The 72,089-nt window shown below is 36.6% G+C and overlaps 1 protein-coding gene and 1 non-coding gene across 2 annotated transcripts; one reads left to right on the forward strand and one right to left on the reverse strand.

Moving 5' to 3' along the window:
* Window positions 1-27,085: 27,085 nt before the first annotated feature.
* On the forward strand, window positions 27,086-27,192 carry LOC127124670 (small nucleolar RNA R71). Its single transcript, XR_007804133.1, has one exon. It is a non-coding gene; the product is annotated as a small nucleolar RNA R71 (small nucleolar RNA).
* Window positions 27,193-38,460: 11,268 nt separating this feature from the next.
* Window positions 38,461-39,694, reverse strand: LOC127119240 (zinc-finger homeodomain protein 1). The gene has a single exon (XM_051049436.1). It carries the CDS (start codon window positions 39,572-39,574, stop codon window positions 38,744-38,746), a length of 831 nt encoding a protein of 276 aa, XP_050905393.1. The 5' UTR covers window positions 39,575-39,694; the 3' UTR covers window positions 38,461-38,743.
* Window positions 39,695-72,089: the final 32,395 nt, after the last annotated feature.

The following is a 72,089-nucleotide window of genomic DNA, read 5'->3' on the forward strand; positions in this document are numbered from 1 at the left end:
GGAACCCTTCTATACTCGAGGACTCTGACACTATACACTTTGTACAAGATCTTGGGTTTGTATCCCAATGCGTCAACACACAGCAGTGTGAGCAGAGGGATGACACAACAAGAGTAGTGGGGGATAGATTGCATATCCCTACCTTCCACCAATTGCCTTATTTGAAGGACTTTTCCTGCTTGGGACAATTTTAAACACACACAAGCATTGCCTCTTAAGGAGGACTTCAGACAGTTTGCCCGGTCAAATAACAGACCGGGTCTCCAGACTACATGAAGAAGAAAGGTTTATACCTCGAGCAAGTTGCTAAATAGCAAAGCAAAGCAAGTTCAGAGAACTAAGCAACTAATGGTACCTGAAATAGTCAAACAAATCAGTACACAGACAAACAACAGTAAACAGCAAAAGTCAATAGTTAAGTTGTACAATCAGACATAATCACAATGCACGAAGGTGCAAGCCATAAGCTCATACTCAAAGGTCAACCCTACAAAACAAATTCAAATTAGTCATACACAAACAAACAGTCAATTCCTATTGGATAATCATCATCAAGCCTAAGCACATGTGCTTCTAACCTGAAACAAAAACTCAAATGTGAGAGCACAGACCACTAGGACAAGGCCTAGGGTCAAAAGAGGGAAAAAAACCAGGACAGAAGCTGATACTCCATATGAAACTCAATTAATCGAGTACTAACATGTCCTAAAATTAAGGGAGCATGCAAGATTGAATTATTTCTAAGCCTAGGGGTAGAATGGTCATTTCACAGTTAGGGAGTAATATTGAATTAAATTTCTTTTTACAAAAGTAAGTTCTATTTAAAGTCAATTAGAACTAAACTAAATTAATATTTCTAAACTATTTCTAATATTTCTTTTAATATATTTTTTTTATTAACTCTAAAGTTCTAAAACTATTATTTCTAAAAAAAATTCTAATTCTAATAATCTAATTAACTAACTCTAAAATTAATTTCTAATGATATCACAATTAATCCTAATTACTAGTACAACCTAATGTAAGAATTAACTATCCCAAATGCCAGGGGGTGTAATGGCTATTCAGGTGGTGTAAGGCCAAAAGAGCACAGTATCGGGCCTAAGGCCCAATCTCTCAGTATGAAAGGGGTGAGGATGACCTAACAGGAGAGGAAAACGCTGGGAAAAAAAATGAACTTCAAAATTCTTTACCACCACCGCCGAACTCAATGGCCGGCGCGAGCAACCGAAAGTTCCGATGAGAGATCCGTTGCGGTCACGTCCATTCCTCGGTTCATGTTGTTTATTGTTCGTTGCTCTCCTTGCCGGTCATTCTTTGATCTACGCCGTCAGTGATGAGGAGCTCGCGATGATCAATGACGATCATTAAGGACGCATCCGTCGAGTTACCGATGAGCTTGGGACGATGACGAATCAGAGAGGGAAAGTATCGAGCTATCTTTGAAGCTAGTTGTTCTCCTTCGATTCCCTTTTGGTTGTGCGATGATGTGGGTTTCGAATTTGCACGGTACCGGTGTCAAATCTTTCACCTGATTTTCGATCGATTCTTCGTCCTCTTCTCCGATTTTGTTACGAACTTTTTGCTTGTTGAATTTGTGCTTGCAGGTTGCAGTTCATTGATGATGGATGATGGAGCGAGGTTCGGTGTTGTGTGGATTGAAGGATGAAGAGAATCGGATTGAAGTAGTGAAGGTTGTTGGTTGAAGTGGTGGCTGGTTTTGTGAGTTGGTTACGGTTGTTGAAGATTTGGATTGTGAAGTTGTTTCAGAATTCCTTCCGATTGTGACTTTTTTTCTGTTAATTTTCTTTCTCTTTTCGTTTTTCTTGCTGCTCTCGATCTCTTGAAAAGTCTGTTGGAGACTGATGCTAGCCAAAACCAAATTCTGTTGCAGGTTGTTTGAATATTTGGTGAAGGTTGTTTAGAGGTGCGATGAGGATTCGAGAGCGAGCTGGAAGATGGGAAGAAGATTGATTTTACAGGGTGATCATACTGATTTTTCTGTTATGGATTGGTTATTATGCAGGTTGTGCTTTTGGAATTTTGATGCTGCGTTCTGCGTTTTCTATGGCTTGGCGTGCGTTTTCAGTGTTGTAAATGCGTTTGGTTTTTTGCGAGCTTGGAACGCCGTCTTGCCCTTTACAGCACGCATTACCCCTCTTTCAATTCATTCTACTGCACATTCTTTTTTGTCTTTTCTGGATACACCTTTTTGGTTAATATTATGTGGATATGTACATGCTTTAACGTGTTGGACTTACTGGGACATAAAAATGGATTAAGGTTTGATTTCAATTGGGATGGGCTATACGGATTTGAATTGTATTGGGCTAAATGAGTTGGTAAAAATGGATAGGGATGAATCATGGTAACAAAGGATAATTGGATAGAAAGTGGACATATGATTGGATATGGAATTTGGATAGTTGTTAAAAAAAAGGTTAAATGGATCTTTGGGTTATTGGATAATTGGTTATAAAAGCGAAATATGGATTTGGTTAATTAGAAATGGACATGGTAATGAATGGGTTCTAAAAAAATAAAATAAAAGTGGATTTAGATTTTGATTAAAGGGATATGGGTCAAACCAAATGGCTACAAATGGGTTAATGAACTTGGATAAAAATTGGATAAATGGGCTTAATGAGATTTTGGACTTAACGAAAAGAAAAGAAAAGGGGTCAATGCAACCACGATCAAATTTCCACAACCAAATCAACTTTTCAATAATCAACTAGGATAACCCAATCTCAACTTGAATTTCCAAGATTAATTCGAGAAAAGAACGAAATGATTTCTTCTTCAAGATAAGTATTTGTAATGACAAATGAACTTGCTTCAAGAATAAAATCCAGCTTGACTGTTGAGCTTTGATCATCCAATCTTTGGCCAAACCACTTCAAAATGATCCCTGGATCATATGAACTTGATAAACCAACCCTAGGGCTTTGCTTCTTTGAGAAATGCACTTGCTTGACTGATCTCCTGATCATCTTGACCTAATCTTGTCTGATGACTTGCACTTGGGCAAAGAACAATGCAATGTTATGCAATGGACTATGTTATGTTAATGACCTAATATGAAATGAATGTACAAAATGATGGGTGCAAATTTGAGGTGCTACAGCTGCCCCTATTCAATCAGCTGGGAACCCGAACGGATGAGAGCAACAGCTGTCAGACTTTCAGGGTAAACAGGGATTGAATACAAAGAACCGTAGAAATTTGCACCGACTGGATATGATACAAAGGGAACCACGTCATTTACTGATGACAACTGCATGACAGCTTCAGAAAAGCAAAACCATTTACCGATGGTTAAAGAACTGGAACCTTGATATTTACCGATATCAACTTCAGCACGACCATTTACCGATGGCGGCTGGGGGAAAACAATCTTCTGAAAAATCAAAACCATTTACCGATGGTTAAAACTGGGACCTTGATATTTACCGATATCAACTTCAGCACGACCATTTACCGATGGCGGCTGGGGGAAAACAAACTTCTGAAAAAACAAAACCATTTACCGATGGTTAAAGCTTGATATTTACCGATATCAACTTCAGCACGACCATTTACCGATGGCTGCTGGGAAACAAATTCTGAAAAACAAAACCATTTACCGATGGTTAAAACTAGGACCTTGATATTTACCGATATCAACTTCAGCACGACCATTTACCGATGGCTGCTGGGAAACAAATTCTGAAAAACAAAACCATTTACCGATGGTTAAAACTAGGACCTTGATATTTACCGATATCAACTTCAGCAAAACCATTTACCGATGGTTGCTGGGAAACAAATGATGTTGGAAGGAAGCGAGACCATTTACCGATGGTGGCTTCAAAGCAAACTTGATATTTACCGATATCAAGGCCATTTACCGATGGCTGCTGCAACTGGGAATTCGATATTTACCGATATCGAAGAAAACCGGGCCATTTACCGATGGCATCTCCGCTTGGGGAGGAACAAAATCTTTGTGGTGATACCAGACAAACCGTTTACCGACGACTTCTAGGGATTCTGATTTTATTAACAAGAGAACAAAGAAATGACCAGACATTTACCGATGACTGGGGTGAGACACGATGTTTACGGACATCGAAAGATGATGTTTACCGACATCAAAAAGAATGACCAGACATTTACCGATGACTGGGTGAGACATTTACTGGTGAGAGACAAACAAATATTCGCAACTGAAAACCAGATAGGACATTTACAGATGACTCTACTGGGGATTTCTGTTGGGGATTATCAGACATTTACCGATGACTGAAGGAAAGACTCGATGTTTACCGACACCGAAACAATGGCGTTTACCGACACCAAAAAATGACCAGACATTTACCGATGACTGGGTGAGACTCGATGTTTACCGACATCGAAAGAATGGCGTTTACCGACACCAAAAAATGACCAGACATTTACCGATGACTGGGTGGAACTCGATGTTTACCGACATCGAAAGATGATGTTTACCGACATCGAAAAGAATGACCAGACATTTACCGATGACTGGGTGAGACTCGATGTTTACCGACACCGAAACAATGGCGTTTACCGACACCAAAAAGAAGACACACGCGGGTGTTGACATGACACTTACTGGTATCACAAAGAACAAAATCTGGGATATGTTGAAGCAAGGTTGACCACTTGCTGAGGGTCTCACTGGCGAGAAACAAACCATCTGTCACCATCGGGTGAGGAAATAAACCTCTGTCACCATCGGGTGAGGAAATAAACCTCTGTCACCATAGGGTGAGGAAATAAACCTTTGTGGGGATAATCAAATCTGAATGCTGTCGAAGCAACTGTAGCTGACTTGGTGCTGATGTTGAATAAAGATGATCCGCCACTGCCGGGGGATACGGTCTGATGTGGTTTCGAACACATGAATGCATATGTTTGAATTTTTCTATGGCGTAATGCTCCATGTGGGATGGAAATGCTACGCAGTTTGAGGATGCAATGATTTACTATATGCAATGCAAAAATGATAAGAACTCTGCGGGGAGAGATACACAGGACGACTGTGCTGAGGAATCTTCAATATAAATCCACTGGGGGAAAAGAAGGCAACTGCTGGAGAAATATTTCGTGAAACCCGCTCCACTCGGGGATCAAGGTCACGCAAACAGGAAGGAACACCATGTATACCGGGTTGTAGGTATGAAACGGGTGACCGACCAAAGCGAAAATTGGTTTGAATGCCATAAGTACATCGACCTGATCGTCGGAAACTTCTTCGGTCTGAATACCGGAAAAACATAAGTACATCGACCTGATCGTCGGAAACTTCTTCGGTCTGAATACCGGAAAATTGGCCTGAGTGCCATGAGTACATCGACCTGATCGTCGGAAACTCCTTCGGTCTGAATACCGGAAAAACATAAGTGCATCGACCTGATCGTCGGAAACTTCTTCGGTCTGAATACCGAAAAAACATAAGTGCATCGACCTGATCGTCGGAAACTTCTTCGGTCTGAATACCGGAAAATGGCCTGAGTGCCATGAGTACATCGACCTGATCGTCGGAAACTCCTTCGGTCTGAATACCGGAAAAACATAAGTGCATCGACCTGATCGTCGGAAACTTCTTCGGTCTGAATACCGGAAAAACATAAGTGCATCGACCTGATCGTCGGAAACTTCTTCGGTCTGAATACCGGAAAATTGGCCTGAGTGCCATGAGTACATCGACCTGATCGTCGGAAACTCCTTCGGTCTGAATACCGGAAAAAAACATGAGACATATTATCTATAGCCGTCAAAACGTAGATAATACACTCGCATGGAAGATTATCCATAACCGGGTTGTAGGTTGTTAAATGGATAAACGACCGAAAAGAAAGGCATCAGGGTACCAGGACTAGGTATGCAAAAGATGACCAATCAAAAGAGGATAAAGTTGCTTACTCGGAGCAAGTATCCGAAAAGAAGGGGAAGAACCAATGGGGACAATACTGCTTGATCAAGGCAAGTATCCAAAGGGGACGAATATCAATATCACAAAGAGGGGATTACATCTACCGGTTTGTAGGCAGAAAACCACGGAAACGTAACCAGTCATCATCGGGATGAGCACAAAGGGTTAACTCCAACAAGGGGAGGAATGTGGGATTTTACAACTACCAGCTAGTGGGTAGAAAACCACAAAGATAGGACTTACAACTACCGGTTTGTAGGTAGAGGCCAACAAACAATCTGCTGAGACAGAGTGAGAAAAAAGGATTTACAACTACCAGCTAGTGGGTAGAAGACCGTAAAGAAAGGACTTACAGCTACCGGTTTGTAGGTAGAGGCCAACAAATCCGCTGAGGATAAGATGAATGAGTGCCGGTTAGTGAGCAACTATTCATTTATGCCCCAGGGAAGCACAAGAGACAGTCAACGGGGAGCCAATTTAGGATCGATCCAAAAAGGCAGACTGAAACAAGACTCATCCTAATGAGGAAAGAGCTCAATAGGGAAAACCCATCCCAATGTGTGTTGGGAGGGAACGGAAGCAACCGTCATCCACGAGGACGTATCTCAGTGGGGAAATGGCAGGAAAGGATAGACACTTTCTGCTTAAGGGGTTGGCTCTACATGGAGAGATCAGACACACCCATATTTGCTTGAGGAAAATCTACTTGAGAGATCTGTAATACCAAATAGCCGAATGCAATCATCAACAGACACACGGCAACAGCTGCAACATGAGTACCTGAATGCTATGATTATGCATGTATGTATTAGGCATGATGAATGTATGATGAATGCTGACAAACAGACGTGCTCAAACCACAGGTCCGGGAATCAACCGCCCGGAGAGAAAACCAAAGTCGTCATCCTGCAGGGGAGGAAGAGCCATGAGAGGCTTCTGGAGGGATCGTCAATCACAACTGGAGAACAGAGTTCAACATACTGGCGGACGCGCCACAACAACTCGTGCTGGAAATCAGAGATACCAAGGAACAACCAGATCTCTGATGAGGATAGACAGGCATTGAGAAAGCTCATCATGCCAACAACTCCGCTCGGGGATCTATCTGAGGGAATGCCGGATTACTGGGATGTCAATCCACTGAATACTGAATCTTCAAAGAAAAACACCCAGGCTGGTGGAGAGGAAGACTGCCCTGCTGGAGAGGCGAAAGTTGAAGTCTTCAGTAAACACTCTGCTAGGGGAGCTGCCCCACAATAAGTATTTCATCAGCAACCTTGCTGGGAATGCCCCATGGTGGGGTTCAAACAGCACTCTACTGGGAATGTCCCACAATAGAGCTAACAGGGATTTGGAGGAAGAAACTGTACTGCCGGGAACATGAAGATGAACAACTTCAAACAACACTGCATCGGGCAACTTCACTGAGGAGAGACCATACGAGGTTCTGCAGGACAAAGATACAGTCATGCTCGAGATACGAACAAATGTCTTACCTGTTGGTAATCATACCACCCCCGGGAGAGCACTGTGGGTCTCCTAAGTATTCTTCCATCATTGTGACGGTTCACTTTGTTTAAGAACAATTTTGTGAAAATTTTTGTTTATTTTGAAAACAATGATACTTTATCAGTTAAAACATGCAAAACATTTGTTGAGTTGAAACAAATAAGAGTGCAAATAAACGGATAAAAGCTCAAATTGACGTGATGGAATGGTAGTCTGCAAAGGGCGAGACCCCATAGATCTGTACAAGTTTGAAATCGGTGATACATATTGGAGAGGGCTACATTGAACATAATGACCTTTCCTCTACCATTCTGAATTTTTGATGTATTCAAAACTTCAGTCGACGACGAATTGAGAATCCCTGACGGATGACGGATATAGAGCACAGTCTTGTCAAGATGCAGTTACTTGCCAAATCCCTAATTTTTGCCTAGATTGCCCCAGTGTGAGGTGTTCAATCTAGCGGGATGCAAATTCTTTTTTTTTTTTCCAGTGTCTCTAACTTTTGCCTGGATCGCCCTTTCGGGTTTTCAATCCACCGAGACGCTCCTTTTTGCCTAAGTCGCCCTTTGGGGTGTTCGACTTAGCGAGCTTTTGATTTTTGTTTTAGGCGAAGTATTTCTTGACTGCATCTGGATTCACAGGACGAGTGAACTTCTTCATCCATTGTTGTAAGTGTCGAAACATTGCCTGAAGAGGCTGGACGTTCATAGCTTGGAGTCCACTTGCCCCTGGAATTGGGCACGAAAGACAAGACTTTCTTGAGCACAGGGTCATTTTCTCAGAACTCGAGACTTGACCTTCTTGTCGAATGCTTTCATCACTCTCTGCTGATATAACTGACCATGACACATGGCAGTTGATCTCTTCTTCTTGATCGAATTCAGCATCTTCTTTTGTTTTTCTTTTGATTTCTTTCTTTTTCTTTCTTTTGATTTCTTTTGATTTTGCTTTTGATTTTGCTTTTGATTTGGTTTTTGCACCCTCCTCTTTCTTTTTTTCTTTTTTACTCTCCCTTTTTTTTTTTTTTTTTGATTTTTTTGATGCCCCAGTTGGCTGTTCTGCTGCTTCTCGAGATGCAGCTGAGTGATCTTCTTTTCTTGCTCAAGAGGTCGGGAAATCTCGTCGGGAATCCCTTCAACATCATCTTCGTCCGCTTCGAATACAGGGAATTCAAAATTGGGAGATGACGTCCGATCATTATGTTCAATGGGTTTGAGAAACAACCTGCATAATGATTTAGAGATGAAAAGCTTTTTGAAAATCAAACAAGACAATCGTTATGCAGATGAAAAGATTGCTTTTATTCTTGTTTTTAAAGGTTTTTTGTGATCACCAATTTCATGCAAAAAGCGAAAAGGGAAAACAAATGGAAAAACAAATGTTTTAACATGAATTTATTTGAATGAAAATATCATTGCACAAAATGTTGCCAACAATGCCATCACTTCTCCTTTTGGCATGGGAGAAGGGTTTTTAAACAAAGTGATTGTTACTCTGACTTAAAAACAACTGTAGGAAAGCCCACAGTGACCCAATTGTGGCAGACACCACCAGGAATGATGAAATTGTTCAAGTCCTCTGCGTCCTCTTCCAAGATAGCAGCATCCTCTTCTTCAAGTTGATCGTCATGGATGAATCCTCCACTCTTGAACAGACCTTGCTCATTGCATGCCCCAGAACAGTAGTCAATGCCAGCCCGGGATCGGTTAACCAGGAAAAAATCCATCAACAGTACAAAGTCTGGCAAATATCTCTCCGAGTTCACAATTCTCTTGCTCAGGATGATCCATCAATCCGGTAGAGATGGCTCTGGTATAGTACCGGCAAAATGCGTCTTCAAAATAAATGAAGATCGCAGGGTCAGACCATAGGACGGGAGACTGGAACAGAACCTGCTGATGCAAATGATGCATGAAGTGTTTATGCATATGCTTGTTTTTATTTCAAAGGAACTCGAGGGTTTTATTTGCAAACTTTGAAATATTTAGCATTTTGATCATATATGAGAATATCTCATCAAATATATCAGGTGAAAAAATTTTCCCGGTTTTTTCATGTTTTGAAAATTTTTGCAAATAAACTCCTTTGAGTTCCTTGAAAATTTTCTTTTTCTCTGATGATATGGATGCAGATGAATGCATGAATGCATGAATGCAACAATCACACTCAAGGATCAAGCAAAGCACGCCAAACAAAGGTCGTGGGAAAGCTCATTGTATCCCTAATATCAATCATCCATTTTGGTGGATTTAGGTTTTCACCTTATCGACACCCAAGTTCCATTGATATTAACGGTACATGAACCGGCTCTAACATCCTTAATATCAACCAGCCGCTTTGGTGGATTTAGGTTTTACACCTGATCCGGGATCCATTGATATTAACAATGTTTGAACGACTCAACCACGAAACATGGGTTTGTTGAGAGTCACGAGCATGGAGTCTCGGTTAAGAACCACCCAAAAGGAGTGTACTAGGGTTTAAACCTGCCAGACATGTTCTATCAGAGGTTCCCATAATCATCGTTCCATCTTTCGAATATTATCGGAGGAACGAATACTCATATTCCAAGAATATTCTCAAGAGAAACTCTTATGAGTGTAGTATCGCGTGACAATCGTATCAGAACTGACATCTGAACGACCTCCGCACTACGGTCCTAAGAATAGGCCAAGATGGGTTTGGTAAACTAAGGTCCTTGGCTTCTGCGGCACATGATTGAAAGAATAATGCCTAACCACAAATAACTTGTGTGACATTATTAGTTCAACATGACCTCCACCAAGTGAATGGACTCGCAAGTCAACTGGCTAAGGACTACTCCACACCAGTCAACAAGACTATGCCATTCTCCTATCCTAGAGTGCACTCGAGTCCGGGTATAAAACTCATCTCACAAAGGAAAACAGACAACCAGCCAGGCAGAACGAATAATGAATATGAAGGCAAACATTAATGCACACAATCAAGGCAAACAATAAATGTACATATATACAACAAATGCAATAAATACAACAAGCAGAAAGCAACCAAAACCCTAATCCTAGAGAGCGCTAGGAGAGACTCGCTCAGGGAAGATGGACCAGCACAGGTCAACTTCTTTTTATTCCCCAGCAGAGTCGCCAGCTGTCGCATCGCGCGAAAAACCGGCGGGAAAAGAAAGAAACAACAGAGCCGCCACCGTGCGTTATTTATCCCAAAAGAGGGAAAGGAAACGCTCGAAGTAAACCTAGGAAAGAACATGGTCTCGCGACCAAAGAGGATGGGTTCGGGAGTCGGTTATGCGAAGGGAAGGTGTTAGGCACCCTACGCATCCGTAGTACTCTACGGGATCCACGCACAAAAGGAAGGATAAATTGGTTGCTAAACACTGCTCAAACACACACACACTGGCCGAAAGAGACAAAAGAGACTGACTGAAACTGACTCGGCAGGATATCGTATCTTGGGCCTACTTAGTCTATCAGGCATAGACATCAGAGTCGAAGTAGTTCGGACCGGGGAAACGACACATGCTCGCTAGGATATCGCATCCTATGCATACGTATCTTCTCGGACGAGAGAAGAATCAGAGCATCCGTAGCTCGGCTGACACGCACACAAACAAACACAGGCACAGGCAAACGTGGAGCCCGACTGCCAATCACTGGACTTATGTCGGCATCCGAACCTAAAACACACGCAAGGAGGCAAACGTGGAGCCCGACTGCCAATCACTGGACTTATGTCGGCATCCGAACCTAAAACACACGCAAGGAGGCAAACGTGGAGCCCCAATGCCAATCACTGGACTTACATGGACATCCGAATCTAAACACACACACTGGAACCCAAATGCCACTCGATGGACTTACATCGGCTTCCAAGCACACAACAAAACAACAGGTTGATAGGGAGTCGGGGACTCAGCCTATAACTGTCAAACACACTCAAACAGACAGACAGCAAATGCTAAGGAGTCACGGACTCGAGCCTAGCAAAGGTCAGACAACACACACAAAAGAAAAAAAGGGCGCCCGGAGAGATCAGCTCAATCTCCTGCCTACATACTTCATCTGGTGTGAAGATCAGGGCGATGTAGTTCCCCTACGCAGGGACAAGGATCTAGCCTAACCAGATAACAGAGGGAGACACAACACTAGGGAGACTACGACTCGAGCCTAGATGTTGTCATGCAAAGTCAACCCTAAGTTAAGGTTTCTAGCTAAATGGCACAAGGGCCAACCTATCCTGAGCAGACACAGGAAAAAGCAAAGTCTCGATTGCAACTAGGGCAAGAGAAAGGGGAGGTCTCAATCGCAACGAGGGCGAGAGAAAAGAAAGTCTCAACCGCAACGAGGGCGAGAGAAGAGAATTAGTGTTAGTGGTTAGTCAAACTCGGCAAGACATCGCGTCTCGTGCCTACGTATCTCATCTGAACATGAGAATCAGAGTTGCCGTAGTTCGGCCGACGAACAGCTCTAAGTATGGCTCACACAAGGGTTAAGCCACACAACCTACCTTGCACACGGGCAAGTCTAAGCTAAACCTAAAGAGGCAAAGCAAACAGGCAATCACAATCACAAGAAGCACACTCTATATGCATACAAGAGGCTCAAGCAAAAGGTTAGGCACTAGGGCCAACTGGAATAGGGTAAGTGTTGCTCTTAACCTTGCCATTGAGGGGCTAAGGTGAAGCAGATGAAAGGATAAAGTGAGGATGAGACCTCACAGCTCTTATCCCTGGCCAGGGAGAGCTAATAGACAAATGAGCATGGGTCCAGAAAGTGGGAACCCTTCTATACTCGAGGACTCTGACACTATACACTTTGTACAAGATCTTGGGTTTGTATCCCAATGCGTCAACACACAGCAGTGTGAGCAGAGGGATGACACAACAAGAGTAGTGGGGGATAGATTGCATATCCCTACCTTCCACCAATTGCCTTATTTGAAGGACTTTTCCTGCTTGGGACAATTTTAAACACACACAAGCATTGCCTCTTAAGGAGGACTTCAGACAGTTTGCCCGGTCAAATAACAGACCGGGTCTCCAGACTACATGAAGAAGAAAGGTTTATACCTCGAGCAAGTTGCTAAATAGCAAAGCAAAGCAAGTTCAGAGAACTAAGCAACTAATGGTACCTGAAATAGTCAAACAAATCAGTACACAGACAAACAACAGTAAACAGCAAAAGTCAATAGTTAAGTTGTACAATCAGACATAATCACAATGCACGAAGGTGCAAGCCATAAGCTCATACTCAAAGGTCAACCCTACAAAACAAATTCAAATTAGTCATACACAAACAAACAGTCAATTCCTATTGGATAATCATCATCAAGCCTAAGCACATGTGCTTCTAACCTGAAACAAAAACTCAAATGTGAGAGCACAGACCACTAGGACAAGGCCTAGGGTCAAAAGAGGGAAAAAAACCAGGACAGAAGCTGATACTCCATATGAAACTCAATTAATCGAGTACTAACATGTCCTAAAATTAAGGGAGCATGCAAGATTGAATTATTTCTAAGCCTAGGGGTAGAATGGTCATTTCACAGTTAGGGAGTAATATTGAATTAAATTTCTTTTTACAAAAGTAAGTTCTATTTAAAGTCAATTAGAACTAAACTAAATTAATATTTCTAAACTATTTCTAATATTTCTTTTTAATATATTTTTTTTATTAACTCTAAAGTTCTAAAACTATTATTTCTAAAAAAAATTCTAATTCTAATAATCTAATTAACTAACTCTAAAATTAATTTCTAATGATATCACAATTAATCCTAATTACTAGTACAACCTAATGTAAGAATTAACTATCCCAAATGCCAGGGGGTGTAATGGCTATTCAGGTGGTGTAAGGCCAAAAGAGCACAGTATCGGGCCTAAGGCCCAATCTCTCAGTATGAAAGGGGTGAGGATGACCTAACAGGAGAGGAAAACGCTGGGAAAAAAAATGAACTTCAAAATTCTTTACCACCACCGCCGAACTCAATGGCCGGCGCGAGCAACCGAAAGTTCCGATGAGAGATCCGTTGCGGTCACGTCCATTCCTCGGTTCATGTTGTTTATTGTTCGTTGCTCTCCTTGCCGGTCATTCTTTGATCTACGCCGTCAGTGATGAGGAGCTCGCGATGATCAATGACGATCATTAAGGACGCATCCGTCGAGTTACCGATGAGCTTGGGACGATGACGAATCAGAGAGGGAAAGTATCGAGCTATCTTTGAAGCTAGTTGTTCTCCTTCGATTCCTTTTGGTTGTGCGATGATGTGGGTTTCGAATTTGCACGGTACCGGTGTCAAATCTTTCACCTGATTTTCGATCGATTCTTCGTCCTCTTCTCCGATTTTGTTACGAACTTTTTGCTTGTTGAATTTGTGCTTGCAGGTTGCAGTTCATTGATGATGGATGATGGAGCGAGGTTCGGTGTTGTGTGGATTGAAGGATGAAGAGAATCGGATTGAAGTAGTGAAGGTTGTTGGTTGAAGTGGTGGCTGGTTTTGTGAGTTGGTTACGGTTGTTGAAGATTTGGATTGTGAAGTTGTTTCAGAATTCCTTCCGATTGTGACTTTTTTTCTGTTAATTTTCTTTCTCTTTTCGTTTTTCTTGCTGCTCTCGATCTCTTGAAAAGTCTGTTGGAGACTGATGCTAGCCAAAACCAAATTCTGTTGCAGGTTGTTTGAATATTTGGTGAAGGTTGTTTAGAGGTGCGATGAGGATTCGAGAGCGAGCTGGAAGATGGGAAGAAGATTGATTTTACAGGGTGATCATACTGATTTTTCTGTTATGGATTGGTTATTATGCAGGTTGTGCTTTTGGAATTTTGATGCTGCGTTCTGCGTTTTCTATGGCTTGGCGTGCGTTTTCAGTGTTGTAAATGCGTTTGGTTTTTTGCGAGCTTGGAACGCCGTCTTGCCCTTTACAGCACGCATTACCCCTCTTTCAATTCATTCTACTGCACATTCTTTTTTGTCTTTTCTGGATACACCTTTTTGGTTAATATTATGTGGATATGTACATGCTTTAACGTGTTGGACTTACTGGGACATAAAAATGGATTAAGGTTTGATTTCAATTGGGATGGGCTATACGGATTTGAATTGTATTGGGCTAAATGAGTTGGTAAAAATGGATAGGGATGAATCATGGTAACAAAGGATAATTGGATAGAAAGTGGACATATGATTGGATATGGAATTTGGATAGTTGTTAAAAAAAAGGTTAAATGGATCTTTGGGTTATTGGATAATTGGTTATAAAAGCGAAATATGGATTTGGTTAATTAGAAATGGACATGGTAATGAATGGGTTCTAAAAAAATAAAATAAAAGTGGATTTAGATTTTGATTAAAGGGATATGGGTCAAACCAAATGGCTACAAATGGTTAATGAACTTGGATAAAAATTGGATAAATGGGCTTAATGAGATTTTGGACTTAACGAAAAGAAAAGAAAAGGGGTCAATGCAACCACGATCAAATTTCCACAACCAAATCAACTTTTCAATAATCAACTAGGATAACCCAATCTCAACTTGAATTTCCAAGATTAATTCGAGAAAAGAACGAAATGATTTCTTCTTCAAGATAAGTATTTGTAATGACAAATGAACTTGCTTCAAGAATAAAATCCAGCTTGACTGTTGAGCTTTGATCATCCAATCTTTGGCCAAACCACTTCAAAATGATCCCTGGATCATATGAACTTGATAAACCAACCCTAGGGCTTTGCTTCTTTGAGAAATGCACTTGCTTGACTGATCTCCTGATCATCTTGACCTAATCTTGTCTGATGACTTGCACTTGGGCAAAGAACAATGCAATGTTATGCAATGGACTATGTTATGTTAATGACCTAATATGAAATGAATGTACAAAATGATGGGTGCAAATTTGAGGTGCTACACCTATGAGTGAGGAGTAAGGAGGATACCAAGATGTGATCCCAATGCCAATGCATATGATGAGATAACATGAGGGATCTTAGGGTCAAAATTAGGGTCTTACAGTTTCCCCTACATCAACCAACTTAGGTCATTTGACATGTAGATGAAGTCTTGTTTACACATATTAACTTGTTGATTTCATCTGATTCATGCTATTACTTTTGCTTATACTAACCCACTAATTTTTATGATAACTTACCTATATTGTACATCAACCCTTACTATATTGTTCATATTATATATTGATCTTTATAACTTTCCTAACTTAATCACTCAATCTGAAATTCTGGTATCAGATATAAGATGTCGAAGGTAATGTCACGACACTAATATTTGTTAACACACAATGGATAAAAACTACAAAATGGTAAAGCGAATAACAGAAGCAATTGTTAACCCAGTTCGGTGCAACTCACCTACGTCTGGGGGCTACCAAGCCATGAAGGAAATTCACTAAAATAGAATTAGTTCAAAGACTCTATGTACACTTCAACAAGTTACAGTCTTTCTCACCTAATCTCTACCCGTGCAATTTCTACCTAAGCACTCTTAGATATGAGAACCCACTCACTTCCCTACAATCACACACCAGTGATTTTAAACAACAATCCCTTGTGAAAAGAAAATACTTTTCAATTACACACTCTTGATTTTACTTCACAGTTTCAATCAAGAAGACACACTCTTGATCTTGCTTCACAGCTTTGATCAAGAAGACACACACTCTTGCTTAACAGCTTTAGAGTGACAAATTACAACCACAAATCAGTCCAATTCAATCATCAATGGATGACTTGAATGACCTATAAGTCTCACGACTAAACAGACACAAACCCTAGCTCTCTCTCTATATTTCGCTCAGTATTGGTTGTGTGTTCAAACAGGTTTTCTAAGTCCCTTTTTATAGAAGCATCCAGCTGGGCTTGGACATCTTGAAAACCCTAAATCTTTTTTCCAATCAAATCTTTTTATAACAGCTGGTTAGATCTCCTTGGAGAATAAGTAAATCTGGTTGTAATCCATGATTGAATGCGCCAGCTAATCATATCTTCAGTCATCCAAAGATTTCCATTAATTGTGCAATCACAAAACACCAGACATTCATACTGAATGTTCTGTGTACAGGATGTCATGACATCGGGTCTGACATCCTGGAAAAATCCTGCATAATCCAATAATTCCTTTTATAACTTCCAGCAGGTACAACCATATCAGATGCCATGACCTTGTGTATGTCATCTGAAACAATCCTGCATGAACAAGTCTTTCATTTAAGCTCCAGCAGGTACATCCAATAGCAGAAGCCTTGTCATTGTATGTGGCATTCTGAAACAATCTTGCATGAACATGATCTTGAACTCCAGTAGGTACATAGGATATCTCTTATTAAGACATCATACATAACATCCTTAGAACACTCTTTCTTTTACCAAAATTGTTGCCAACACTTAGAATCAACAAACTCCCCCTTTGGAAAATTTTGGCTAAAAGATATATCTGTCCTTTTTGTTCACAAGGTAAACTATCAGCAGTTAAACAACATAACAGTAGTTTAATCAGCAGCAGGAGCAAAACAATTATTAGTTATGGCTACTAGTAATGCACACATGCACAAGGGTACTTCTCCTCCCCCTAAATTTGTGCAACAGAAACAAAATTACTAGTTATGGATGCAACTAGTAAGACACACAAATGCACAAGGGTACTCCTTCTCCCCCTAAATATGTGCACACAACAAACAGTCTCCATGAACATAACAGCTATTGTAACTCCAGCACTTGTACCAACCAAAATGTCTTTCTGACATTTGCTTTAATATCAACACCTGTGCACCATATCAGACATCCTTTTTGACAGCTGTAAACAGAACAACATTCTGTTTTAGCACTTGTGCACTTCCTTCAATAATAGCTGTCCTTCTGTTCAGCCACATACATATCATAACTTCCATATCAACATCAACACTTCTCCCCATTTTTAGTCAGAATTGACCAAAGGTGACCAATTAGACAAAATAAATGTCAATTAGTCTAGCAGAGAAAGTTAGATCAGATGTTATAACAATAAGCATGTTAAAACATAATATTCAGAAAGTACAAACCATCATTATACACAGTTGTGATAGCTGAGATAATGAACAAATCCAAGGAACTCAACAAGAGCCCTAAATATTACAAAACAAGCATCAATGACGACTACCACACATTACACATTTTCCAAAAAAACAAAAAAACTTCAGCATTCACACAACAGCATCAGAACAGCAACAGCCACAACATTCTTCACAGCACACCTCACACCATCTTCAGTTTTCAACACACAAAGGGGAGGAAACCATCAATCAGAAGAAGAAGTATCACTTTCACCTTCACCTTCACCTTCACCTTCAGAGCCTTCAGAACTGTCACTGGATTGGGCTTTTGCATCTGAATTCTTAGCAGCCTTCTCCAATTCTTCCTTTTCCAGGCTACAAATAAGAACTTCCAAAGCTTCTTTTCTAGCCTTGGCCACCCTTATCCCATTCTCCAATTCCTTGCAGGTATCTTTTAGTTGGTCAATTAAGCTCCCTTGAGATGCAGGTTCCCTTCTGGCAGATGTCATGACAACATCATTGACATGAGTTCCCTCAAACAGCTTATAATGAATGGACAGAGGGGATTTTTTCCTGCTTGGAATGTCACTTGTACTCAGGATGCCTGGTTGTTGGCTCAGGATAATGCCACAAATAAGGGAGGGGAAGGCAATGGGTAACTTCACAGCATTTGTAGAAGCATGTCTAATGGTTTGATCAAATATGAACTTGCCAAAATCATAGTTAACCCTTGTTCCAATTACATGAATGATTCTTCCAAGACTAATGGAGATGGTAGAGACATGATTAGTAGGCACCCAATTAGCTGAACCAATCTTGTGTAAGATGGCATATTTAACAGTGAGCTTCCCGGTTGATAAGTGATTCCTACTAGGCCATTCCTTAACTTGGCCAGTTGTGATAACCCTACAGACCTCATTGTCTGTAGTCTCTAGGTCCACTCCTCCATCAGTTCCTCTTCCTAGGAACTTGTTGATAATACTTGGTGAGAATTTCACACATTTTCCCCTTACAAATACCTTGCAGAACTCCTTGCTGCTCTTTTCATAAATATCCTCAGGGATATTAACAATAAACTCTTTAACCAACCCCTCATAACATTGGGGTAGAGCTACCACAGTCTTCATTAGTCCAGCATTTTTTATCAACTCTATTACTTCCTTTACCTCTACAGCCTCTTTTCCAAGCTCTCTTTCAATAGCTACTCTCCTCTGAATGATAAATTTCCATTTTGCTGCACCATCCTCTAAATGAAAGGAGATATTGTCTAGGTGCACAGCAGCAGCCTTGCTAGGAGACTTCTGAACAGCCTGCCTTTTTGCAGGGGAGATGTCTGGGACATCGTCTTTGACATCTTCCTCAGAGTCAGAGCTATCTATTTCTTTCTTTTTCCTAACCTCAACTTTGCTCCAAGATTTTGAGGGTCCTATACCAGCAGTCTTTTTCACTCTTCCTGTTCTAATTTTAGCCACATTTTTCCCTTTCCTAGTTCTCAGTTTCTCAGCTACACTAGGTTTTACAAGATTAACCAAAGGATCATCCTCTTCTTCAGAGTTTTCTTCCTCTAGATCAATAACCTTCTCCTGAGACATATTCGCTAGTTTCTTGCTAGGTAGGGTTTTACCTAGAGAGCATAGCCCTTCAGCAGCAACTTCCTTTTCTGATCTAGATGAGTCATCATCTTTATCAGCATGAGGTTCCTCCTCAGAAGAGGGGTCCCTTCTGGACAGAGGAGTAGAAACCCCTTTGACTTCATGCCCTTCACTTAGTGACTAGGTTCCTTATGACACGATCAACATAATGCATGTCTTTTGGAAGAGAGGAGTTACCAGAGGTATTACCTTGCTTATCTCCAGCCTTGGAGGAGGTACCTGGGGTGTCGCCTGGTATCATGCAAAGAGGAGTAACGTCCATCATGTCTTCATCTTCAAACTCCATGGAGGGAGTCTTTGCATGGTGAGAGGATTTTAAACTAGATGATGATGGATGTTGAGACATGTTGTAGAACTTTTGAGAAAAGTTTCTTTGCCCTAGTTGAGCTTCTCTGAGAAGTTGAATGGAAATAGAGGTTGCTGTGTTTAGGTAGCGTGTGCTAAGGGAATAGATACTATTTTCAATGCTGGGGAATGATTTGTCATTAATGTGGCTCTTTCTTTTAAAAGGGCAGACACTATTTTTATTTCTTTTATTTTGTTCTTTTAATAGCCATAATTTCACAAGAGTCCAAATCCCTAATTTTCCTCCCTCATATCCAATTTGAATTTCACCCAAATTCCTTGCAACCCTGTCTGCTAGTTCCAGTCCATGCTTTAGACTTCTGAATTTGTCTTCCACGAATTTTCTAATGAAGTGATAATGGCAAAAAGAATACTTTGTCCATCTGTGTTGAGTCTGATTTTTGGACCTAGTTTCAGCATTCAGGTTGTCATAACACAATGTCATGACATCGTGTGTGACACTGTATGCAATCATCAATAGTTTCATCCAACCCAGTTGAGCCCAACTGTTTCCATCTTCTATACCTTTCATATGTGTAGAAGCAGGTGTCATTCCAATCTTCTCCACATTGTTCTTGGCCTTTTTGTTTCTAGATAAACATAAAGTCCCCTATGGCCTAGTCCCAGCAGTTCCATTGATCATATGTCCACCTATTTGATCTAACCTCTCAGTTTTTTGAGCCATCATAACCTTTTCTCCTCTGAGCTTCTGGTTTGACATCTTTGTCTGACATTTCCCATGGACTTGTTTTTCATCACTTTTGAGAGCATCTATACTCATCCAATACTTTAAGGGATAATCCATTTGAGAGCTCCACCTGTAGCAGTTGTCTTTGGTCCTGATTCCTTTCGTAATCACTTCACTATTTTTGTCAAAGATTAGACATTCAGTTTTGGTGAAGTTAACATTCAGACCTTGATCACATAATTGACTTATGCTTATTAGATTTGCAGTCAAGCCCTTGACTAGTAGAACCTTGTCAAGTTTAGGAACTCCAAGACAATCAAGCTTACCTGTTCCCTTGATTTCACCTTTTGCTCCATCTCCAAAGATTACATGGCTTATGGTATGAAGATGCAGATCAGTTAGCAGGTCTTGGTTTCCAGTCATGTGTCTGGAACATCCACTATCAAAGTACCATTCTTCTTTGGCTGAGATTCTGAGGGGAATGTGAGCTATCAGACTAGTAACATTAGTCTTAGGAATCCATATAGGCCTGTGTTGTTTGGGTCTGGATTGATAGTGATTCTAATGATGAGTATGCCTAGGATAACCATACAGTTTATAGAAGAACCGCTTCAGATGACCAAACTTCCCACAGTGATGGCATCTCCATCTCTGGTGTTTCCCTTTCTGATGTTTTCTCCTCTGATGTTGGAACATATGATGTGACATCACAGGTTTACTTTTATTATGGATGCATTTAGGTTTGGCTTGAGATTTGGCACCAGTGTAACTGCTCTCAGGTTTAGAGTCATTATACCCAATTCCAGATTTGTCTCCTATTACTTGTCCAGTTTGGAGAATCTTGTCTAAGGAGTCAGATCCATTGCTTAACATCCTTACATACTTGGTCATCTCTTCTAGTTTGGAATTTAGAAACATGACTTCAGTTTTATACTTAGAGATGGTTTTCACATGGTTTGCCTTCTCTCTTTCCAACTGTGCTATCTTCTGACTTTTAGCTTGTGGATTTTCAACTAGCTTGGCATTCAGACCCACTGCTTCTGTTTGTAACTTGGAGATGGTTTCCAAGTATCCTACCTTCTCATTCTCAAGTTGAGTTATTTCTTTCTTCTGGTTTAAAACCTGTTTGCTCAGCTCTACACTTTTATGACACAACTCTCTGTAGGTAGAGGCTAATTATTCAAAGGTTACTTCACCATCACTTGAGTCTTCATCAGATCCCCATCTTCCTGTCAAAGCAGTCACAAGATTTGCAGCCTCCTCTGTATCACTCTCATCTGACCAGGTGGCAGCAAGACTCATTTTCTACTTCTTGAGGTAGGTTCCACATTCAGTTCTAATGTGTCCATACCCATCACATTCATAACACTTTACTTCTTTTCCTTCTTTGGGCTTCTCCTCTGACCTTACTCTTCTTCTATTGCTGATGTCAGGTGAGATGTTCTTGACATTTGCCTTGGATCTTACATCCATTTTCTTTAACAAGCTGTTGAACTGTCTCCCCAACATTGCAACTTCATTGGCCCACTCTTCATCCACATCTTGATTGTTTTCCTCTTCTGTGTTAGATATGAAGGCAATGCTTTTGGTTTTCATTTCAGTTCCATCATTCAATCCCATCTCAAAGGTTTGGAGGGAACCAATTAGCTCATTTACCCTCATGTTGGAAATCTCTTGAGACTCTTCTATGGCAGTCACCTTCATTGCATATCTCTTAGGAAGTGACCTGAGTATTTTCCTTACCAGTTTTTCATTTGTCATCTTCTCTCCTAGGGCTCTTGAAGCATTAGCAATTTCAAGGATACTCATGTGAAGTTCATGAATGTTTTCATCTTCTTTCATCCTTAAGTTTTCAAACTTGGAGGTGAGCAGCTGAAGTCTAGACATCTTTTCCCTAGAGGTGCCTTCATGAGTGGTCTTCAGAATGTCCCAAGCATCTTTGTCCACTTTGCAGTTGTTTACCAGCCTAAAAATAATCTTGTCTACCCCATTGAATATTGCATTCAATGCTTTAGAGTTTCCAAGAGCAAGATCATCCTCTTCCTTGGACCATTGTTCTTCAGGCTTCTTCTCAGTAGTGGCTTCTCCTTCTTTAGTAATGATAGGATGCACCCAACCTGTTAGCACAACTTTCCAAGCCTTATTATCAAGGGATTTCAGAAACGCTACCATTCGAGGTTTTCAATAGTCATAGTTAGAACCATCCAAAATTGGTGGCCTATGAACAGATCCTTCATCTCTCTCCATTGTACCAGAAAGTATTGCCCCTAGATCACACCCAGAACCAGAGCAGGATGCCTGCTCTGATACCAATTAAAATTCTGGTATCAGATATAAGATGTCGAAGGTAATGTCACAACACTAATATCTGTTAACACACAATGGATAAAAACTACATAATGGTAAAGCGAATAACACAAGCAATTGTTAACCCAGTTCGGTGCAACTCACCTACATCTGGGGGCTACCAAGCCAGGAAGGAAATTCACTAAAATAGAATTAGTTCAAAGACTCTCCGTACACTTCAACAAGTTACAGTCTTTCTCACCTAATCTCTACCCGTGCAATTTTTACCTAGGCACTCTTAGATATGAGAACCCACTCACTTCCCTACAATCACACACCAGTGATTTTAAACAACAATCCCTTGTGAAAAGAAAATACTTTTCAATTACACACTCTTGATTTTACTTCACAGTTTCAATCAAGAAGACACACTCTTGATCTTGCTTCACAGCTTTGATCAAGAAGACACACACTCTTGCTTAACAACTTTAGAGTGACAAATTACAACCACAAATCAGTCCAATTCAATCATCAATGGATGACTTGAATGACCTACAAGTCTCACGACTAAACAGACACAAACCCTAGCTCTCTCTCTATATATTTCGCTCAGTATTGGTTGTGTGTTCAAACAGGTTTTCTAAGTCCCTTTTTATAGAAGCATCCAGCTGGGCTTGGACATCTTGAAAACCCTAAATCTATTTTCCAATCAAATCTTTTTATAAAAGTTGGTTAGATCTCCTTGGAAAATAAGTAAATCTGGTTGTAATCCATGATTGAATGCGCCAGCTAATCATATCTTCAATCATCCAAAGATTACCATTAATTGTGCAATCACAAAACACCAGACATTCATACTGAATGTTCTGTGTACAGGATGTCATGACACCGGGTCTGACATCCTGGAAAAATCCTGCATAATCCAATAATTCCTTTTATAAATTCCAGCAGGTTTAGCCATATCAGATGCCATGACCTTGTGTATGTCATCTAAAACAATCCTGCATGAACAAGTCTTTCATTTAAGCTCCAGCAGGTACATCCAATATCAGAAGCCTTGTCATTGTATGTGGCATTCTGAAACAATCCTGCATGAACATGTTCTTGAACTCCAGCAGGTACATAGGATATCTCTTGTTAAGACATCACACATAACATCTTGTGAACACTCTTTGTTTTACCAAAATTGCTGCCAACACTTAGAATCAACACAATTAAAATATTAACTTTTAACCCTTGAGTCGATATAGTCTTCCTTTTGTCAAACTATTCATATATGAACTTGGGGTTTGCATAACTTTCATTGTTTCAAACCTATTGTAATTTGATCATTTGATCACGTTCAATATTTGCATCAGTGATAAGTTATCTCCTGATGCGCTATATTTTGAATCTTTTGACCTAAGGATAGATAATCCTCAAGTGTTGGACTTGTAAATAATGCTAACCACACTTAACTTTACTAACTTTGATCACCACTAACCATTGTTATTATCATTGTTATTTTGTTATTTACTTTTATGTTGTTACTTTGTAATTTACATTCAAGTACTCATCATCATCATATTCATTATATAAACTCATCATGCATATTTATTATTGTCATTTATCTTATTGTCATCATACAATTAAAAACAACCAAAACATGATAAAATGATAAGACCAAAAATATTCACTCCATTCTTAACCAACTTGGACTTAGAGTATTTCATCTAGAATATTTGCTTGGAGGCCTTTTCCATACCTTTGTGATACTCTATTAACTTTGGGTTTCATTTGTAACTTACATACCGGTTGTAAGAATGGCATCATGGCACCACCCTTAGGGGGGACATGTTTGTAAGACCATTATCCTTTTTTTAGCTTAAGTCACTTTTGCATACACAAGGCTTTTTATGTAGGGTGGAGGTAGTACATATGGTTGATTCTCTTGGTTATCATTCACTACCTCCTTATCTTTAATATCTTTCTTTCTTTGTTTTTTAGGTTCTATGGGTTCCTCTTTTTGTTCTTTTGGGGTAGTCACAACATTTTTTTTGGTGGTTCTGAAATTTTAGGCCCATCATATTGAATTCCACTTCGTAGAGAAATGGCGTTAGCATGGCCTTTAGGGTTAGGTTGAGGTTGTCTAGGGAATAATCCTTCTGGTGTAGCCTGAGCAGCTTGTTGTTGTGCTACTTAAGAGATTTGGGTTTCTAGCATCTTGTTGTGGGTTACCACAAAGTCAACCTTGTTTCCTAATTGTGAAATCAACTCATTAATATGGACGTTTTGGTTCATGAACTCTTTATTCTATCGAGTTTGAGTCGTGATAAAATCTTCCATGATTTTCTCAAGGTTTGACTTTTGAGGGGTAGTTTGTATAGGTTGTGTTAGTCTTTGGGCTTGGAAACCTGCTAGTCTTTGAGGAATAGAATTTTGGGGAAAAGCAGAGTTATTGTTCTTGTAAGAGAAGTTTGGGTGATTCCTCCATCCAGGGTTATAAGTGTTCGAATAGGGGTTTCCTTGGGAATAGTTCGCCTGGTCTGGGTTTGTTTCAGCTAGTAGACTGCATTCGGCAGTCACATGTCCTGGTGTCCCACAGATTTCGCATCTGGGTTGCACTGCAGCTACGGTAGTTGTAGGATTTATGACTAAGCTTTTGACTTTCTGGGTTAGGGCGTCCATTTTTGCATATGGTCAAGACTACTAACCTCGTATATACCTCCTTTAGTCTCTTTCTTCATTACTTGTATATGCTCGGTACCCCATTGGTAATGGTTTTACTGGATGTCATAGACAAAAGAAGTCTGGTAATTATCATTTTAATGACAAGGTTAAAGGTGTCATGGTAATATATACCCTTGGTTGATTGGACCTTTTTGAAAATAGGTTTTCCTTTTGTATTTTTATGATTCTATTAGCTAAAATTAATTGTTTGAAAATCCACTTACAACCTATGGCATTTTTATTAGGGGAAGACGAGTTAAGTCCCATGTTTTATTATTAACTAGGGGCTAAAGCTCATTATTAATGGCTCACTTCCAATTGGATCAATAATGATAGATGAATAAGAGGTGGGTTCAATAGTAGAGGATAACTTAAGGTTAAAGGTTATGTCATTATTATATAAGTTAGAGTAAGATATGAAACCAGAAAAGGGTGAGGAATATTACTTTTATGAGTGGAGGAGGAGGGAGAGAAAGTTCCTTGAATCATTGAACAATGATTATCTTGAAGATATTTAAAAGGGTTAAATATTGTAGTTTATTTTTCTAGTAAGAGGGATATGTGGGTTGTTTATGGTATGTGGAATGAGATTAGGGTTTATGGGTAAAGGTGAAGAATGGAGAGATGGTTGTGGGAATAGTGTTTACCATGAAAATTGGTAAGCAACCGTTGATCTTCCAAATTACTTTATTTAGTTACTCACAGGATCGATCAGATTGATCCTAGGACATGTGCTAACTATTTTTAAGGGTTAATTCTAATGAACATAAACACTTCGACGGTGTTCATGCCAATAGTAATTCATTAAAGGATTTGATAAAAATATAAAATGAAAGAAGGAAAAAAGGAATGTTGTAAGTCGAAAGTAAATGACAATAAAGATAAACTTCTGGGTAAAAACACAATTCGGGAAATAAAGAATTGATTAAATTACTTCAAGTAAAGGACAATGGTGTAACCTCAAACGTACATTTATCAATTTAATCTTTCTCTACACACAGATACTTTGGTAAAATTGACAGGCTTTGTACACACTCTGATCCTAACACTAAGACCTCTTATTTATACTAGTCGATGTAACTGTGTCCAGCGGCCTTTCCACCAAATCGAGACAAGTGGCGCTTTGCATGTATGGAACCATCCACTATGCTCCAAGCGTATTTTCAACAGTTTTAGATAAGAATAAAATTTCCCTCCTTTATTTGAATTTAAATCCCTCGTCGAAGCACAATTGGTGACGTTTCTGTCAAAAACACTTTAAACTACTAAAAATATTTCTAAGTCCACGCAGCACCTTTACCCTCACACCAAGGCATCTTCGACTAGAACTTCCAATGCATAGTTTTGTCGAAACATCTTCATAGGAAACTTTATTCTCTTAATTTATATGGGCGTCGAAATTGGGAGCTAACAAATAGATAGTTGGATTGTCTATGTAATTTATGGATAAATCAATGGTTAGGTGAAAGATAGGTTTAGGAGTGATGGTGCTCACTAGTTTGGTGGTGGAATAAGGAAAGACAGGAATGGTGTCTTTTGTAAAGGTAGAAAAGAATGTGTCCTTTAGCACTGTGTTTATTACCTTAGTAAACACACTTTCGAAAGAGAGGGTCAAGTTTGGTCTTATGTCTTTTAGAACTAGTGGCATAAACTAAAAAACCAAAAATTTTAAGATCAGTGTGATCATGATTTTGATGAAAAACTACAATAAAAGGTGTCTTATATTACGTTAATTTAGAAGGAAGTCTATTGATTGAAAACACATTATGGGAAAGGGCATGAGCCCGAAATATTTTTGGCATATGAGGTTAGAATTCCTCGGGGTATGGTTTGTTTATTAGCACACCACTAGCGGCAGCATCGATAGTCGTCTTAGTGTTATATAGAAGTTCGTTGTAAAAGGTGTGGATGATTAGCCATTGTTATAATCCATGATGTGGACAAGCTCTTAATAGCTCTTTGTACTTTTCCCAGGTGTCAAAGAGGGACTCACCATCCTGTTGAGTAAATCTGGTAATTTGGTTATGTAGGACGACAATCTTACTTGGTGGAAAGTATCTAGCAAGGAATACTAAAAGGTATCCCAGAGTCATTGACTCAAATGAAAATAACATGTCGTAGCGAATTCTCACAGGACAAAAGTACTTCCAAGTGAATCTAGTCTGGGTGTGGTTTTTACACCAATTTGACATTAATATTGTTATTTTACATGGCAACCTAAAAGAAGTTTATATGAAAATACCTCACCATCTAAAAGTTTCTAAAAAAAACTTATTTATGAGATTAGTGGATTAATTTATGGTCTCAAACAAGCTACTACGCAATGAAATCATAAATTAACTCATACCCTTATTGAAGTAGGTTCCATACACTCCAATTCACACTAGTCCTTAGTCACTGAGACTTTTTTAGGGGAGTGAATTTCTAAAACAAATACATAAATATTTAACATTTTTGGAAATTGGGCTTTTGTATATAATGATAAATGAATGTTTATCATTAGTATATTTTCTATTTTTAGAATATTATAAAAACATAAATTATATTTGAAGAATTTATACATGTAATCAGAAACCTCTTTCGATACAAATTTTGAGTTACTCGAATTAGGGAATTTGTGTTATGAATAGAAATAAACCCTTCAAAATCCTCTGAACCAAAATCTTTCAAGACTTTTCACTTTATCCTGCCCTTTTTTTAAAGCCTTCCCCTCCTTTCCCCTCCAAACTCCCAAACAAAGCCTAAGAAAACTAACACCTATTTAACTATACCATTTTAGTTTATGTTGGTGACTTATGTATTACAGGTAACAACCTTTATGAGATGAATCACATCAAATCTATTATGGATACAACTTTTAGCAAAAAAGATCTAGGTAATCTCAAGTACATCTTAGGTTTTGAAGTTTTTAGATCTTGTCATGGGATATATCTTTCACAATGCAAGTATAGCCTACAGTTTTTATAAGAAGCAAGCCTCATTACATTTAAACATGCCTCCACACCCATGGATCCTAGTCACAACTTAAAATGTGACAATATGCTCAACCACATGATTATGCTTTTACTTGGAATGCTCACTCATCTCTTGGAAAAGCAAGAAATAACATGTTGTATCTCACTCTTCCTCTAAAGCAAAATACAAAGTATTGTGTTTGGTCATTATGAGGAGAATTTACATTAGGTCAAGAGCAACACACAAGTGAGAGAGAGACCACATATTCACCAAAAACCTTAAGGTGATAGGTGTATGGGTCCTCTAACTTATAAATTGATCAACCTCTACTTTTCTAAGCAATGTGGGACTTTCAACTCACACTTGTACACAATAATCTCCCCCCCCCCCCCCAAGTGTGAGTCCATTCATTATATTGCTCTTCAAGCGGAAGCTCTTTCATCCATATACACTTATACCATCATTGCGGATACTACAACGGAACATACCGCCTAACCACCACATTGTCAGGAAAACTTTCGATACAAGGAGTCGGTTCCTTTATTGAACCATCGACTCTGATTAAACAGTGGGGTAATCATGAGGAGCATCCACATTGGGTCAAGAGCAACACAAAAGTGAGAGAGACACTAAGATTCTGATAAAGGGAGGAAGGAAGAGTCACAAAAAATTACGATCAAGCAAAAAAGGAAGAGTAACAAAAAAATTTGATTAAGGGAGGAAGAAGAAAAAAAGATTATACAATAATAATTTTACAAATGTGGCTAATAAATATAATTATAATGATAATTTTGAAGATGAATTTGTTAGGTTTGGACTCCCTTCCTATGTGGAGAAAGGCCTAAATATTATTAGTCCATTTGTCTCACTTATTTAAATAGAGAGGAACAACTTAGGATTGATAGAGATAAAGACAAAATAAGGATCCAAAAGAGAGAAAAGAGGATAGAAACATATTCCTATTTATTCTGAAATCACTCACTAAATCGACGATCTGTGATTCGTTAATCGTCAGGTCAAGCTCAAATTTGGAGGGCATGTTTCAAAAACCTGTATATAACTTTTGACTATTCATAATTTTAAAACAAAGTCTAAGGTGAGAGATACCTGCTTCGCACTGAAGGTGCAGATTTGAGAAGTTTTTTAGCTTTTTGATTCTTATTTGTAAGCTAATTTTCTTTGTGATTTGTGGTTATTAGCACTAGGTTATGAATCACTTTAAGACTCTCTTGTACCCTTAATTTATTAAACTAGGGTTATTTCTTTGGTCTAGACGACTCATTTGCCTAATCATTATTCGGACGAGGCATTTTACACGACAATGCATGTTCTTAATCTCACTTCTACTGTTTCTTTGAACAGTGAAGTTCCAAAAAAAATGGTTTTGAAAGAGAATGTCAAGTATGATCATTTGTGAGTCTTTGGTTGTAAGGCTTTTGTGCATATTCCAAAGGATGAAAAATCCAAGTTGGATGCAAAGTCAAAACAATGTATCTTCATCGGTTATGGGAAAGATGAGTTTGGTTACGGGTTGTATGATCCTGTAGGGAAGAAGCTTATTCAAAGTCGTGATGTGGTATTTATGGAAAAGCAAAATATTGAAGACATTGATAAGGTAGAGAAGGTTACACCCAAGAAAGATATCAGTTTGTATAATGTTGATCCAGTTTGGTTACCTAATCATAATCTGGATATTATTGGCGGTGATGATCACAATGGTGAGCCATATGATTATGTTGATCATCATCAACTTGGATATGAGGTAAGTAGTCCAAATAATGATGGTGAAGGGGAGAGCAATATGTCATAGGATGAGAATTTTTGTGAAGCTCTAGAATCATCTCAAGTTCAACTTAAGAGGTCTAACAGGAAGAGACAAACTTATATAAGGTGTAATTCTGATGAGTACGTGACCTTTACTAATGAGGGTGAACCTGAGTGTTTTCAAGAGTCCATGGAAAGTTATGAAAATAAAAAATGGTTAAATGCAATGAATGATGAGATGAAATCATTGCATGATAATCACACTTATGATTTAGTGAAGTTGCCTAAAGGCAAAAGGATTTGGAAAATAGGTCGATTTATAGAGTTAAACATGAGAGCAACTATAAGTCTCCAAGATATAAAGCCAGATTAGTGGTGAAAGGTTTCCGTCAAAGAAAGGGTGTTGATTTTAATGATATTTTCTCACATGTTGTAAAGATGTCATTAATTAGAGTTGTGTTCAGTTTGGTTGCTACTCTTTATTTAGAGGTTGAGCAAATGGATGTGAAAATAACTTTACTTCATGGTGATTTAGAGGAAGAGATCTACATGAAACAACCTGATGATTTTCAAGTTAAAGGCAAAAAAGATCATGTGTGTAGATTGAGAAAGAGTTTATATAGGTTGAAGCAAGCTCCAAGGCAGTGGTACAAGAAGTTTGAGTATGTTATGTGTGATCAAGGATACTAGAAGACTACTTCATATCATTGCATCTTTGTTAGAAAAATTTCTAACGATGACTTCATTATCCTATTGTTATATGTAAATGATACGCTTATTGTAGGGAACAATATTTCTAACATTAACAGGTCAAATAAGCAATTGGGAGAGTCATTTGCCATGAAAGACATGGGAGCAGCTAAACAAATTCTTGGCATTAGAATCATGTGTCACAAAAAGAAGAAACTTTGGATTTCACAAGAACATTATATCGAAAGAGTGCTGCAAAGATTCAAAAAGGAAAGTTCTAAGGTGGTAAGTACTCCTCTTGCTACTCATTTCAAGTTCAAAGTCCTTCAAGTGAAGATGAAACGTTTGATATGAAACGTGTTCCTTATGCATCTAATTTGGGTATTTTGATGAATGTAGTGGTGTGTACAAGACTAGATATAGCATATTTGTTGTTACATTTAGTAGATTTTTTTTAAAACCCCGATAGAGAGCATTGGAACACTGTAAAATGGATTTTAAGGTATCTTCACAATACTACTTATGCGAGGCATTATTTTGGAAGAGATAAGCCTACTCTAGTGGGGTACTCTGAATCTGATATGGATGGAGACATTGATTCCAAAAAGGTCCACTTCAGACTACATGATCAAATTTGCAGAGGGAGTTGTGGCTTGGCAGTCCAGATTGCAAAACTGTGTAGCATTATCTACTACATATGATGAGTTCATTACAGTTACCGAAGCATGCAAAGAGTTACTATGGTTGAAGAAATTTTTACAGGACCTTGGTTTTGTTCAAGACAAATATGAGTTATTTATTAATAGTCAAAGTACTATTTATCTTAGTAAGACTCCGACTTTTCATAATATATCCAAATACATTCATGTGAGATATCATTGGGTAGGTGATGTTTTGGATGCTAAGTTGTTGAAGTTAGCTAAAGTTTATATAGATGATAATGGTTCTGATATGATGACTAAAGCATTACCAACAGGGAAATTTGAAGCTTGTTATGACATCATCGATTTAACTATTTCCTCCACATAGTTGTGAGGGAGAGATTTGTTGGGTTTGGGCTCCCTTCCTGTGTGGAGAAATGCATAAATATGATTAGCCTACTTGTCCCACTTATTTAAGTGGAGGGGGTCAATTTAGGATTGAGAGAGATAGAAATAAAATAGGGATTCAAAAGGGAGAAAAGATGAGAGAAACCTATTCCCATTTTTCTGAAACCATTCTCACTAAATCAACGGTCCCAAATTCGTTAACCGTCAAATTGAGCTCAAATTTAGAAGGAAGGTTCGCAAAACTTGTATCTACCTTTGGAATGTTCTGAATTTCAAAACAAGGTATGAGGTGAGAGATATTTGCTTCGCACTGAAGCTGCAGATTTGAGAAAATTTTCGACTTTTGATTCTTATTTGTAAGTTAGTTTGCTTTGTGATTTGCGGTTGTTAGTGTCATATCCTAATTTTGTTCGGGTATTTTAAATTCATTTTATACATGTCCATTTGTCGAGTTTTGCATTTTATCCATATGCATTTTTATCATAAAAAAAGTCACAATAATCATGCATATATGAATTATAGTAAAATAGTCAATATAAAGTCAACATTTTACATGTTGAAGAAATTGACTAAAATTGTTTTTTCTTCATTATACATTTTAAAAAATAAATTCATGATCATTTGATTTATCTTCAAAATATTCATTTGAATTTTATTAATCATTTTCATGCATCATAAAACAAAAATCAATGTTTCTATAAGGTCCAAATATCTCGCATTTATTACATCATTATTCCATGCATATATTACATTATTATTCCATAGATATATTACATAATTATTCACTATTTTATTAAATAGTTTTCTAGAAGACACTCACACTCTTTGCATATTTCTTAAATTACCATTTTTAGAGCTTATAAATAAAATCATTCTCATTCACAAATCTCACCATCAATCGTTCACAAAAACTAAGTCAAAACTCTCCATTTTTCTTAAAGTCATTTATTTTTTTCTTTATTGAATTTTATTTTTGGTATGCTCTTATACTTGTCATTTATTTAATTTTATTTCATTGTTATTCTTACTTCATTTATTTAGTACCTTAATCATCACCATTTTGCATGGAAACTCAATTGATTTTAAATCAAGAGTTGAAAATTGTTCTTGAACATCCATGAGCAAAAGTGATTAAATATGATTTAATTTTTGTTTATTTAATTTTATTTGCATTATTATTCTTGTTGCACTTAATTAATCACCATTATTTTGTATGGAAACTCCATTGATTCAAAATCAAGAGTTTAAAGTGTTTTGAACTTCAATGAACAAAAATGGCAAAATGTAAATTGATGCTTATTTTACATAAATAATGTGTCCAATAACTTTCCAATATCACTCGAGCATTAATCAATGGTTAGTCATGAGGGTGAATAAGATGACTGAATCAAGCAAATATATGTTGCTTCATTTTTTTCCTGATATTATTTTGTTTATTTGTTAATTCTAAATATACTATTGTGTTCGTGAGATCGAGTTGATAAATTTTCATTATTTATTTGCTTAATTCCGTGAAAAAATAAGAAAGTTATGGTGTTTTTACGTTTTCGTTTGAACCTATTTTCTTCCATTTTTGTTGCTACAAGAATAATAACCAAATATGGGGTTGGGGAAGATGAAGTATCCCCCACAATCCTTAATTGCTCAATGCACTCCTGTGAGACTCCATTCTTTGGACCTAAAGCATTTTCCTAGCTACACCCCCAATTTTTAGCCTGTTTTTGTCTTTTGTATATTTTTTGTTTTTTATTTTTTTATTATTTTATTTATTTATTTTTGTTTTTCTTTCATTTTCTTTAGTTTTTTTAATTCTTTTACCTCTTGTATTGATAGTGTGTCCCCTCCTTTTTATTATCTCTTTTAATTTTTTTTATTATTATTTGCTTTATTAATTAATTTATTGTATTTTTAGTTGATGTATAATTATTAATCCAAAAAGATAAAATGACTCTTAAAATTAACCTTTCAAAAAATACAAAAAATCAAAGGTGCTTGATCAACGTCAAGTATATTTTTCAAAATTACATCAAACACTTTTCTTCATTAAGCACCTCAAGTCATTTCTCAAACCATTTCATTTTCGTATCACAAACAAAACACTTTATCCCATGTCAAGTTCATTTTCTCAAATCCAAATTCAAAAACACTTAATTCTTATTAAATACTTTTGCAAATAATATGGAAAAGGAACGTGGTGGATACCACAAACTCTTGAGACTAAGAATCGAGATGGATATCTCGCCCATCCAAACTCTCGCTATTACTCAAAACACATCTAACATATCAAACTCTTTTCTCGCCTCCGCGTGATTGATCCTCAAATCCTTCTCATAAACGAAAGGTATTTTATCTCAAGACGATGAAAAATAATGTTTCGTCCACTTGAACATGTGAATAAGTTTGCGACGTTGCCCCAAATGTTGATTTGTAAATCCATTTGCCCGTGATGCAAACGTTCTCTTCTCCACTTGTTTTGGGTAGTCCAACAATATTTTCGTCGATTGACACAAAGTAGCTTTCGCTAAAATCGACCAACAAAGAAACATTTTCTACCCAGAACTACGTAAGCCTTGAGTTCTCTATTGCACCCTGAGATACGTAGGAGCAGGATTTGTAAATTTTGTCAGACATATTAATAAAAAACTTAAGTTTAATCCCCTTCGTTAGAAATTCAAAAATATTTTCTCTTTTCTTTTATTCATATTCTTCTTTCCCTTCCTAATAACTTGAGAAGCCTAACATTTCTAAGCTAACACTAACGCGCACAACTAGCCTAACGGTTCCCGTTGAGTACAACAGATGTGGGAGATGCTTATTCCTTCCACTTGCGTAATCGACTCCTAAATCCTGATTTGATTGTGACGACCAATATCATTGTCGTTCTTTCTTAGGTTTTATCGATATTTTCCATTTCCTTTTTAGGAATAAATAAATTTCGGTAGCGACTTTGTTCAGTCTATCATTGCGAACGTGCGATTGCGCTTCGCTAGTTCGTGTTCTCATTTTTTCAAGATGCGACAGTTAGTACTAGTTTGTGAATCACTTTAAGACTCTCTTGTACTCTTAACTGATTATAATAGAGTTATTTCTTTGGTCTAAAAGACTCGTGATTTTTACTCTCATATTGAGGGGATTTCCACGTTAAAAATATTATTGTTCTTTTGTGCATTTATTTTTTTGATTTGTCGTTTTATATTTGTTGTTGATCATCAAGATTCCTATGAGTGTGATGAATTTTATATCCACTACATATTGATATATTATTGTGTCTTAATTTACCATCACATTAATCAATATCTATCTCATACTAATTGTTAACAATATCCTTCTCTTATACTTGTAATATATAAGCTATCAAGATGTTAATTCGTGAAGATCAGGGAGAATTTGTTGTATCCAAAATGGGATGATTATTGTTCATTCTTGAAGTTGACACGGGTAAACCTCCCGGTCTGATATTCACTTTAAATTGAGTTCGTGACTTACACCAAGAGCACATGTATTTTGAGTTTGAATTCAAATGCGTCGAGGTTAATGTTCTTCGTCTAGAATTTTGAAACATTGTCAATGAATTTTAGCACTTTTTTTTTTGTAAACTCGCCACATTTATTAACAATTGTGTAAAATTGCAACCACAATTTAAAAGCATAGTTGAATTGAATGATTAACATGGTAGACAAAAGCCATCAAATCATGAACATGTTAACTATATAAGAGGGATGGGATATGGCTATGTAGGGCAATATAAATCTGACTGATCAGTAATCACAGTCTAAACATAGTAGCAGCAGAGCAGCAAGCAAGAAACAAGGGTTCGATTATAATGTAGTATTTGTGTGTGGACCACAAGATGGATGATGAAACACACACAGCTTTATCTGATACCAAAAAAAACCCCAAAACAAGTAAAGCATCTTATACGTGTATTGGTAATGGGCAAGGTTTGGACTAGTTAACAAGCAAGCTGTCTACAACAAAACCATATATCCTGTGTGCTATACTTATAGTGTGTTTTTATAGTAAAGCTTCCAAACTAACCTTCTTTCATCTTCTTTCCCTAAGTAATCAACCAAGTCCCCCCTTTCGCATGCATATTAAAGCTTACACATAAAGCTATACAACAACCCAAATTACACTCATTACTTGCGTCTTCTAGCTCAGCAAATGTAATATATATATGCTCTCTAACGTAGACCAAAATCATTCAATTCTAACAAGAACCAATGTGTAAATAAAAACTTAATGTATGTTTTCTCCAATCAATTTTTATTTACTCTAGAAATCTTTCTCACTTTAGAATATACAACAACAATTACAAAGTCTTATTCTACCAAGTCTACTAAATGGAATCGAGTCGGCTACATGAATTAATTAATCAATTTCTACCATAATATTTTATCCATGACGATGTTTATATCCAAATCATTAAACTCGATATCTTTCTTAATAACTTTTTTTTTATAGTTTTTATAGATTTTTTCATTCCTCTAATTATTTGTTTTATGTTTCATCTGATCTTCTCTCTACCTATTCAATCCATCTAAATCTATTTTCTACAATCTGCTCTGTTATAGACGCTATCTGACACTCTAATATTTTCATTTCTAATTTTATTATGTCGAGTCTTATCACACATCTACCGCAATATCTTTATACTTACTACACTTATTTTATTTTCATGGTGAGTCTTAAACGTCTAATATTTTGTTTCATACAAAATGACAGATGTTACCGCAATCTGATAAAACTTTCTTTTAAACTTAAATGGTATCTTTTCATCATATAAAACAAATGATGTATTTAAATGCAAAATGAATTTATAAAATATTTATAGACGTAAAATATAACAAATATATATAAACATTTATAAAAAGAGGTACATAATAAATGTGACACTTATCATATTCAAAATTTGTGAGACAAAAAATTGAATTAATTTTAATAAAAAAAACATGAAGGCAAAATAAATTTCGTTTAAATGCATTTATAAATGTAAGTTGGATTGAAATAAGTTATAAATACAATCAATTTTATTTGAAGACATCCGAGCATTTTATAAACAATTTATCACTTCTAAACTTAACTTTAACTCATTCAAAATTAAAATCAAATTTTCACTTGCTCAAAATTAAAGTGACAGCAAAAACTTACAATTACGCATCCAAAAACCTACACTATGTGATTAGTAGCTTTATACAGTACGAAAAATATACACTTTTTCATGTTAGCAATTAAGCTTGTTACATGTAGTATTAATAATTACATAATTGAATTAAGTAGTGCTCCACCATCTTAGAGTCAATTAAATGCAACAAGTCAACAAGTTTACCATGATTGTGATGAAGTAGAGAACTGACATAACACAGATTCTAGGGATCCTAATAGATTCTCTACCCCATTTCTCTCTAAACTCCATTGATGATAGTAATTGGAAAGCTGCAAAACAAAAGTCATGTCCCTATTCTTCTATTTTACATCTATATTCATATAGCTTGGTTTTTAACTTGTGCAACACTAGGGTTGCTCTAAATGGGAAAGATAATTATTTTCAACACATATAGAACGAAATAAAGCAAGAGAAAGAAAAACAAAGTACTCCATTGCCATCAAAATTCATCATCACTACATTTTAATGCTTTACACTTTTTATTTTTATCCAACGGTTAAAAAAAAGTAATACTCCACCAACAACATACATCTATTAATGTAAGTGTTTGTTTAATTGATTAAATCTATATACTAATAGACATTAGCATGAACATTAACATTGTGTTCATGTGAGAAAAATAGGTGAAAATAATATATTATTCTTTTATTTAATTAGTCACTAATAATATGAATTTAATTACTTCACGCCTGGATTTGAGTCTACCTGCTTTTCTTCCTCAACACAGAAGAAAACATTGGCAAATTAACTGTAGAGTACTTTTCAAATTTAATACTAGTACATCACATGAAATAAAATACTGTATTAATAATTAGTACAATAATAACTTGCACATCACCCAGAAAATAATGAAATGAAAATCCAACTATTGATAATACTAACAAAAATCTGGTTCCAGTGTCCTATATATTATCAAACTTTCGTTTCAGAAAATACTGAGAAAAAGAATACAAAATATTGACAATAAAAACACCTCCAAACTAAACAAACATTAATTTATTTAAATACGAGAAAATGGATGATGCATAGTTAAGAAATTGATATATTTTTATTAGATAACAATATAATTTTTTTTATAGTGTTAGTGAATGTCCATTAAACTCTTTAAATGTATAGATTAATCTATAAAATTATGCACATAATCATGATAAACTTGTATAATATAACAAAAAAAAATACGAACTTTTACAAAATTACGATGAATGACACTCAAATCAAATATAACATGTTGCTGGAATTTTGGTTAATAAAAACTAGATCTTAATTTAAAATTTAATCAAAATTACAATAAATATACTTAAAATTCAAAATGAAGTAAATGATACATTAGGAGGAAGATTTATTTTGTTCTCTCATTTTCCAGGTGGTGTGAGGAAGAATCCAAAAAGGTTTTTTTGCCGTTAGATGAAGAAGTAATAGAAGAAGAGACAAGTATGGTAGAAAAAGACATGAAAAACGGAAAATGCAGGTGTGTGTTCTAAAACGACATTGATGCTTTCGAGAACAACTGTCATAAGATGGAGATTGTATTGTTTCAACAACATATAGACAAACAAAATTAAATCTAGAGGGGTCATCTATTTTTAGCTTCATTATAAATTTATCATCACATAATCTCATAACCTTAACCTTCTAAATTCATTCTAATTACTATCATTATCATCACCTCATCCACATTCCAAATCCAAATCCAAATGCATTCATTCACCATAGAAAACATCTACATTGTACACATAAATAAACTTCATCATCATCATCAACAAACCTCTAATTACTTCTAGTACTAAATCTTCTTACCTTAACTTAATTAACCCTCCAACTCCACAACATTAACACAAATTAAGTACCTTAAATAAATATTTATATTGTTCCATTCTACTTCCACAATGGATTAATGGATTAATAAACCCTAAGAAAGAAAATTTTGGAAATTTTTTGTTATTATTAATTTTATTTTTTCTAGGGCTTCTTACCAAGAGTGTGTTTGTTGTTATGCATCCAAACCTTAAGAACATGACGCTTAACACCACTTTCATTGCAGAATTCTTGAACCAAACCTTCATCATGTTTCTGAATTCTCCACCCCAATTTCTCAGCTAATTCCAACATCTTATCCTTCTGTTCAACCGTGAACTTTGTTCGGTGTCGCTTCTTACTCGAACCACCGCCGCTCGGATTCGAAACGTCTTCGTCTTGATCCTCCCTCGTACTCTGCGTCCCTCCGCCTCCTCCTCCGCCTGAGGTCGACGGTAGAGCAAGAGTCCCGGTCCTCTGCTGTCCGGAAACATGCAAGTACCCAGCCGGAGTTCGATAATAAGCCGCAAACTGCGGCTGAGGTAGCGCATGGTGGTGGTGGTGTGTCAACAGAAAAGGATCCCCGGCGGTGAAGTCAGGCGACTCCTTGCGGTGGAAATTACGGTGACAGTTACACGCGGCACATTTTAACGATTCCAAACTTCCTTCATTCCCCGCCGGCATAAACTCGCCGCAACCGTCTAAAGCATGACCACCGATTCCGACAGCATGATTCTTTAAACACTCTCTATACCTTGCTTTTCCGTTTCCGACACCGATGTTGATGTTACTGTTGTTACTGTTCCCGTTGTTGTTGTTACTGTTACTGTTTCCGTTGTTGTTGTTGTTGTTGATGATGTTTCTGAGTGGATGAGTAACCATAATAGCTTCACTGCCACCTGGCATCTTAACTCGTGACGAGTTAGGTAACGAGTCATAACTCGCTGCACCCATACATAACTCTTCTTCTTGTTCCTCATGATCTTCAAATTCCATTGCGGAAGCAAATTTCGAAGCTAGAACATTCAGTTTCAATTTTGTTTGATTCAATATTCATATACTTTTGAGGTTCTTTGTGTTGTTTCTGTGGTCTTAATCTAAACAAACAGCATATACAAATACAAATTCTTTCTCTCACTCGCTCTGGTCTTGGACCATTCATGATTACCTTTTACCGGCTATGTCCGGTTACACGGTAACTTTATGTTTTTATTGTGTGTGGTAGATGTGAATTTAACTGTGGAGTTTTAACTTTTCACTTTTTTGGGGACAATAGTACTCTGCTCTTGTTGCAGCAGGAGCATGAGCCAAGGACGAATCACGAAAGAGGAAAACAACAAAACAACTACAGTAATTTGCTTAATACTATTAGTATTATTTTCTTTGATGAATATAATTATTGTCGTCATTTTATACAAATTATACAAATTAATTTACATTATCTGGATATCTTTCTTTTATTTTATTTTTATTATTAATTTTAAAAACTAACAATTATTTGGGAGGTCACTAAGCAAAATGAAATTTTCTCTTATATATGGATATGTTTTTGGTTATTTGATAATGAAAATTAATTTACTTAAAAAGTAAAATTATTTGTATATTGATACAATTATATAAAAGTAAATTTTAGATAGCAATGAGAATACATCGAAGTTTATAGTCCGATCTAATTGAGTTTGACTTGCTCTGACTTATTTAATAGAAAAATTAAACTTAAATTTTTTAAAAAGTTTATTTAATTAAATAGATCAAATTTTATTTGAAGCCTTATATACATATGCATATATATATTAGAAAATATCACCATTAAAAATGTCTTTAACCTCTGCTGGAAAAAAAAAAGTCTTACCTCAACTTGACATGCGAGATAATAAAAAATGTCATGAAGAATGCATATTTTATTTCTTAGTTTTAAAAAATTTAACAGGTATGTGTAAAGGTCACGGATTTGATCCCCGCGGAGACGTTTTTGGAATTCTAAAAGGACGAAAATACATGTACTCTCAGTTTTGATATTTCACCGACATATATACCATATTTTCACCTCGGTTATCTCATAAAACTGTCAGATAAAACCATTTTGAGTTTATTAAATCTAACGTGGATTGATTATTTCACTAAACTCTATACTGAACATATAACTTCTCAAAATTGATTAGGAAATAATTATATGAAAAATTGTGTTATATTTGAAGAACAACTTACATTGATTGGTGATTTTGAAGCATCTTGTAACTCGTCATTCATCTCATGCTCTTTTATGGTTAAAATCTCTTCAATGTTTCAAGTTCTTTATTCAATATTTATTTTTCTACTAATTTATTCTTGAAAGCACAAAATTTGATGCTTTGAAAAATGAACAAATATAGAAGAAAGTTGAACAAAAAATAGAAGTATTTGGGAGATTTTAATGATAAAACAACATGAGATAAATGATGAGTTGCAGAATGTTAGAAAATCATTAATCATTGTAAGATAAGTATTAGATACAACATAATTTTTCATATGACTATTTCCAAAATAAATTTAATATGTTATATGTTCAAAGAGGGGCTAGTGAAACAAACAATCGATGTTAGATATAATAAACCCAACTCGAAGGAACTAGATGAGAACATCACAAAGAATCACAAAAAACATAATCTCAATATCAATATCAATATCAATATCAATATCAAACTCAAACACAATAATAACAACTAAAATATAAGATATAGATTTAATAAATTCGACTAAAAAATAACAACTTACGTTAGACAACAAACACCAAAAAAACAACATCAAGAACAACAACGTAAATAAACAACCTCTAGAGTTTAGGGTCTCAACAACAAGAATAACAACATCGACAAAAACAACTACAAAAACAAAAATAAAATCTCTAGGATTTCAATCTCAACAACAACAACAATATGACAATAATATGAGTAGTAATGTTTGACCACTACTATAAATAACACTTTTTATGACAAAACATTCACCTCGAACATGCTAAAAATTGAGAGAATAGTTTCTGGTAGCGTCAAGTTAACAACATGTTACCCCAGTTTTCCATAAAACCAAAGGAATATATCTATAAGGCAGCTTTACTTTATTTCTTATATAACATATTACCTCGGTTCTTTTAAAAATCAAGGGAATATAAATACTAGGGAGGTCGTTTCTAATCTCGATTACTTCATTTTTAGCATTTTTTTAATGGTTTAATTAATATTTCTCACTTGGCACATTACCAGATTCCATTTTTTCTTTGTTAAATTTTGTTTTCTTCATTTCTTCTAAGTTAATTAGTAAAACTTAAAATCTTTGTTATCTTAAAAAAGATTAGGTAATAATACGATTGAAAAGGAAAGAAAAAATTTCATTGATAATCAATTACAGAATAAAAAAAATAGGACAACTGATAACTATTCCACATATTCAAACTTCTGACTTCACTCAACTTCAACGGTTAATCCTACTCTTTTTACCTTTTTAACTATCCTTAACTGAGAGAAAAGTTCAGAAAGAACTCTTTCATATGGTATGAGGAAAGTCATTTCCTCGCGAGAGGTCACAAATATTTTTATTAAGTTAAAAATAGTAAGAGGAATATTAATTTTGACGTTGTGGATAAGGAAGTACAAAAGATGTTTGTCATCTGAAGTAAGTGTTTCTAGTTATTTCTCTCTTGGGCGGAGATTTTACACTAGAAGTTGATGCCAAACTTTGACAATTGGCATGAGAGTAGCTGGACTGGTGAGCTTATTTTAGTTTACATAAATTAGGTGAAGGTGGGTTGATAAGACATTGTTGAATCTACAATGTTCAACACAATTATCTTTCTCTTCACACTTTATTGTTTGAGCAATAAGTGATGGAGTAATGGTGATAGGAAAGTCATATATATTAGATTGTATTGTCTGACAAGATTTTCTAACTGAGGCATTTAACCAGAACTTTGTTATGAGATTAGTGTAGATGGGTCCATAAAGCATGTCAAAGTAACCTTTCAACTTTTGTTTGGAAATAGTTTTCATTAGATCAAAATCTTTGTCTTTCAACTCGTCAAAATCAACAAACTTTTCATTGATAACGAACAAAAGATTTTCATCTCCATTGAAGGTTTTTATATACATTTTTTGAATAAGAAGAAAAGACTTTTAAACTAGATTTGAAGACACGAAGAGATGAAAATGAAATGAGATCTTAATAATGTATAAATAAATTGGAAAAGAGGAAGTGAAACAATCACAGAAGCTCAAATACCTCCTTGAAAATCCAAAAGATACACTACGTTTTGAATATGGGTGATCATTACTATTCTAATGATATGATTCCAAGGCGCAACGTTTTATTTATTTTTTAATATAAAAACCATATATTATCTCGGTTTTTCTCATATAATCAAGGGGAAAACCATATATTACCAACAATCCAGGAACCTTTATTTTTATTTTATTTTTAATTTTTAAGTTAATGATATATTCCTTCAGATATAATTAATAACCAATGGATTATATTATCTTATTTTACTATAAAAGCACTCGTTAATCAGATTTTACTCTAAATCTAACTTATTTTGATATTTTATGTATTAAAAAAGTTGTTTCCCCTCAGTTTCTAACAATAATCGAGAGGTATGTGGTGCTTCGGTTGAAACATATTTTATAGTTTTTTATGTGGCGTGTTTACTCAGTTTCTTCACCGTCCTTAAACAAATCATTGTCGCCCATTTAATGGGTATCAACACTCAAGACATTATCATTAGTGATCCTTGTGAAACCTAAAACCTACATTATGGTTGATAATAAAGAAAGAATTGAATCAAAAACGCGTCAGACACTTCTCCTTCCTCATTTCTCTTTTACTCTCTCAAACTCTCAAACCCTAAAACTCTCTCAACTTACTTCTAACTTTCTACTCTCAATATACAATCAATCAAAGAGCTCAACATAAAACTCACATTTGGTAAGTTTTTTATTTCTCTATACATTTGATTTCTATATACATGCATTTGTTGAAATTGAGCATTAGATTGTGTAATAGGTAGTTTAGATAGGTTATTTAATTGAGCAATGTGTTTGACAGGTAGTTTAGATGATCAATGTGTTTTTAAGATGTTGGATTTCCATGCATTTCTTCCATTTTGTGTTATTTATGAGTTGCAGAATATTATGGAAATACACTTCCGTATTCGTTTAGAATTTGATTTTCCATAAATTCGGAAATGCATTTCCGTATTTGGTCTGTCTACGTTGTTTTCCTTGATTTTTATTATATTTCATCCAAAATTGATTTATTCTACTATTTAATACTTGCGTGGTTTAATTATAGACATTATGGTTGATAATAAAGAAATAATTGAAGTTTGGAAAAGTGTCGCAACATGCATTGGTTCATAGGAAAAGAGCTACACTTTTGCAACGACTGACCAGTTCTAGTTCGTTTGATGCATAGGCTTCAATTTCAGGGGTTCGTGAATCTCTGACTTCGTTTTACCGAAGGAGGCACATCTCACCTCCTAATGCCCCCGAAAGCCCCATAGAGCCAAGTTGATGTTGTTCTTGAGGGGTTTGGAGGATGCCGGTACGACTTATCGATGTCGCCTCTATATTAGGACCATGTTGTCAGATAGGTGCGGGATGGAGAGGTAAAATTCAATTATGACGATGATTTATTTTTCTGCAGGAACATGATGCTTTAAAAATTCACCAACCATGGTTGGATTATTGTGAGGTTTCATCATCCTCATGAGCAGGAGAAATGGTTTCACAATGTGATATAGCTATATGGGTCGCAAGACTTATGTAGGACCAATTATTCTATGATTAACCATGGTATGCTATCAGCATTCTTTGAGAGATGGCACTCTGAAACATCATCTTTTCATCTCCCACATGGTGAGATATCTATCATATTGGACAATGTCTCATGCCTAATGCATCTTCCGATCAAGGGAAGACTATTAGACCACAGAAAGATTATCAGAGATGAGGCACTAGATATGATGGTGACATATTTGAGAGTTGACCCAGGGGATGACATGAAAGAGATAGAAGACACCCATGGGTGTCATGCTAGGTTTTGATTCCTCTCAGCAGCTGATAACGGAAGAGCAGACCGATGGTGATGATGAATAGGTTATTCAACATAGAGCATATGCATTGAGAACATATTTATTGTACTTGAAGAAGAATAGCGATCCAAAACGCAACAGAAATTATAATTTTCTCCTTTATTGATCCTTACGAATGGGTATGATTAGTGATAGAATTGTTACCTCTTGTGGCGATTGAAACCTTTAATGCAGATCTAAGGAGTGATCACGAACGTTGAATGGTGACAACGCCTCTACTCAGTCCATACGAACGGATTCCTTCAATCTCAGTGCTAGCTGCTACGAATGAAATCTTTGAGAGAAAGAGAGAGAGAGAGAGAGAAGAGAGAGAGAGAGAGAGAAATTTCAACTGCACAAATGCTTTTGCACAAAGGTTCTATTTATATAACACCTTGTGTGAGCTGTAAGCTAAAAAGCCCACTTAAGTGTATGTGGTCCATATCTTATGATATGCCAAAATCACTTAAGCGCATGGTACCTTACCATATTTCATATTCTACTTAAGTACACCGTACCTTATGATGTTCTACAATTCACTTAAGTGCACCGTACCTTACGATGTTCCTTACTTACTCTATCTCTCATCAATCTGTCCTTTTGTGTGTGATCCTGTAGGTTTTTGTGACATTAGCAATTATATTAAATCATGTATTTAACATAATAAATAGTAAGCGGTATCTAGAAACACATCACTACTACCCAAGACACGAAAATGTCATGTGATCTGACAAATCCTTTTGTGATAATACTTATATGTATAATTACCCTTTTGCCCCTATGTCTATATTGAACACAAGGCATACACCGTGTCAATACTTAGTTAGAACATCCATACTTTTGGACAATGGTGCCTATTATGTGGATATCATTTACCTCTAATACTTTATTGCCTTGGAGCGGATTCACGAGTACATTTAGAGGGAACTTGTTTGGTCTACATGTACTCCAAGTTAGATAAAAGTTGTATATGTGGAAGACCAACAAAATGATAGCTAGTTGTACCCTGTTAACGATAATATATTTGCATCCTTTACTGTTTATGTACCATTTTCATAACACGTATTGTAACACCCCAAATAAAGAAAAAAAGAATTATTTAATTAAGTTGATAATATAATTATTAATTTAATTAAATAAATTGGATTATTGGATTATTATTATTATTATTATTATTATTATTATTATTTTGGAATAATAATAATTGGAATATATATATAAGTGGGAATAAAGAAAAGGGTTTCATTCTTAACAAAGAAATTTCACGTGAAACTCAGAGAAGCTGCAGAGAAGAGGAAAAAGGGCAAAGAGCCGAAAAGCACGGTTGAGGAACGGAAAAGCTAAAGCTTAGAGAATTGCCGGATTATCTCAGGTAAGGGGGGTTTATCGTCGGTTAATGGGTATTATAGATTAACATGTCATGGGTAGTGATAAGCCGTTGATTTAACCCTAATTGGGACTGTATATGCTGAAATTGATGTTGGATAAACCGTGTTAAAAACTGCAAATTGAATTGATAGTTGTGTGAGTCGTAAATGTTAGACTATAGCACGGATCACAATTAAAAACTTGATTCGGCACTACTAAATTAAAGACAAATTAGGTTTTCTTAGAAAGGGTTTTAGATGCGGAAGCGGCCGGAAAACCTGATCTGCGTGAAGCTGACGGAACTTGGAATAACTCAGAAAAATCTGAGTCTGCGCGCGAGCGGTCGACCATAGGGTCGGCGTGCGCTGACCCGTGGGGCATGCGCCGACTGCATGCGTCGACGCAAGGCATTTTGGCGCCGACCCGTGAGTTAAGCGTCGACCCCATGCGTCGACGCAAGGGGTCTTTGCGCCGACTCCCTCCAGTTGAGCAGAGCCTTTGCGCCGACCGCGAACTTTGAGCTGACCCCTACGGTCGACTCAAAGCCTTCAATTTTGTTCGTAGACGTGCATGATGGTTTTTTTGTCAGCAGCGAAACTTGATAACACTGTTGCAGTGTGGAAAATAGTTGATTTTTATGTTGTAAATGCAATTGGTAGTTGCCTTATTACAGTTAAATTGATGAATAAAAATTGTTGGGTTTGTGTTGTGAAATGTTGATGCAATTATGTTGAAAAGTTAAACTTTAAGTTGTGTTGAAAAATACTGAGTTGTAGGCTGATGAGCCAAAGTTGATTTTAAATTGCTTTGTTGAAAAATACTGAGTTGTAGGCTGATGAGCCAAAGTTGATTTAAGTTGTTGTTGTTGAAAAAGCTGTTATGTTGTCGTTGTTATATTGTTGTTGAAGTTTCAAGTCGTACATGACATATACATTCATATGCATTAAGTCGGGGCTTTTGCTCACACCACGTTGGCCTGGATTGGCAAAAATTATGGGGCTTTTGCTCACACCACGTTGGCCTGGATTGGCAAAATTTTAAGTTGAAAGTTGAAGGCTTATGCCTTGATGCCCACTAAACTGGCAATGATTTTAAGTTGGGAGTTTTACTCCAAATGGTACCACATGCATGAAGAGTCGAGTCTCATTGAGTTGCATTTTATGTTGTTATTGAGTTGCCTTTACATTGTGTTTGAATATGATAATTGAGTTGACTGTGTCGTTGCCTAATGCATGATATAATTAGGGTGATTAACGCGTAGAATTACTTAACATAACATGATAAATTATAATATTTGTTATATCGATTGAGGAACTCACCCTTACAGCTATATTTTTCAGGTAACGAGCAGTGAGTCGAATAGAAGCTAGTGCTTGAAGTCTAGTGTGGTTAGAGGGTCATGCTCTGATAGATGTAACATCGGGACGGGATGTTTGAATTGTTGAATAAATGTTAATTTTGATGAATTACAGATGTTGAAATATTTTATCCGCTGCGTATTGTTAAAGAAGTTTTATGTTGAATAAAATTGAGCATGACTGATTTTATATTGACTTTTGTGAAGAAGTCGTTATGTGACACCCTTGAGATGCATGATTACTCTGATATGTGTGATTTAATTGTTGTTGTTTTATTATTAAACATTTGGGGTATTTTAGAAGGGTGTTACATTAGTGGTATCAGAGCAGGTCGGTCCGTCCGGCCAGTTGTCGTGTCGTTTTGTCTAACAATTGTGTATTGTTACCAATCTAACTTTAAGTTGTGTTGTATTGATAAGTTGAAATGGCTGGAAGGAATGACGCTGCAATGGCTGCCGCAATGCAAGCAATGGCACAAGCTGTGCAGAACTTGCCAAATGCTGGTGGAGATGCTGGATCACGTAGCTTGGCGACTTTTCAGAGAGAGAACCCGCCGGTGTTTAAAGGAAAGCATGATCCAGATGCAGCCTTGGGATGGTTGAAAGAGATTGAGAGAATCTTCCGTGTTATGGATTGTACTCCAGCTCAGAAGGTTCGGTATGGTACTCACATGCTAGCAGTCGAAGCTGATGACTGGTGGCTAGAGACTCACGAGAGGTTGACCGCGGCAGGTGAAGTCGTTACTTGGGATGTATTCCGTAGGGAATTTCTGAGGAAGTATTATCCAGAGGATGTCCGTGGTAAGAAGGAGATTGAATTCCTTGAGCTGAAGCAAGGGAACATGTCTGTCACGGATTATGCTGCGAAATTTGTGGAGTTGTCCAAATTTTATCCTCATTACACTGGTGCTGGTGCTGAATTTTCAAAGTGCATCAAGTTTGAAAATGGGTTGCGCTCTGAAATTAAGAAGGCTGTTGGGTATCAGAAGATACGCATTTTTACTGAGTTGGTTGATAGCTGCAGGATATTTGAAGAGGACAATAATGCTCATTACAAGATTGTCAGTGATCGCAGAGGCAAGCAACATCAAAACCGTGGCAAGCCGTATGATGTTCCAGCTGGAAAAGGGAAACAAGTAGCTGCTCCGGCTCAGAGGACTAGTAGGGGAGGTGCTCCTACTGGTATAGTTTGCTTCAAATGTGGTCAGGCTGGTCATAAGAGTAATGTATGTACTGCTGAAGTGAAGAGGTGTTTTCGCTGTGGTAAGACTGGGCATGCAATAGCTGATTGCAAGCACAAGGAAGTGATTTGTTTTAATTGTGGCGAAGAAGGGCATATTGGAAGTCAGTGTCGGAAACCGAAGAAAGGGAATCAGTCAGGAGGCAAGGTCTTTGCTTTATCGGGTTCTGAGACTTCTGCAGATGATCGTTTGATCCGAGGTACGTGTTATATTAATGGCTTTCCTCTTGTAGCTATTATTGACACAGGTGCGACTCATTCCTTTATATCTTTGGATTGTGCTGTGAAACTTAAGTTAGAGATATCTGAGATGTTTGGAAGTATGGTAATTGATACTCCTGCGAAGGGTTCAGTGACTACTACTTCGGTTTGTTTAAATTGTCCTTTGAGTATTTTTGGTAGAGACTTTGGGATGAACCTAGTGTGTCTTCCACTAGCGCAGATTGATGTTATTCTGGGTATGAACTGGTTGGTGTTTAACCGAGTTTCTATCAATTGTTTTGATAAGACGGTAGTCTTTCCTGAGATTGAGGAAGGAAAGAGTTTGTTTCTATCAGCAAGGCAGGTGAATGAAGAAGTAGCTGATGGGGCAGAGTTGTTTATGCTGTTAGCAACTTTAGAGGCCAAGGATAAGATGGTGATTTGTGATCTAGCCGTGGTGCGTGATTTTCCTGATGTGTTTCCTGAAGAGGTGAATGAATTACCACCAGAACGCGAAGTGGAGTTCTCGATTGATTTGGTACCTGGTACTAGACCGATATCGATGGCTCCGTACCGTATGTCTGCTGTTGAGTTAACTGAATTGAAGAGTCAGTTGGAAGATCTGTTGGATAAGAAATTTATTCGTCCGAGTGTGTCACCGTGGGGTGCGCCAGTGCTATCGGTTAAGAAGAAAGAAGGTACTATGAGGTTGTGTGTGGACTACAGGCAACTGAATAAAGTGACGATCAAGAATCGGTATCCTTTGCCGAGGATTGATGATTTGATGGATCAGTTGGTTGGTGCAAGTGTGTTCAGCAAGATAGATTTGAGATCTGGGTATCATCAGATACGTGTGAAGACTGAGGATATTCAGAAGACTGCTTTCAGGACAAGGTATGGACATTATGAGTATTCTGTAATGCCTTTTGGTGTGACTAATGCGCCTGGAGTATTTATGGAGTATATGAATAGGATTTTCCATCCGTACCTAGACAAGTTTGTTGTGGTGTTTATTGATGATATTTTGGTGTATTCGAAATCTGAAGAAGAGCATGCTGAACATTTGAGAGTGGTTTTAGAAGTCCTACGAGAAAAGAAATTATTTGCTAAATTGTCCAAGTGTGAATTTTGGTTAGAAGAGGTAAGTTTTCTTGGTCATGTGATTTCAAGAGGTGGTGTTGCTGTTGATCCTTCTAAGATAGAAGCGGTATCTAAGTGGGAAGCTCCGAAGTCTGTTGCTGAGATTCGAAGTTTTCTTGGTTTGGCTGGTTATTATAGGAAGTTCATTGAAGGGTTTTCTAAGTTGGCGTTACCGTTGACGATGTTGACTAGAAAGGGGCAAGCATTTGTTTGGGACTCAAAATGTGAAGAAGGTTTCCAAGAGTTAAGGAGAAGGTTAACTACTGCTCCTATTCTGACATTACCGAGTTCGTCGGAACCATTTGAAGTTTACTGTGATGCTTCATTGTTGGGTTTGGGTGGCGTGTTGATGCAGAATAAGCAGGTTATAGCTTATGCTTCAAGACAGCTGAGGATTCATGAGAGGAATTATCCGACGCACGATTTAGAGTTGGCGGCTGTGGTGTTTGTTCTGAAGTTATGGAGACATTACTTGTATGGGTCAAGATTTGAAGTTTTCAGTGACCATAAAAGTTTAAAGTATTTGTTTGATCAGAAAGAGCTGAATATGAGACAGAGGAGATGGTTAGAGTTTCTGAAGGATTATGACTTTGGTTTGAATTACCATCCGGGTAAAGCAAATGTAGTGGCTGATGCGTTGAGTCGGAAATCATTGCATATATCTATGCTAATGGTTAAGGAGTTGGATTTAATTGAACAGTTTAGAGATTTGAGTTTGGTGTGTGAGAGTACTCACAATAGTGTTAAATTGGGAATGTTGAAGTTAACAAGTGGTATTCTGGATGAGATCAGAGAGGGTCAGAAATCTGATGTGCTTTTGGTTGATAAGTTGACTCTAGTGAGTCAAGGTCAAGGTGGCGAATTCAGAATTGATGAGACTGGTATTTTGAAATTTGGTAGTCGGGTGTGTGTTCCGGATGTTACAGAACTTAAGAAGAGTATTCTTGAGGAAGGACATCGTAGTGGGTTGAGTATTCACCCTGGAGCTACGAAGATGTATCATGATTTGAAAAGGTTATTTTGGTGGCCGGGAATGAAAAGAGAAATTGCAAGTTTTGTGTATTCCTGTTTGACTTGTCAGAAGTCGAAGATTGAGCATCAGAAGCCGTCTGGGCTAATGCAACCGTTGGCTATTCCAGAGTGGAAGTGGGATAGTATCAGTATGGACTTTGTTTCTGGTTTACCGAGAACAAGTAAGAATTTTGAGGCTATTTGGGTGATTGTTGATAGATTGACGAAGTCGGCTCATTTCATTCCGATCAGAATGGATTATCCGTTAGAGAGGCTAGCTGAGTTGTATATTGAGAAGATTGTAAGCTTGCATGGTATTCCGTCGAGTATTGTTTCGGACAGAGATCCTAGATTTACATCGAAGTTTTGGGAAGGTTTGCAGAAGGCTTTAGGGACTAAGCTGAGATTGAGTTCTGCATATCATCCGCAGACTGATGGTCAGACTGAGAGGACGATTCAGTCATTAGAGGATCTTTTGGAGAGCTTGTGTTTTGGAAAAAGGAGGTGGTTGGGATTGTTATTTGCCTTTGATTGAGTTTACCTACAACAATAGTTTTCATTCGAGTATTGGTATGGCACCGTTTGAAGCTTTGTATGGTAGGAGATGTCGGACACCGTTATGTTGGTATGAGTCCGGTGAGAGTGCTGTGATTGGACCGGAAATTGTTCAACAAACTACGGAAAAGATTAAGATGATTCAGGAGAAGATGAGAATTGCTCAGAGTCGTCAGAAGAGTTATCATGATAAGAGGAGGAAGTCACTTGAGTTTCAAGAGGGAGATCATGTGTTTCTTCGTGTTACTCCGATAACAGGTGTTGGTCGAGCTTTGAAGTCGAAGAAGTTGACACCTCGATTTATTGGTCCTTATCAGATTTTGGAGAGGATAGGAGAAGTAGCCTATCGTATCGCTTTACCGCCGTCACTTGCGAATTTGCATGAGGTTTTTCATGTGTCTCAGTTGAGGAGGTACATTCATGATCCGTCGCATGTAGTCCAAGTAGATGATGTACAGGTGAGAGATAACCTGACTGTTGAAATATCACCTAGGAGGATTGAGGATCGAGAGTTGAAGCAGTTGCGGGGTAAAGAGATTGCCTTAGTGAAGGTAGCTTGGGGAGGACCAGCAGGTGGCAATGTGACTTGGGAGCTGGAGAGTCAGATGAGAGAGTCCTATCCAGAGTTATTTGCTTGAGGTATGTTTTCGAGGACGAAAACTCTTTTAGTGGGGGAGAGTTGTAACACCCCAAATAAAGAAAAAAAGAATTATTTAATTAAGTTGATAATATAATTATTAATTTAATTAAATAAATTGGATTATTGGATTATTATTATTATTATTATTATTATTATTATTTTGGAATAATAATAATTGGAATATATATATAAGTGGGAATAAAGAAAAGGGTTTCATTCTTAACAAAGAAATTTCACGTGAAACTCAGAGAAGCTGCAGAGAAGAGGAAAAAGGGCAAAGAGCCGAAAAGCACGGTTGAGGAACGGAAAAGCTAAAGCTTAGAGAATTGCCGGATTATCTCAGGTAAGGGGGGTTTATCGTCGGTTAATGGGTATTATAGATTAACATGTCATGGGTAGTGATAAGCCGTTGATTTAACCCTAATTGGGACTGTATATGCTGAAATTGATGTTGGATAAACCGTGTTAAAAACTGCAAATTGAATTGATAGTTGTGTGAGTCGTAAATGTTAGACTATAGCACGGATCACAATTAAAAACTTGATTCGGCACTACTAAATTAAAGACAAATTAGGTTTTCTTAGAAAGGGTTTTAGATGCGGAAGCGGCCGGAAAACCTGATCTGCGTGAAGCTGACGGAACTTGGAATAACTCAGAAAAATCTGAGTCTGCGCGCGAGCGGTCGACCATAGGGTCGGCGTGCGCTGACCCGTGGGGCATGCGCCGACTGCATGCGTCGACGCAAGGCATTTTGGCGCCGACCCGTGAGTTAAGCGTCGACCCCATGCGTCGACGCAAGGGGTCTTTGCGCCGACTCCCTCCAGTTGAGCAGAGCCTTTGCGCCGACCGCGAACTTTGAGCTGACCCCTACGGTCGACTCAAAGCCTTCAATTTTGTTCGTAGACGTGCATGATGGTTTTTTTGTCAGCAGCGAAACTTGATAACACTGTTGCAGTGTGGAAAATAGTTGATTTTTATGTTGTAAATGCAATTGGTAGTTGCCTTATTACAGTTAAATTGATGAATAAAAATTGTTGGGTTTGTGTTGTGAAATGTTGATGCAATTATGTTGAAAAGTTAAACTTTAAGTTGTGTTGAAAAATACTGAGTTGTAGGCTGATGAGCCAAAGTTGATTTTAAATTGCTTTGTTGAAAAATACTGAGTTGTAGGCTGATGAGCCAAAGTTGATTTAAGTTGTTGTTGTTGAAAAAGCTGTTATGTTGTCGTTGTTATATTGTTGTTGAAGTTTCAAGTCGTACATGACATATACATTCATATGCATTAAGTCGGGGCTTTTGCTCACACCACGTTGGCCTGGATTGGCAAAAATTATGGGGCTTTTGCTCACACCACGTTGGCCTGGATTGGCAAAATTTTAAGTTGAAAGTTGAAGGCTTATGCCTTGATGCCCACTAAACTGGCAATGATTTTAAGTTGGGAGTTTTACTCCAAATGGTACCACATGCATGAAGAGTCGAGTCTCATTGAGTTGCATTTTATGTTGTTATTGAGTTGCCTTTACATTGTGTTTGAATATGATAATTGAGTTGACTGTGCCGTTGCCTAATGCATGATATAATTAGGGTGATTAACGCGTAGAATTACTTAACATAACATGATAAATTATAATATTGTTATATCGATTGAGGAACTCACCCTTACAGCTATATTTTTCAGGTAACGAGCAGTGAGTCGAATAGAAGCTAGTGCTTGAAGTCTAGTGTGGTTAGAGGGTCATGCTCTGATAGATGTAACATCGGGACGGGATGTTTGAATTGTTGAATAAATGTTAATTTTGATGAATTACAGATGTTGAAATATTTTATCCGCTGCGTATTGTTAAAGAAGTTTTATGTTGAATAAAATTGAGCATGACTGATTTTATATTGACTTTTGTGAAGAAGTCGTTATGTGACACCCTTGAGATGCATGATTACTCTGATATGTGTGATTTAATTGTTGTTGTTTTATTATTAAACATTTGGGGTATTTTAGAAGGGTGTTACACGTATCATACATCTTTACTAATAATTCATATATATAATTGTTAGGCATGAATCCTCCAACACTTCCCATGCATATCCAGTTGTTCATATTTAGATACCTACACTAAGGATATGACTCGTGCTTGTGTATTTGTTCCAATTAGAGGGAATCAGAAAACTGAGGCCTTCAGAGTGTATCTTGACGGCACATTAGTAGATGATATACACTTCTAGTTGTAACATGATCGTCGTCAGACGCGTCCCTTGGATGTCTTAGCCTTCTACTATGAATGGTTGGATTGTGGGTCATGTATGATGTATCCACATCTTCTTGAGCGCGTCATGCGCCAAATCGAGTATATGTAGTTTGTTTTGAGAGACTCATCTGATTTTATTCCTCATACTATGGTTCATAGAGATGTAGATGTCGTGTATGATGATTACATTAATCATCTAGTGTCGAATGAGCACGAGGTACCCCAGCTCTTAGCGAATGAAGATTCCTAGTGGTATTTTAGAGTGTCATGTCCTTATATGACATCGGATGCTCCGAGAGATTCACCTAGGCTAGATCATCTGGAGATACTAGAGGAGGAGCAGGTTAGGTTAAATCATGTCGTTAATGTGTTGCCTACATGTCATTTTATCATGGATCTTCTATGAGTGAGTATAGACAGAGGAATCTTTACAAAAGGATCTCTTTGGAGGAACATCGTGGATGTTGTTATTACTGAGACACAAATGGAACTGCAATATAAGAGACAATGTAGGAACAAAGGGTGTATGGCATATGCAGTAGTAAAATAATTTTATTAGGGATACTACTATAGTTTGTAGTTTATTTTGACTTTATTCTGGATTCAGGATTGATTCATTTATATATGGAATTTTTATCTTATTTGATTAGTGTATGGTTTAATTATATTATGATAGTATAGTTATAATACATGGTTTATTACATCGGTATATTTCTTTTTAAAAAGTTCAAAATTTAATGTCTAGGGTGAATATTGAAGTGTATATCTGTAACCTATTACGAAGATGCATCTCCAGATTCATTTATGTCAAAATGAGTGTGTCTCAGTTGGAAATGCATGGGGTGCGTATAGGGTGAATACTAAAGTGCATCTTTGTATCCATTTATGTCAAATGAGTATGTCTCAGTTAAGAATGCATATGGTGCGTATAGGGAGGATACGGAAGTGCATCTATGGACTATTTTCAAGCAAAAAAAAGGTGTGACTCATTTACACAAGCATTTGGTGTGAAATGGATGCGTCCAAAAATGGATTTCCGAATTTGTAAGAGTATTTTCAGTTTTCTTTATGTTGCTTCTCCACCACTTATAGTGGAAGAAGCGATCCCAAAATTTATATATGTCTTATTCAGATCTTCTAACGTCTTGTCTAACCTGACCTATTCTCACCCCTAATTATATATCTTAAAAAACTAATAACAACACATAAGTTGTCTTTAAAATATAACAATGCATAAGTTAAAGTTATTCCTCACATCACTTTCATCGTTATAGACGGAGTTACGCTTTTCATTATAAATATATTTCAAAATATAATATTATATGTGAAATTAAAAAATTTGTTCATTTCAAAGTACTTCTTAAGCATAAAAAATATCAAAAAAATAATATTAAAGAGTAATATAATTAACTATAAATTATATATAATTTAAAATATTAATTGCATTAAATATAAATATTGATTTCTTTCAACATTATTGAAATATTGTTGGTAATGATGTCTTCAAAATTGTTCTTCAATTCTTTGAACATAAATTAGGGATGACAATGAATTGAACCAACTCAAAAATATTTCAGAATTCGGTTTGACAATTAAATCGTTGAATTAGGTTTGTGAGCTAAATATGAGCGAAAAATTAAGTTCGTTAACTAAATAAGTTGAAATTGAACTATAAATACTTCAAATTGTTAGGTTCATGACTAAACTCAATTATATATGAGAATGATTATATTAGTTTTAAGAGTAGGTTTAAAGATTTACCCAAAATCTTAACCCTATATTTTCTTTTAATCTAATAATTTTAATGATAATTTATATTCTCAAGCGAGCAAAATATTTTTTAAAATGATTATACAAATAAAATCAATATCATATAAATTATATTTTTTAAGAAAATAATTTAAAAATCAACATATATTTTCTAATTTAAAAAATATATTTTAAATTTCTTTAAGCTTAAGAAATAGACTTTAAAATGTCAAATATATATATATATATATATATATATATATATATATATAATGACTTTAAAATAATGACTTTTAAGTCTGTGAAGCAAGTGAGTTGAACCTAATGAGATAAACCTAACGATTTGAACCAAATTATTCATGAACTTATAACGAATTGAGTTGAACTTAAATAAAGTTTGTATCGAACACGAACCGAGATTTGAGTTGAACCAATTCTTAACGAGTCGAGCCGAACTGAAGCGATTCTGACTTGACTCAACTCATTTCCATTCCTAAGCATACTTGAATTTTTGGTAATTACAATTCTAATAAGGTTATTCTTATTCTTAAATTTATGATGCTTCTATGATGGAATACTATAGGTTTATTGTTCTTGTCAATTTAAATTTTAAATCATATATCTAATTATGTTAAATATCATTTCTCTTCATCAAAGAGGTTTCATTAAAGGTAGGTATATTGATGACTGCATTTGCCTTGCTTTTTGAAGTCATCAATATTTTACATCAAATAAATTTTTATGATAACTTGGCTCTCAAAATTGATATTAGGAAAGTTTTTGACACACATGATTGATCATTCTTATTAGGGTTCTTAAAGATTTTGGTTTTAATTCTCAATTTTGTAATTGGATTTAAACTATTTTCCACTCAACTAAATTATATATATATATATATATATATATATATATATATATATATATATATTATATATATATATATATATTATATATATATATATATATATAATATATATATATATATATATATATATATATCAATGATAAGGATGCTAGTTTCTTTAAGTGTTAAAGAAGGTGTGAGATGGGGTGATTCTCTCTTTATTGTTTTGTATAGCTAAGGAAGATTTTAGTATATATATATATATATATATATATATATATATATATATATATATATATATTATATATATATATATTATATATATATATTACTCATTTGGTTAATGATGGTAAGTTATCCCTAATAAAGGGTGCTAGAAATATATTGGTTTCCTTTCATGTTATGTGTGTAGATGACCTGATAATAAAGGTCCCTAGAAGAGAATAAACCTTAACTCAATAAACTCAAATAACATCATAAAGAGCGACAGACAATTCATGCAAGTGTGATCTCACGTGTCATGGGTCACCTAATTTGGACCACTGCGCCTAGATCATGGGTCACTCAACCCACATCTGAACCCATCAAGGGAAAACTACTATATATGTGTCAAGACATTTGTCCTTAAAAGGGTCGGTGTTTTCTACTTTCCAAAGAAAGAAACTATTTTTCCTACTAATGGGGAGAACTGGTCTTCATATTCCCACATTTTAGTCAAGCTGTTGGGAGAAAACATGTTCTTCACACAACAATTTGGCCTACAAGATAGGCCGATAAATACACCAAACCTTAGGGTTCGAGGATCATTAACTTTTCAAAAATTCGGAAAACCTCAAAATCCTTTTTCACTCCTCACAAGAGTAAGGTTCATTTCATTGTACTTCTCGCAATTACAATTGGCGCCCATCATGGGTTATCTGTAAAACTGACATATATCACCCTATCAATTAATAATCAAATTCCCCAATCATCTCTCTCACTGTGGTGCCACGAGGAGGCACAAAAATAACTAGCAATAATAATTGCACTGGCAACGATAGCGACGTAGCAAATATGTGAACTGCTATGGAGAAGTTGCATCTCTCCAACCAAGTCTTGCAGGATAATGTCCCAACCCTTTATAAACAATACCATGAAGACAGGATTCCCAAATAAAAAGAGGTCATGGATTCCCAGCCTTTCTCTTAGGAGATATATGGCGCCCCCTTACTAGAAAACTTCAAAATGTCTTCATTAGGGAAGTTTAAAGGAATAAGCGACCCCTATGAACACATCGCCACCATCAATACTCAAATGAAAATAATTAGAAATTTTGACTCCTTGAAATAAAAAAGTGTTGTCTAGTACTTTTAAGTAGGTATCTCTTATGTGGTTTATGAACCTCCCATGTTTGTTAGTGACTAGTTATCAAAACCTCTCGAGGAAACTAGTCCATAAACTTTCGGCGATTAAACACCAATATGTTTTAACTATAAGTTTATCCAATGCCTGTTGGGGAACAATGAGTCCCTTAGGGATACATCTCCCGATTTAATAAGGTGACTATAAGGTAATATATCAAAACTAATAGATATTTGTAAGAGCATTCCATGATGGTTTGAAGGTTAAACACTTCAGCAAATCGCTCACCAGAAACTCCTTGTCTCTATGGATGAAATTATGACAATGAGTGAGTGTTATATCAAATTGGGGAGATCAATACAGAAAATAAAGTCAAGGATATCAAGGAGAGTGCTATCAGTGGTTCTGATTCGTTGCAGCAACAATGCATGAGCTGCTACACTTAACATGTTGGGGATAAGGTGACTTTTAAATGCGGTGGGAGGCACATAGGTAACTTTACGCCTCTCAACACTCTTCAAGATCAAATTCGGTGTAATGTTTTTCACACCCACAACATCCCACCTCCGTCGACTCCCAAGTCGAAGATCATAGCCCAAGCCAAATAGGTGGTAAAAATACCACAAGGTGGAAATTCATCACGCTGACAACTACCACCAACTCAAGAGTGAGATTAGGTTGCTTATTCAAGAACGCCACTTGTAAAGTATGTCAAAGGAAGCTCTCAATAAGCATAAGGCCAATCCAAAAGCCTCTGGTTTATAAAAGACAAATATCCATAAAGAAGAGAATATGATATGTCAATCCTTTATATGCTTATTACCATCACAATAGCGTTCTTTGGAGGGGCGCATAATCTAGTTCCTTCTGTAGAAGATATGTATTCCAAATCATGACGATGGAAGATTTTCCCATTAAGCAAAGTCAAACCTAGAAGATGATCCAGGCCCTAAGACCACCTTCTCCCATAGAGACTTAGTTGAGGTCTTCCCTAATTAAAATGATAATATGGTAATAAATTTACAATGTGTAGGTTGGTAAATCAAGCTAGTATTAATATATTCGGGAAGTTTAGGTGACGTCATGTACATGGCGGTGTATGTAACACCCTAAAACCCTAACGTGTAATAATACAAACTTACAGAACTATACACATAGGGTGTCACACAAACACACCATAAACCTGCTCCGTAACACGGGTTAAATATAACAAATAATAACAAATATATGGCATCACATGGTCGCTTACACATAGGCTCATCATAGTGGAATTAATCACGTAAACAACTCAACAATTAATTAAGTCTCATAATAAGTCTTATTTTTAAAAATAAAACTTGGTTATGGAAAAATGCCTTCAACATCAAACAACGCATAACATGACGAGTTATAATATCTAACTCTCACAACAACAACATTAAAAAACAATATTAAACAATAAAACAAAATGTTAGGCTACCCATTGTTATAATTCAGAGCAACACAATCTAAATATCACATAAAATGGGAAAAGAAGAATAACATCAATGTCATCCTTCAATTTCTAAGAAGTTACTCATTTATTTGCTCTATGTACCTCAAGAAGGAGCACAAAACCATACAAACAACATAAGGGTGAGAATACACTCAAAATTTATAATGGTTCTAAAGTATGCAAGGGTAGCCTAAAACAACATCAACACCCACAAATCTCATTCACATCAATTCAACACAATTTGTTCACATTAATTACAACAACTCAACAACTCATTCACAACCACCTTCATGTTGTTAGAACAAGATTTGGTTTTGCATCTGGCCTTTAGCTTTGATGATAACAATGCATTATTTCTTAGAGAACAATTTTGTACACTAATGGTTTTTATGTTCTGACTCTGAAGCAATGATGTGTGACATTATCAGATTATGGAATCAATGCACTTTGACTCTGAAGAGATACAAGTGCTTTACAAGATGTTGTCAAGTTCTGGAAAGCTCATAGATAACGATTCAGATGAACATTCGTGTTAAAGATTCTGACTGTGACTCTGATTGAAGAGCCTCTAAAGGTTTGTCTGCCTTAAAGATTCTGAGCTCAAGATCTGAAGATTTTGAAGAACAAGATCTGAAGACTCTGAAGATCGGGTTCTGAGGAACTGTTTCAAGACTCTAAAGACCAAGGTTCTAAATATTTTGTCAACTTGTCTCTTCATCCTTCTAAGCATGCTTCAACATCATTTCATCATAAGCCTCTGAATATTAGAAGATAAGATCAAAAGGTTTTGCATAAGGAAAATAGTACACAATACAAGATCACCATTTCCTCCACTACACTGATTTTGTGGGCTAAGGACAGTACTATTGTACCATTTTGGATCCTATATGCAAACTGTTATGAAATAGACAATTTAATTCAGTATTCCAATTCTATCCTCCAACGGTTATTTTATATGCCTATATAAAGGATACTTGAAGATTGGAAGATACTGTTAATTCACTACGATCACAACTACGATATTACACACGCTCTTGCTGAAATCATATTATTTATGTGTATAGTTTTGTAAGCACACAAGAGTTTTTGCTTGTTATTGTGTGAGAAATATTCATTGTATTAACTTGTGTTAATTTGCTTTCTTATAAGTATTCTTTGTAAATACAACTTTTAAATCTCAAATATATTTGAGTGGTTTCCTTGATATATTAGGTTTTAGATAGATAAACTCAAGAAGACAAGGACGATTTGTCTTTGTGGTGTTTGTAATTAGGTTTTGGTTATAGTGGATTAAGTCCTTCTTGATAAGGTGAGATCACCTTGGTAGGGTGGATTGAAGGTATCTTCGTTAACAACAAATCAGTATAAAAATAACTCTATTATTTTTCTTGTTCGTGTTTTTTTTGATTGAGTTGTTTTTGAAAAAGATTTTGTTTTTAGAAACCCAATTCAAACCCACCTTTCTTTTGTTTCCTACTACCTTCAATTGGCATCAGAGCTTTGGTTCTGGTCTTGATAAGATATCAAACATTTAACATTGTCAGATAAAGATCCAGTGTGAAACTGCCCTTCCATGACCAGTTGCTCAAACAAATGATAGAGATCACTAGAATGTTAAACATCCAGTTTGTAATGGAGATAGATTTGACTATTGGAAGGATATAATAGAGAGTTTCTTTCTAGGTCACGATGTTGATCTATGGGATATGGTAGTTGATGGCTACGTACACCTAGTAGATGCAAGTGACAATAAAATGGAAAGAAGAGTGATGACTGATCAATAGGAGAAAGACTATAAGAATCATCACAAAGCAAAAACTATCTTGCTAAATGTTATTTCATACATTGAGTATGAGAAAATCACCAACAAAGATACTGCTAAATCTATATTTGATTTTATGAGGATGACGCATGAAGGGAATGCACAAGTTAAAGAAACCAAGGTTCTTGCCTTGATTCAAAAATATGAAGAATTCAAGCTGGAAGATGAAGAAACTATTGAGAACATGTTCTCAAGGTTCAGACTCTTATTGCTTATCTTAGGGTCTTATACAAAGGGTATTCTACTGTTGATCATGTTAAAAATATCATCAGAATTCTACCTAAGCATTAAAGACCTATGGTAATAGCTATGGAGTTATCAAAGGATCTTAACAACACTTCTCTTGAAGAACTGGTTAGTTCTTTAAGAAGTCATGAGATTGAGCTCGAGGAAGATGAGCCCAAGAGAAAGAGCAAGCTTGTTACTCTGAATTCTTCTGAAAGATCTGAGAAGACAATATCTCTTCAAGTAGAAATTAATGAAGAGTTTGAAGAGGATTCAGAAGAAAAAGATGAATTGTCTCTTCTATCCAAACGCATTAATCAACTTTGGAAGAAAAAGGCAGGGCAAATTCAATGGACAAAGAAGAACATGTGGTTATTCTGAGTCCACTTCTAGATCCAAGAAGGCTGGATGGGCTGGAAAATAACTCATGTGCTTTTAGTGCAAGGAGCCTAGCCACTTCAAGAATGAGTGTCCTAAGTTAAAGAAAGAAAGGCTTAGAAATAGCTTTAGAGGAAAGAAGATGGGTCTAATGGCTACATGGGATGATTCAGAGTCTCCAGAAGATGATTTTGAAGAAGATTAGGATAACATGGTATTGATGGCTTGCATAGAAGCTCCTACATAAATGATTAAATTAGAATCGGAATTTGAGTCAGATTCTGAAGAGGTATTTTCTTAACTATCTCATTCTGAGCTTGAATCTAGTTTATCAGAAGTTCTGGAGAAGTATCAGAATCTTTTGGAAAAATACAAGGATATGAAGAAGATTCATGTATCTGAATCAGAAGCTTAGTGTAAACTTCAGAAATACTTTTCAATTTTGAGTGAAGAAAATATTATTTTGAAAAACAACAACTATGTTCCTCAAAGCAAGAGTTTCAACCCGAAAAGAAAATCATTTCTAAATCCTCTATAGGTTTTGGAGATATCATAAAGAAATATGATAAATCTTTCCAGAAATTTCTTGCAAGAAGCCTGAATAGAAGCCTGATGGCTTCCATGATTTATGGTGTTAGCCGAAACGGGACAAGGGGTATTGTCTATGACTTTGAAGACGAATCTGATTCTAAAAAAGATGACAAGCCAAATACTCTTTAGTCATATTTTGTTCCTTATGGGAAACAAAATGATGTTAGGCCTAAAGGTAGAAATATTTCTAAACTTAAGGCTAAAACAAAACCTCATGCACGTTCTAATCATGCATTCATGTATAGATATTCTGCACAGAAACCCAAGTTCGTTAAGAACTCTGGGAAAACTAACCCAAAAGGATCCAGAAAGATATGGGTACCTAAGGATAAGATAGTATATGTTGCAGATATCCTTAGCAGCAAAGTTAAGACACCAATCATGGTATCTGGACTCTGGATGCTCGCGACACATGATGGAAAGAAGGCATATGTTCTGAACTTTGAACTTAAGCCCAAAGGCATCGTCAGTTTCAGAGGTGATCAGAAAGGGAAGATCATTGTCTCTGGAACAGTAGGTAGCAATACACTTCCTTCCATTACTAATGTTCTTTTAGTTGAAGGATTAATGCATAATATGTTGCCCATAAGTCAATTAAGTGACAATGGCATACAATGCCTTACCCAACCATGTAATCAACACCATATTTAGAGTAATCTCCCCCCCTGTAGCGGGGTATTCATTACCTTTAGATTTATTGATTAAATCAAAAGTAAGCATACAATTCAAGTCGCCACCGCACTTCTATTTATCCAAAGGAAAGGTTAGAAAGCGAACAAAAACCAAGTAAGAAGTTTTATCAAATTAAAAACTAATAAAAATGTCAGAGATCTGGGTAAGGGTGTTGGTTATGAAATTGGAAGGTTTTAAGCACCCAAAACATCCTTAGTACTCTAAGGGAGCCCTTTTTGCAAGTGTATTGTAGGTTGGTGTTTGTGAAAATATTTGTGCAAACATGATCGGGGAGATGAGAAGAGAGTATACATATTTACAATTTTGTTGTTTGAATGGATAAACCCATTCCCTACGTACCATCACAAAGGTATGCTCAAAACCTCGTAGTTCGGGGTAAACATCTCAAATATGGGTGAATTGTTTTGACCAAAAGCCTTAAGGTCTTTTGTTATCAAAGGGAGAAAACTCAACCTAAACCAACAATCCACCATGTGAGGAGAGCTTCAACATACTAGTGAGGGATCCACCCTATAATAAGTATGGAAGACTTATAGTCCAATCACTAAGGATAAGGTGAGGTTTACATCAACCACTATGATAACTCAAACCTAATGACTAATGTTTATGAAAAAAGGTTTTAACAAAGGTGGCCATTGGAACCACAAAATCAACTTGAAGTGAGTTGTATTTACAAGTTAGAAGTATTCACAAAATGAAGTCAAAGTTGGCTTAAGATTCATTCAAAATAAGTATTAGTGAAAAGAGTTTGAAAAATCAAAGGCATAAGGCCTAGGTTTCTAATTTGAAAACAATGTCAAAGTTTGCACAAAATGAGTTTGGCTTGGGTTAGAGTGGAGAGAAGAAGAGAAAGGCTAGTCCTAAACATGCAAAGATAAGAGAAGAGATAAAACCCTTGGAGTTTCTTTTCTTGAAATCATAAAGATAATTCAAGATGCTCATTTCCTTTGGACTTAGAAATTAACTCAAGCAAACAATCAAATATTATATTCAAGCTCCTAGGATCTCCATTTGGCTTGTCTTTCTTAACTTGGCTACTCATGACAATGGTCCTTCTTACTATCTAAAGTTTGGAATCCCTATCACACAAGAGCAAACATCAAAAAGTTAACAACACAATGAGAGAAATGGACAAAGAATGAGTTTAGATTAGGGGTCCTTTGAAGTTAACTTTCAAGATTTAGCATTCTAAAGGCATGAGGCCTAGTTGCTCTTCAACAAGTTTAGCATTCTAAAGGCATGAGGCGTAGTTTCTCTTGAACTCCTTTAAGCATAGGTAAGGTCCTAATTCTAAGTCCTTTCTCCTTTTTGCATTGGGTTCACACAATCAATCGCAAAACAAACACAAAAGAACAATATATTTATATACAATAATGAGCTCAAATGAGCAAAAGGAAAATGACATAAACATAAAATATGTGCTCAAGTGAGTAAAGGGAAAAACAATATGAATAAATGAGCAAGAAAGTAAATTGCATTAAAGTAAATTGCAAGAAATTAAATGCTTGAATTTAAAGTTAGTAGTTAATGGTTATGCTAGTGTGTCATAAGACAATTTAGCGCTATGTTAAGCAATCGTAAATGGACTAATGTAGTAGTCACACCTATCTGAGGCCGGTCAATAAAACTATAGGCAAATAAACACAAGTTAGAGATCATGACTAGTAAGCCAAGCTCCTACAACTTGCCATGCAAAAAGAAAAGAGGAAAGGCCTTGTATGGATTTCAGGTTCTCTGCTTGACCAAGAAGCAACCTATCTTGGACACAAAACAACTCACTTGATCTCTGATCAAGTTGAGTTTGATTTGGATCAAAGAAGGTTAAGCCTCCCATATGTCAAGACTAACCACAAATCATTAATTCATTGGCCAAAATAAAAAGAAGAAATAAGATGAAGATGAAATGAAATGGAAAGAACAAAAGGAGAATTCAAATGAAATGTCAAAACACAATGATCAAAATATGGATCAAACCATCATCAACTAATGTAAAACAGAAGAGAAATGAAGATTATAGGTCAACAAAGTCAAACATATTTTTTGGTATTTTTGAAAATAAAATAAATGCAAAATTAAAATGGTTAAAATATGGTCAAACCTCAAATTCAATTCTGTGAGCACTCTAAGTATTAACCCTTTTTTTCCTTTCACAAGTAATATTTAGATAGTAACACCCGTTCTTGTAAATAACAATCGAAATGGTTTTTGTTGAGTACAACGGATGTGAGGGATGCTAATACCTTCCCCTTGTATAACCGTCTTACTCACCCTTTTCTTTTTTCCCTGGATTTTATCGGTGTTTTCTCTTTCCTTCAGGAATATATAAAGTTCGATGGAGATTTTGTTTTATCTTTGAGTGTGCGATGCGCTCGAGTATATTTGGCGTAGCTTCAACTGGCGACTCTACTGGGGACCTTTCCTAAGCAAGTAGAGCCCAAATTTGTTTGCTTCTTTTTATGCTTTGGGTGTTTATCTTTATCGTTTACTCACTTTATCTTTATGTTATTTATTGAATTACTTTATTGCTTCAAATATTCATATGTTGCTTTATTCTGGATATTGTTTGTTATACTATCTGTTTGGATAGGATGATATTATATGAGAGAAGCTCTACACCCGAGCTTGAGCATACACATATGATCAACTCATGGATAGTCCTGTTGGCCTGTGTTTCGCGCATTGGGTTGGCACGAGAACCACACCCAAACTAGATCACTTGGGAGTACTTTTATCCTGGGAGAATTCGTTACGGCAGTGTATTTTCATTTGAGTCAATGACTCTGTGAGACCTTTTAGGGACCACCTTTGAGAAGTAGTACACACCTGTGAAAGGGGATATTGTTTTTTTTAGGAAACCAGGACCCTTCATACCATTGATCTCTTATATACATAGGACCTTTGATCTTATATTGAGTTACAGGACATGTTATCCAGATTTTCCAGATCATACTTGACATTTGATCCTATATTGAGCTACATGGACAGATTATCCAGAATTTCCAGATTATACTGAACTTTTGAATCTAAGATTCTTACATACCATTTCATCATATTGAAATTAATTTTTTCATGTACATTTCCATGGAACTCAACAGACAAGTATTTGTTTAAGTGGTCATTAGAGAACGGATTATGTCAGAAGAAGCATTTGTAGTTACAAGTTTGTGGAACCTCCGTTGAAGACTCCAAGAGGATTGAGATCTTGTTTGGTTCTTGATAACAAAGATGATTTCCAGAAGACCTACGGCAATCTTCTGGGTCTTCTCAATACCGAAGTCAATACAACGATTGTCCATACTCTTCTACAATTATATGATCCTCCATTGAGGTGCTTTAGATTCCAAGATTATCAGTTGGCTCCAACTCTGGAGGAATATTCACACCTTTTGGGGATTGAGATTCAGGATCAGGTTCCATTTGTCCATACAAAGGAGCTTCCTAAGTCTCACGATGTAGCTGAAGTCCTTCACATGGAGAAGAAGGAAGTGGAACTTAACCTTAAGCCTAAGGGTGAGACTCATGGTTTTACTCTAAAGTTTCTGGTAGACAAGGTTGTTACCTTTACTGAAGCTGGAAGTTGGAGTGCTTTGAATGATATTCTTGCTTTGATCATATATGGGATTGTATTGTTCCCGAATATGGAAGACTTTGTGGATCTAGCTTCGATCCATATCTTCATGGCAAAGAATCCTATTTATGCTCTTCTTATTGATACTTACTACTCTATCCACGTGAGGAATTAGAAGAGGAAAGGAACCATCATGTGTTGTATTCCCCTACTGTATAGATGGTTTATTTCACATCTACCCAGCAAGGGTCCTTTCGTTGACAACAAAGGCAATCTTAAATGGTCGCAGAGGATCATGTCTCTTGCAACTGAAGATATCTCCTGGTATTCTAGAAGCTACAACAATGTCAAGATCATCCTCAATTGTGGTAATTTCCCTAATGTTCCCCTCTTAGATACAAATGGTGGAATTAACTATAATTTGAGATTGACGATGCGTCAGTTGGGTTACCCAATGTTAGACAGACCAGACTCTGAGTAGTTGGAGGATTTTGTCTTGTACGAAGGGGTTGAAAATTCACAGTTTCAAAAGAGGATTATCATAGCATGAAGAGAAATTTTTCGCCAAGGAAGGGATGACTTGGTAAAGAAGAATTAATTGCAAAGGAAGCCTATACATAGTGGGTTAAGGAGAGGGTCAGGGAAGTTTTGTTGTTGTTTCCACCTGAGCCTTCCATGAGCATCAAGCCTGTTGTTGTTCCTATTTTAGAGGTTAACGAACTCAAAGAGATTATCAAATTGTTAGAAAAGGAGAATGATGATCTCTGATCTAACATTGGTAAACTCATTTTGGATAGAGAGAACTTGAAGCTCAACCTTAACTAGAAAAGGGAGAGAGCTGTCAAGAAAGCCAAAGATATTCATGAAGAACAATACAAAAGGACAAAAGTAGGTGAAGCCTTGAAGGGTACTTATGAAATCCTTTCTGCTAAGAAGAAGCAACTTTCTGAAGCATAGTACAAAGCCTACAAGACGGAGATCAACTTCCAACACTAGGTCAAGAAACTTCAAGACCAATTAGAGACTTGCAAGAAGGAGTTGAAAGAAGAACATGACCATGCCAAATAGCTAGAAGTTTCTCTCTCTCTCTCTCTCTCTCTCTCTCTATCAACACCAAGTCTATTTGGACAAGAGCTTTGAAGAAATCTAGGAGATGAAGGGTCAAGCTCATAAGAATCTTGAAGATACTAATCTGCTCAAGCAAGAGGTCACTCATTGGGAGAGACACAACTGTCATCTTCAAGTTCTTTTGGATCATAAGGATTCCTTCATGCAGGATCTTATAAATGGGCCTAATCATACGTTGTTGCACAATCTTCTCAAGGATGCACAATACTGGAGTGGCAAGAATGCACGTCTAGCTCAGTTTGTTGTTCACACACTAGAAGATCTGCCCAAGCTGTTGAAGGAAGCTTATGATGTTATATTTCCATATGACACTCCTTCGGTTGTATTTCATTTTGTCTTTGTTTGTAGAGTTGTGTTTGAGAGGTTTCAGTTCGATCATGTTGTAGCTCGATGAGCAGATTGTTGATTTATATTTGTACCCTTTATTTCTTCCATATGAATAAAATACGTATTTCCCTTTATTTGGGAATTATCTTCTGTCTCTATTTTTATGCTTTATGATTTCTCATAATAGTAGACAGAACTCACGATTCCTTGGAAATAATTAATAATAATAATAATAATAATAACTTTTTTCCATGCATGCATCATTTGCATATCATATTGCATTTCATGAAGACAATACCAAGAAGCTCACTGTTACTTGGTCTTTTGTCAAAAGATCCACTGCCATCAAGTTGATTACCCGATATCTATTTTGAATTAGAAGCATGTCCTAGATCACCATGGAAGAACTATGAAGAGATCAAGAAGCATTGAAGGTTGAAGTCAACCAGCTAAAGACTAAGATGAGCCTGATCATGGAAATTTTGTAGGCAAAGATGAGGAAGGAAGACAATACCATGCCATATGTTGTTCCAGAAGTGGTCACTCCGATGAACATGCCTGACTCCACCCCGTATCAGAAACTGCCTCATGGATATCATCCATAATCAGGACCTTCAAGGTCTCCCTATCAGCGGCCATTTCCTGTCCCCCGACCAAGGCAGAGGAACCTAGTGCATAACCAATATCCAAATCAGCAGCGGAACTTTGCTCAATAGGGAAGAAAAGGACCAAGAAAGCCTCCAAAACAGTTTGACCTAGTGCCTATGTCGTATGGTCAGCTTCTTCACCTTTTGTTTAATATCTCTTTTGTTCAACTAAGGGAAGCTAAGGCTCCTCCAACACCTCTTCCACCAGAGTACGATGTGATTGTCAGGTGTGTATTCCATTTTGGGGCACCTGGACACTCAATTGAGGACTGTAAAAGCTTCAAGTACAAGGTACAAGATTTGATCAATTCAAGGGTTATTTAGTTCACAATGCAAGGCCTGAACATAATATACACTCCCATGTCTCCGCAGGAGGGCACATATGCAATGTCATGATCAGTGCAAGTGGAAGCTAAGGTAGATTTGAAGAGTCTACATCTGTGGGAAGAGTTTGAGAAGGATCTCTTGAAGATTGTTGTGTCAATCTCTGCAAGCCTAATAATTCCAGTTTGAGGATATGAAAATAAGGCCGATTACGCAAACATTCATTAGTTTTGTTCAATCATTTTCATGTGTAATTTTCTTGATTGCCATTTGTGATATTCACTTGTAATAAACTCGTTTGTTTTTTAATAATAATGAAATTGAAATGAATATGCATGTTTTTGAATCAATCCATTTATGTTTACTCATACTTTATTTTGTCAATATCTAACTTTTATTTGAGCATAATCGAAAGGAGAATGACGAATTGAAAAACACAATATCATTGCACATATATTTTTTAATAAAATCTTACTGATGATGTAAGGCATTTCTTCAAATCCCAAACACCGGAGGTATAAGGAAGATAATCCCTAGTCAACCCATTTGAGCCAAGGAGTAGGAGTTTCTTTCTGAACAGAAAAACCCTCAATCTTAATATGAGGCAGGGTAGTGTTCATCTAATTTGACTATGCGTTCAAATCCCAAAGATAAAAATGGAGTATCTTATCTAAGGATCAACCACGTCTTATCCATCACGAGAGGTCGGAAACCATAAATCCATAATGATTGTCCTTCACCAACAGAGGAATGAGGCAGTCACAATCCCTTCAAACCAAATGAACAGATGTCACACGATTTGTTCTGACAAAAGAAAAAGCAACAAGAAAACAAAAATAAAGAGAAAGAAATCTCGCTAAGTCAAAAACTCAAAGATGAGTGACTTAGGAAAATATTACGGCACCCTTGTGGATTGCAAATCTGAATCAACCTAGTAAAAGTAGAGAAATAAAAAAAACAAAGCAGAAAGAGGAATCAAAAGAAAATCCTCAACAAGAACAAATTTGTGTGGCTACAAAGCAAACAAGAAGCGGGTGATTCTCACTCCAAAAACCTCGTTAGTTCATTAATCATCACTTCAAATTCCCTTTTGGAAGATGAATGTTTGTGTCGAACTATCTTAACGTAGGACTAAAGAATATCACGGAGAACGGATGGGTTAGATTAGGTTTGAGCCTTATATCCTTTCTTTCTAAAACCGTGAACCAGGCCACGTTACAACCCTTAAAAGACCTAATTGAATCAAGGTTTATTTCAAAAGCATACACTCAGTAAGATCATGTTAAAACTGGCTCCTAAGCGATTCGCTCATCATTTGTGTTGATATTGATATGACATTCCCAATCAGTGATATATTCATTGTATGTTGTCATTCCAGTGAACATGCTTGGATTTCAAAACATTGCGATTATCATTTTTAAAATGAACATGTATTACTTGTGAGTAAGCATTTGACATCAAGAAAGATTCCAAAATGGACGTGAATTGGAAATCTTAATTACACCAGAAGAGAAGAATTCCTAAAGACTCTGCTAAGCAGAGGAAAATTACTTCAAATGATTTAATCAAAGGACAGAACGCCTGAGAACAACATTGAGAAGAGATATGCCATCTTGATTGATCGTACTCAGAAAGACAAAACGCCTGAGAACTCCGTTGAGCAGGGGCGAATCATCTTGATAGATCATACCAAAAGTGCAGAATGCCTAAGAACTCCGTTGAGCATGGGCAAGCCACTTCATTATATCACATCAAGAAGCAGAATGTCTAAGAACTTTGTTGAGCAGAAAGACAAGACGCTTCAAATTTCAGTCCATCTGAGGCAATCACATCAAGAAATTTCTACAAGATTCAGTTAGTATGGGGTAGTTATGTCAAGATTTAATTAATCTCTCCAAAGATCAGATAGTCAGGGGGCAAATCACTCTAGTTGATCGCATCAAAAGACAAAATGCCTGAGAACTCTATTAAGCAGGGGAAAATCATCTTAATAGATCATACCACAAGTGCAGAATTCCTGAGAACTCTGTTGAGAAGGGGCAAGCCACTTCATTTGATCACATCAAGGAGAAGAATGTCTAAGCTGTTGAGTACAAAGGTAAGATGCTTCAAATTTCAGTCAATCTGAGGCAATCATATTGAGAAATCTCTACAAGATTCAGTTGATTTGGGGTAGTTACGTCAAGATTTGACAAATTTTTTCAAGACTTATTAGTCAGGGTAATTCCCTCAAAGATCAGCCAGCTAGAGGCAAAGTTATTCTAAGGCTCGTATTGGGGCAAGATACCCCAAGAACATAAGAAGTCAATATCTCTGAGATAAATAATCAGATGTATACAATCAAGACACTGGGCCAGGTCAGATCGAGATAGTTATATGATAAAGTTACTTCATAACTTGTGATTGGGGTAATCCATGCAGATTCCCAACAGACGGGAGCATGTCTGATTAGGGAAGGAAGATCCTTTATATACTTTTGAGGTTATTCAGAGCAAGACCCATTGTGCATAAGAGACTTCCAAGTTCAAGATAAATGTCGGGGAAT

Source organism: Lathyrus oleraceus, chromosome 2 (genome assembly GCF_024323335.1).
Source record: "Lathyrus oleraceus cultivar Zhongwan6 chromosome 2, CAAS_Psat_ZW6_1.0, whole genome shotgun sequence".
NCBI classification, from domain to species: domain Eukaryota; kingdom Viridiplantae; phylum Streptophyta; class Magnoliopsida; order Fabales; family Fabaceae; genus Lathyrus; species Lathyrus oleraceus.

What these genes read in the sequence shown, in the direction of transcription:
- LOC127119240 (XM_051049436.1), bottom strand. Translation starts at nt 39,574, where the DNA reads ATGGAATTTGAAGATCATGAGGAACAAGAAGAAGAGTTATGTATGGGT.